At 44.7% G+C, this 72,089-nt stretch overlaps 1 protein-coding gene across 2 annotated transcripts; it reads right to left on the bottom strand.

The window, feature by feature from the left end:
• Nucleotides 1–33,903: 33,903 nt before the first annotated feature.
• CRISPLD2 (cysteine rich secretory protein LCCL domain containing 2) lies at nucleotides 33,904–65,914 on the bottom strand. Of its 2 annotated transcripts, none has more exons than XM_062586808.1 (15): nucleotides 65,669–65,914; nucleotides 61,749–61,993; nucleotides 55,993–56,111; nucleotides 53,795–53,927; nucleotides 53,546–53,661; nucleotides 51,308–51,408; nucleotides 49,582–49,740; nucleotides 48,758–48,818; nucleotides 48,073–48,139; nucleotides 46,905–47,035; nucleotides 46,732–46,775; nucleotides 45,998–46,070; nucleotides 45,176–45,251; nucleotides 39,331–39,464; nucleotides 33,904–37,352 (listed from the first exon to the last, which is right to left on the bottom strand). In XM_062586808.1, the coding sequence occupies exons 2-15, from the start codon at nucleotides 61,989–61,991 to the stop codon at nucleotides 37,298–37,300; spliced, it is 1,512 nt and encodes a 503-aa protein (XP_062442792.1). In that variant the 5' UTR covers nucleotides 61,992–61,993; nucleotides 65,669–65,914; the 3' UTR covers nucleotides 33,904–37,297. The 2 variants fall into 2 exon arrangements, with proteins under 2 accessions (XP_062442792.1, XP_062442791.1); XM_062586807.1 differs by having other exon boundaries at nucleotides 61,749–62,081; nucleotides 65,669–65,913.
• Nucleotides 65,915–72,089: the final 6,175 nt, after the last annotated feature.

Below are 72,089 nucleotides of genomic sequence, written 5' to 3'. Positions count from 1 at the left end.
AAAGATAACACAAACTTGACACAGAAAATGAGTTACAGTAGAAAATATCACTGATCTAAAACTGTGGGGAAAAAGGTTATTCGATGGCTTGAACTAAAAGAGAACTTGTCCTCTCCCATGAGTATTTGGTTCATCTAGACAAGTTACTCTTTATTTTACTAATTACTTTAAAAAGTTCTCCTGGCCTTCTTACCCTTACTGTAATACTGCTGTTGGTGTTAGCTTCTCTCTTTTCCCCTCCCAGCAAACGACTTTTGTCTTTCTGTGAATAGATGGAAACCAGATGGGGAGGATGTGGCGAGAAGACAAAGGGTTGGGCTTTTTACCTGAATTTTGCTGTGCCTGGTGACTATGAGGAAGTGCTATCAAAATTAAACGCTCATTGCAAGACAGCCACAAGAGTAAAAACACCCTCTTCCTTCTCATTTTCCCTGTCCACATACATGCAGGCTATGCCACAATGCGACGATTTTGGATCTGGCATGTAAAACTCCCCTGAAAAAAACTGAGCTTAGAAGAGGTTCAGGTGTAAGGTACAAGACACCAATGGTGACATTATTTTTGCCTCTGTGTCATTGCCCTTGGTTCAGATTGCAAGCTCATCTCCAGGAATGGAGAGCAACAAAGCACCTTCAGACTGAGCTACCTGTCTTAATTCTCCCAGGCACTCTGCAGCAAGCCCACAATTTCTGTCTATATAACTATTTGGAAGTCTGATACTAGAACCATATTTTGTTTCATCAGATTATTTTTAGAGTAACAATGACCAATTCCTCACTAAAACCTGGCAGAAATCTTTTCCTCTTAATATTATCCCTAGAGAATGGTACTTGTGATCCTTCCAAATTACATGGGGCTGAGCCTTGATCTTATCTAAATTTCTCTGCATCATGAACCAACCACAAATTGCCTAGCATGATCGTACAGGAGCTCAGTTAATTGATTCCTCAAGAAAAGACTACTACAAGCCATGCAGAAAAGCTTCTTCTACCCATAGAAGAAACACCACATAAAAATCATTTCGAAAACAAACCAAAAGCTCTTCTTTTTCTGTTGATATCTTTTATTGTTAGACTTCCTGAATTAGTTATCTGGTAACTTTTGGAAGACTAAAAAGTGAAAGGCACAGCTCTTGCAGCTAGTATGGGGAAAGGTTAATGGCAGTTATCTGTCGTTACAAAACTGTTTCATCTGAACTGTAGTTGCAGTATGTCTAGGATGCCCCTTGCTTTTCCCCTGTTTGGCTCACTGAGAGACGGTGTTGTGCAATCGTTCATACGCAGCTATGATAATTTGTATTTCTGCCAGTTATAGTGGAAAGCATGGAAAAGTTTCTTGGCTAGACACCAAACATACTCTTAAAAAACAATTTCAGAGTTTTGCTAAGGCTCGACATCAGCACAGCTATCAGAAAGAGCTGATGTGTCCTAGATTTCAGTGCAGCAAAGCACAACGCTGCTGACATCTTCCTTTGTTAATGTTTCCTGGGCCTGTCTCACTGCGTATTTCTTTACACGGGTAAGCCTCTGCTCGCCATTGCTCCCCAGAAGACTGAGTGACATCTGGTTTTGGTTGAGTAAGAATATTTCCTTACATTGACAGCTAATTTGTAGCATACAGCCTAATGTTGTCCTAGCAGTGAATTTATGGCCCCCTTACCACCATATGGAAGCATCTTTCAAGCAAATAGAAATCCTGTCTGTCATCTAATCGTCATGCCAAAGTCAGGTTTGCAGTCCAAAAGAGTGCTGCAGAAGCACCCACCAGAGAGCCTGAAAACTCTGCAAGCAGGCTAATGCTGTAGCCAAAAATAAATATCCATATGCGAGTTATACAACCAAAAAGCTGCTAAAGCTACAGGCTTGACCTGTTAGACATGCGACAAGTAGTAAATTCTGCTGAGCAGCTCCAAGAAGAAAACAGACATTGCTACCACTGGGCAGTCTGGAAGACCCTTGGGATTAATAAATGATCTAATAAGTAGAGCTGAAATCTGGAACTTACAGCTAAGTTTCCTACAGCCCGTGAGTAAGCAGGTAGTGTGTAGGCATGTTGTCACAGGAGCTGTGCCACCCAAAGACTCACAGACTGGTGCCCGAGGCCTCTCTTGCAAAAAAAGAAGTGGAGTAGATGCTACATCCACCCTGGCACAGGCGTCCTTTTCTCCCAGGCTGGCTCGGCTGCTCCCGCTGATCCCGAGCCAAAGATCTGCCCAGCCATCGTCCACCTCCAGCCACGTGTGGGAGAAAGCAGAGCAGCTTCCTGGTGCCTCTTCCTCTCGCTGTAATGGGAAAACCTGAGCAGAGCAGAGACAAACAGCCTGTTAGTTCCTTTCCTGGGTACAAAAGGTCACTCTCAGCCAAGCCCCAAGAAGAAGTTAGTGCGATCAGCTATGGTAAGACTATGTTCTGCTCTTCCTTGCAAGACCAAAGAAATATTAAAATAAAGTGAAGATGAAACACAGACAAAAAAGAGCATAACAGCACAGAAACAAGCCAGTTTCAGGAAAAAAGTTCAGCAAATAGCCTATTATCTTTAACAGTATATAGTCATAAATATCTTCTTTAATAGACTTATTACACTACCCCCTGTTAGCTGTACGTCACCATATCGCTCACTTTCCACGGTTTTACATGATGGATTGTCTCTCCCTTGGTGACACAGCGGTTTGGCTCTCGGACTCGCAGGACAATGAATATTGATCCTGCTGGAGTGACTCCTGAGTCGAGCACAGAATGTCCCGTGCTGCAGTCCAAAGCTCGCACTGCCTCCTTTTTCTGCTCCACTTTATCTCTGATGTCTTGGCTGCATCTTCTACTTTTCTGATTACTGAAGATTTTTGTCTGGGGGGATTTCTTTTTTTTTTCCTTTTTTTTAACTTCTTGTACTTTTGCCTATTTTTCCTGACTTTTTTCACCGTTTCCCTTTAGAAATCTGTTGAAATAAATAATCGTTACGCTCTAGCGTCAGCTGGAATAACATTAAATGTGGAGCCGAGATTTATGTGAACTGAATGCTCAGACAGTTGTTCGGTATGGAAAGTATTAAGCTTCAGAGGCTGACAGTTGATTTTAAGCAAACCTTTCTAATCTAATTTCTATGATCCCTTTCACTGTAACACCTTTATGTGTAACTTTTGTCTATGCTTTTACCAGCAAATGTGAGCACGAGGAGCTGTCGAAGATAAGCAACCAGAACAGGGATTTGGACGTGAGCCCTTTGCAGTGCAACACCACCGCACCCCCTGGCCACTGCACCTCACCTCCCACTGCTTCACTTTCCCTCCAAGGTCCTTGAAAGCATGCGGGGCTGGATTTTCCAGTGTTGCGGCCATCCAGGACTAACTCTCACTTCCACAAGCATTTGGTTTACTCTGGAGCAAAAAGGTGTGAGGTGATGGGACCTCACAACTTGTTTTTGCACTCTGCAGCTGCATTTTGAAATGGTCTGGGCTCCAAGAGATCTTTCAGATGCTTAAATGAGAGCAAAGTCTTATCAGTCTCGCCCACTCTCATTCTTCATGACTATATACCTCCATCAGGCTGCTCTGCTCCATAACTCAATGTAATGCTATGGGCAGGCAACCAGGATACATAGGGACTGCCCATGGGTCCATCGTCTGCAGTGAATGCAAAGTAAGAAACCCATCAGTGAAAAAGAAGGCCAAGAGACTCCCCTTGCTATTAGTTGCCATGACTGTTTCAGGTATTTTGGGACATTTGGTCCATCTCAGCAGCCCCAGGTTCTGGAAACAAATTAGCTGAAACTTGCCAGTTTTATTTCTTTTTTCTTTTTTTTTCCCTCTTTGCTTGGTTCTAAAAGAGAAGCTTAAAAGAGAAGCTAACATTTCCCCAGGGAAAAGACATCATGCAGCAAGAATACAAATGTTATTAAATTTTAAAAAATGCATTATTGTTAAGCCATTCATTTGGGAGCATGTACTGCTTGTTTTACACTTGAAGATGAAAACCATGAACTCAAAAAATTCACAGTAGAGGCATAACGATGAACAATTTCAGTGCTCTCCTCCCAAAATAGCGTCATGGAGCCTTGTTACCATTGCTTTGCTCCATTCCCAACACAAAGAGACAGCGGTCGTTTTGGCACGTCAGAGCTGGATCAGATGGGAGGACATTTGGGGGAAGAGCCCAGTGCTGGTCAAGGAGGAGAAAAGTTTAAGTAAATAGACATTATTGTTCCAATGGGACGTGGCCGTGAGCTCTGCCGTTTTGCCAGGGACGGGAGTTTTCTTGCAGGAAGGTTCCTTGTGCAGTAAGCAGACGAGGAGGAGAAAAGTTCAAGTCCACGCCCAGACCTGGTCTCCTCGCCTTCACCACGCTGCCCCATTACCAAGCACAGCAGCCGGGGCTGTCGTTGTCCTGCCGTCCTCGGGAGGCAAGCAGCATCTGGATTTTGGATAAGGGATGCCTCGGGCCCAGGAGTCTTTGCAGAGCTTTGATGGAAAGCCTAATGTTTGCAATTCTCTTTATGTGAAATAAAAGACATCAAGACTGAGCTTGGCTCTTGTTTGGCTCTTTGCCTGTGGAAAACATAACAGTATGCAATGTTCCTCATGCCAGTGGATAGCCCAATAGCTATTTTAATTACTGTTTATGGTAACTGAATCGCAATAGAGAATATAAAAGTGCATTTTTAGTTTCTTAACTCAGAGACAAGACATTCTTTTTACATATTCCATGTGGGATGTCGTATTCAGGAATATACTGGTTCAGCAGCACTGAAAATAACTGTGTAGTCATGACATGTCTGTCTAGCCCCAGGCATATTTTAACCAAGAATCTCCCAAACATCTTTGGTTAGTTTGAAGGTCTGATGAGACCTGAAGTACTTCACAGCTCCAAGCTTTTTCAACAAGCCCACAAGAAGGAACCACAACTCGCTAACCGACCAGCTGACGACTAGCAGAAAAATGATTGTAGAAAACTCATGTAAAGCACGAGAGCCTGTCAAAATTAATGCGTTGATGTGAAACTCTGCTGGGGCTGGCAAAATGGAGCCACGAGGCAAAACGAGAAACACTGCCCTATTGCCCTCAACTGCTGAAACAGGCGCAGGCATAACCATGATTGACACAGCCGTGATTGCCACGCTTGCGATCGGCACGCTCGTAACACAGCGCTTGGCATTAGCCACCCTCCTTTTCCTACCTTCCTTTTCCATCTTTCTGACTGGGCTCACTCTTTCTGGTTTTAATATTGTAAACCTCATTTTACCTCCTAAGACAGAGCCTAGCTAGAGCTCACGCTATTCACCTGCCTCCCCCGACTCTAGTGAAATCCCATTAATAACCAAAACACATGTAAGCTTTCGAGCATGAAATGAAAGTCTAGGAAATACCCTGATACCATTGTCCCAGGGAAAACTGACTTTAATTTTTCTTCATTTCTCTAACATCTGGTATGAGTTGCTGTGGAATGATGTTCAGTTCAGCCTTGGACTCCTTCCACGCTGTGGATATGGTAAAAGAGTCAAGACACCTGTACCTAAAAGCAAGGCCATCCAAGTCTGCTCGGAAATGTTGCCTGAGAGACATTTATTTTTTTCAGATGAGTCGTAACTATTAGGCCTTGACTGTACTGGAAAGACCATACTGTACTTCTTGCAAGAACTAGGATAATGATTCCTGGCACAAATTAGACTCAGGGCAGTTTTGCTCTCCTAAAATTCCCCCACCCCAAGTTTACAGTTGGTAATATTAATCTCTATTCCTCCGTCAAAAACACAAACTTAAATTCTGTTGCCTTGCCAGCACAGTCTAGCTATACAGTCCCAACCCCAAGTTACAGTGATAAGGGAATATGCTGTAATGTTATTTCTTGCCAAGCCTGAGGCAGCATTATTTTGACCTTTCCAAGCCTTCAAAAACTGTCACACCTTGCTATCTATCCTGCTTCCTTGATGAAAACAGATCAGCAACAACAACCATCCACAAGTCCATGCCTTGGACATGGTGCCAAGGAGGAGATACGTGCTGCATCCCATCTGCCTGAGTATGCACTCTGGGGTGACAGCACTCGTCTCCAAAAAAGGCAGGATTGCACTGACAGATCGGGCTGTGAATTGGCACAGCCGAAACAAGATCCGCATTTTTGTAGTCACCATCTTAGGAGACACTGTGGGCTGTCTGCTCATTAGCCCCAATGCTGGCTGCTGCTCAGAAAGTGTTATCACAGCATAAATAAAGGACACGTGCACAAAGGGGAACAACATCCGCTGCGTTATCTTCCTTTTTTGCTCCCAAAAGAGCAGCCATCTAGCAGGTTATAAACACAGACAACATAAACACAGTCAGCACTCCAGGTTCAACACTGCTGAGGGTTTCCAAGCCCAGCATGGTGATTTGGAGTCAGCTGCTACTTTATTTGCAGTCATATAAAAAATAAAGGAGAGGCCTAACACAGCAGTGACAGCTCAGGTCACGGAGAGTCGGTGATGGAGGAGCCTTGGCCACAGTCCTAGACAGGTGGGATCACGCACTGACACTGGCAACGTATTATATTTCACTGATGCAGTATTATCGCAGTATAAATAACAGTGCAAACAGAAAAAATAGCTTCATGTATAGCAGTCGAAAGTGACTCTAAATCTCAGTCTGTCTCCAGATAAAACCACCCAGTGCCATCGCTAAGATATATGTGCTCCACCAAAGGCTTTGTCTAACGAGCAAGGGGCAGCCCAGAGGAAAGACTCAAATAAATACCATTAGTGCCAACGCACAAAGTGTGTCTTTCCAGTCCAGGGGTTGGCTTATCCGTGCCAGCTGGGAAGAATCATCTCAGGTAGATCTGGATGCCTACAGGCATGAGCAAACAACTCTACAATAGACCAGTGCAGCAGACTGAGCTATTTATTACCAGCAAGGGCCAGAAGCAAATGAAATGACCTGTAAAACCAAACACTTTTGTGGCTCTTCCTGAAAGAGCACAGGATATTCTCGTTCCAGGATTCAACACAATGGTTATGTCTAGCCGGACATGCCTTTAAGTGATTGAACTCAAGCTCTGTCTGGGCAAGGCATCAAACTCTACAAATCTCCATCCAAACTTCACACCTGATGGCACGCTGAACCAGGCCAGACAATGTTCTAGTTCACATCCCACTTCTGCTGCCCCCTCTCTCCTGGCAGAAAATTGCCAGCCAGACTGCCCTCTTTTAGAGGAAGTAAAAAAGATCAAATGCGAGCAGAGCATTTAAAAAAACAAAGCAGCTCTGTTGAAAAAAGCAAACTTCCAGAGGTGGTGTGGCCGTAGATTAAGGCCCTTTGAAACCATGCAGTTGAGAAACTCCTTGAAGCACTGGCTGCAAGAAACGCAGGCTCACAGAGCAATGCAGTTGGGAAGGGATGCTCGGTAGACCAACTTCCCAACCAAAACAGGGCTAACTTTAAAATTATGTCAGGCTGCTCAGGACCTTGTTGAAAGTCTCCAAGGACAGGGATCTATCTCATGGCTTCTCTGAGTCCACGTTTTAGCATTTGACCACACTCACTGAGTGGCTACATCTCTTTGCTGACTTTTCCACAGACACGGCATGATCAGTTCCTGCTAATTTTTAAACCCACTAGCCATTACACAGATATGGAAATGGCAGCACTAGCCACTATTCCTGAGGAGAAATTTCCAAGTTAGACTAAATTTGAAGTGAGGCAAATTTACAGCAAATTATTCACGGACTCAAACCATTCAGAGACCAGAAAAGTAACTCTTTGGGGTGTTTCTTCCTCAAAGTCACTGAGGTGTTAGCCTTGCTATCATTTTGGAGGTAATGCATGAAGTCTACAATTCAGCTAAACATCACTGCATTTGACACAGAACAGGACTCCAAGGTGAAAGGACAACTTCCCTGTAATCTCATTCACAGCAGAGTTACAAAGGAAAAACTGAAGTCTGAGTCAGAAAAGCATTTCAGTTACATCAGCACCCAAGCAAAAGTTGCTCCTGAGCAACCTGCTCTGGCTGACTCTGCTTTGAGCAGGGGGATTAGACAAGACAGTTTCCAGAAGTACCTTTCCTCTTCAACTATTCTGTGTGATTGTGCATGATTTTAGCGGAACTTGAGAATTCTTTGTGTTGTTTAGAATATGACTGTATTTAAGCTTGCATTCCTGAAGTGAAGTATTACTGGGTAGCTCGTCGATAAAAAGCATGGATTAAAACTAAGAAATTTTCGACACCTGGATTTTATAAAAATCCAAGTCTGGTCTGGAAATGAGTTTAGTGGCTTTAATATTTTCCTGCATGAGCTGCTCAACCCCTGTGTTTATCCATGTGGCTGCAGGGATTTCAAGGGAACCGTGACGATTTACTCTCTCTGAGGAGCTGATTCCACTTTGTAACTCCCATGGTCATGTTATCTCGCTACCAGAGCCACATGCCTTCTTTACTTAATACACTGCACTGGTATCTGAAACTCTGTAATTCCTCTGGATTCTAAAACCTTCAGACAGATGACATTCAACAGAAAGAGAAAAAAAGCCAAGGGAAAGGGAAAACACCCCTCTCTCAGAACAAGACCTGCTTGCAATTTTACATATGTGGCTTCCAATTTTTTTGCAATAGCAATTTGCGTATTCAAATATGCATCATTTCAATAGTAATTACACTGCCCAAGGTACACTTTCAACAAGCCAGCCTTAGTTTCTGGCACAGTGAGTTTCAAGAGAAAAACACAGTTTGTTGCATCCTCAGTGAAGCAAGGCCCTTAAGGTGCATTAAATGTTAAGGCTGGATATCAAGAGAGGTAAGGGGCTGGAGGCAGAGCGGAAGGGTAAGATGGATACAGGTATGGATAGAGAAGGGAGTGAGGAGGAGAGGGCGGGGAGCTGCAGGATCTGGGCATTTGCATGTACACGCAAACGCTGCATAACTGGTGGCTGCACTCCAGGGGACATTAGCCCCATCTTTTGCTCCAGATATTCCTTTCAGTCCCACATTTAGGTAAATTACAGACTGAAAATGCAAACATTTCCAATCCCCAAATTCTGCTGCAGCTCACCTCATGCTAGAGAAGCGATTTGTTTCAGAAAGACAAGGGGAGAACACTGCTTGCAACCTGAAGATCAAGTTTCTCAGTCTTATGAAAACTGTTCAAAGGGCTACAAGGCTACAGCTTGTCGCTGAAGATAATCATGCCCTATAACTACAACAGAAAACTAGGAATAGCACTGGCAGCAGAACAGACAGCCTCTTCCTGGGGACAAAAGCCAGAACACATTGATTTATCATGAGAAGAGAAGGAGTTTTTTTTTTTAACCAAGCCAATCTGAATCATCATTGAGGAAAGAACTTTAAAATAAAGACCAGACCCATGTCCTCACTCATTTCACTGCAGTTGCTCTCTTTAACAGGATTTTGTTTGAATACAGAGACGTTTAGCCAGATGTTACGTTTAAGAGCCTCAAACAGGCTCTTACGTGCTCTGTATGACAGTTTGGCCTTCGCAATATCCCATAGAAATGACCTCCACCATTCAATGATGGACTGGATGAGAAACTGCGGACATTGAGCTGGTTGGAACATGCTGCCTGGATACCCAGTGTCTTCAGGGAGGAGCCCAGCCAGGAGGTGATCCAAGTTTACAACTTGGGGCTCAACTGGAGTTGCTAAATCAAGTGAGCGCCCCTGTTATCTTTCTTTCTTCTTCTTCATCCTCATTTTGAGTTAATTAATCTGAATTGGCTCATTGGCCTTAAGAACATGCATTTCTGTGGGTGTGTGCATATAAACACACCTTAGGTTAAAGCAGAATGAGGATGTAGATATGACCCAAGCCAAGGATCCAGACGCATTCCAGGCTGTAGGAAAGCATGTGCTCCGAGAGACAGTTTGTACTTGAAAAAGAAAAGAAAAGAAAAGAAAAAAAAACAGTTTGGGAGAAGTTCATTAATCTACATTGGTTTCGTTTTAGCTGAGTTTATCTGATTGCAAGAAGGATGAATGACTGATTTTTTTTTTTCCTAAGGCTCTCATCCAGGTAGCATAGGTCCCTTAATTTTTTTTCCTTTTACTTTTTTAAAAACATTTCTGGCAGATAATTTCCTTCTTTGGCTTCTTCCATCATGTTCTGTATATGAAGGCTAAGGACATGCCTGGCTACACAAAAGGGAGTCATCATCCAGGTTACAGATTAGGAAACTGAACAGTTTGTCAACATTTGGCCTAGACGAACTTTTGAAATATAAATACAGATGGTTTTATTTAAAAGAGAAAAAGTCCAAATTCTACTAAGGGTTGAAGCTTGTTTTCTTTCCAATCCCCTTTTCCCCCTGAATGTTTGGTACATTGTGTTCTGTTGTTATCAAGCTTAATCACATTTATATAATATAATATTGTTAGAAAATGGAACCAGAACTTGAGAGTCCTTTGGTTCTGTGGTTTATTCAAGAAATCCTCAGAAATTGAGTAGAATTCAAACATGGCAAGTATTTCTGGGAGAAAATTCCCATCTGAGGATGATCAGGAGGGAATACTAGCCCAAGTAAAGTAGAATATAGGATTTAACTCACCTAATTGCTGCATCTATGGACAAGATAGTGAATTCCCTTCACTCAGAATTTGACTTGTAAAATGATGAACCAACATCTTCAAGCTGCTGACCTGGAGCAGCTGAACTGTTGTTTGCTGCAGGCTCTGATCCTCCATAAGTTGCACAAGACCTTGAAGAAAGTTCACACTTGAGCAGATCATGCTCAGGTGAAAGGAGTTCTGCCCCAGGAAAATAACTGGAAACATTTACATCCTGGGTTTGCAACATGCCTCTCCGCATCAAAGTTCACTGTCTCATGGTGGGGACCTGAATTACCAAAGAAAATTGCACAATAAATTTTACATAACAAGAAACACTCTCCACCACATCCCTGAAATTCAGGCCAGAATAACACATGCTGATAAACTAATATCCAGCTTTCAATAAACTGAATGATCAAGCAGCTTAACTTCAAGATATCGGTCTAACGTATCTCAGGCTTGACACTTTAAGTGACCTTTGGACACTACCACCTTAACAATATCATATCAGGAAAACTCCATGCTCCAGGGCTAATAATCCAGTAAACCCACATCTTGTCATTGCTTCCTGTTTTGCTAACGTTTTCTCTCTCTCTCTCTAACAAAAGCAAAGGGATTCATTTGCTATGTGAAGCATGGAGTCAATGAAAGCCTAGGACTGCAAAAAGTAAAAACGGTGCTGTTGCTATAACCAGGGACATACAGCGATGTGCGGAATCAACTTTGTGAAGAAAAGGTTTGGGTTAAGATCACTGTTTTATCAGGAGAGGTGAAAAAAATCCAACACTCCTTAACTAAGAGTTAGATAATGTTCACTGCAGGAGAGCAGTGAGCGTGGAGCAGAAACAAAGTTTTGGAGATTTATTTCCCTGGGAATCTTACTGTGACTCTCTCTGCATGGCATTTGGATAAACTAACGTGAGTAAATATGGTGGAGACAAAACCACTGCAATATGAACGTGAAACTAATGAAAATACCCTGCCCAGTTTTATCAATTCAAAGTGAAGTCCATGAGGTTCACCCAGGAATCTGCTCCAGTGAATATTTGCGCTTAGGACTTGGATAAAGAAACAAAGAGTAAACTTTTCAAACTCTGAGCTTGGATCACAGTAGGAAGGTTTGCAGGAAGAGCTGCAAGGAAGAGCTTAACCAGCCAGGATTAAATTCCAAATATTCTTGGAAAACTGGTGAAACAGCCTGAAAACATCAATTCCACAAAGACAAGTTCAAAAGGTTGTGCTTAGAAAGGGGAACCTAAGGGATTTGGCATGGGGAACCAGCATTTTGGGGAGTGTGTGGCTGGGCCCAGGACACATGGGAGCTGGACTGAGCCACGGACCAGCCGTGCCACCAGATGGTCATGCAACCCTTGTTCGGGGTTGTGATAACGTGAGCGTTGTCTCTGCCATGCACCACGGTCACCCCATGCCGCTTGGGGCTCTGGCTGAACTACTGCCTTCCTTTAGGGATGAGAGAGGTGATGAGAGTAAATGAGAGACAAGTCAGAAGAGAACAGTTAAAAAGAAAAGAAAAAGATTTTGGAAAACACAGCGTGCGAACAAGAATTTAATTTGTCTGAGCCAAAAAAGCAGCAACAGCAGATGAGAAATATATGTTCACAGCTAATAATATAAAGATTACTATCAAGAAAACAGCAGCCAGCAGCTCTCCAAGACTGTAGTGAGCAGCACCCACCTTCATTTGCAGCAAAGAGTACTTAGGTAGGCAGCAAGAGAGCATTTCTAAGAACACTTAAGGACAAGGACAGGCTCAGTTGTGAAGCTCCAGCTCATGTGTTTTTTTAAAGGAAAGTAACTGCAAATGAGACAGATTCCCACCAGAGACAACCTAGGTGCAGCTGATCTAGCCTCAGTGCAGAAAGCAGCAAATAGCATCTTGCAGCTGTCTGCAGCCAAGATCACATTTCTGGGATTTCTTCAGCTGCAAACCCTGAAGACATCTTCAGTCTTAAACACTCTTTGTAACTGATACTTTGTTAGGATTTTTTTTTTCCCTTTACATCAAACGTACTGAGTGCAGATACATAAATGACCTAGTAGCTTAGTCATCCACCCCACAGGGATATTGGAAAAACTTCAGTCTGGCACAAATGCAAAGGCATATGAACCACAAGAAGAACACAGTTTTGCAATGAGGACACTATTGGTTTTCAGTGGAATTTTTGTAGTGAACCCAAAGCACCATACCTGTTCTGTCGTAGTATTGATCAGCTTGTGTGAGCAATGAGTGACACATCTGATTTTCAGTCATCAAGATGCAAGATTGATTTGCATTATGCAGAGTACGTGATCCGGACGTAGACATCAGCACAAAGCAGGAGTGATACTTTATGATCACATTTTGATTTAAATGTTGCTTCTGTCTTTCTTAAGATTTTGAGACATTCATTTTTTAGAAAATTAAGTGAAAATGAGTCAGAAGAGGGAAGAGACATCACTTCTCAATGTGTAACTCACTCATCTGTAGTTTACTCATCTCTAACTGAATCTGTACCTCTACAGGCTGAAATTTGGAAAGCAAATACTTGCGTTTGTGTGTCTTGCTAACGCACAAAGAAGTTCTGGGTCTTGCAATTCAGCTGTAATTGTGCAATCAAGTCTGGAAAGAGTTATTTATAAAAAGAAGCATACAGAACTAATAGCTGCTTTTGCTGCAACGGACACTAGACAGCAGGGTTACAGCCCCGTAGGACACAGTGGGAATGGTGTGAGCGACTGTACCGGGGGGAAGAGCCAAGGCACCATCACGATGAGCCCTGGAGACCGCCTTTGCCTCCAGGCTTTAACCTGTGATGACTCCTCCAACATGCTTCGTTAGGGTAACATTTTCACCATGGTTTAATGAATGGAGACAAAATACAGAAAGCAAGGAAAAAAAAGTTGTTTAGAGGGTAAGAAGAAGTATCAAAAGCAAAGGTAAGTGCTTAGCTGTGGATGATCTGGTTAGTGAATTAATGTTATTTACAGTCCCATAGGGCCTCAGATGCCTGGCAGGAAACTTTGTATCTTAATCCCCAAATTTAGCATCTAGGAAAGAGCCAAAACTCCACTGAAACCCCAGTGATTACTTCAATGACCTCAAAAGCTTCCTTCGCACAGGTGCAAGTTTCCCCCTGAAATGCTAATTTTGCCCCCTGCCTGGCCTCTGCTTTGCAGGAGCAGGATTCTTGCACCACCTGCACTCCTACAGTGCCAGGCAGACCTCGGGGGACATACCGCGCTCCCGAGACAGCAAGGGCTCTGTTAAATAGGATGCAAATAATCAAGGTTTGATTATATGACGTATAACGGCGTTAGGCAACGTTTCCTCAAGCAACCTATCCCCAGAGCTAGATGGGAGGTGCTATAAAAGCTGACAGGAGCTGTAGCTAGCAAATTATGTAGGAGATTTAGGACAACCATAGAAATTATTCCTAAAGCTTTCAGCTCCATGTGCAGCTGCAGCAAGGAAGGCAAACAGGATGTTGGCTGCCTTGATAGAGGAATGTAATATAATTGAAAAGATTTTGTTATTATTGTATGAGGAAATGATAAGACCTTGTGCAGAATATGGTTTGGTCAAGAAATGATATGGGAAATAAATTATATGAGTTCTCCAGGCTTAAGACAGAAGAAACATTCAGGACAATGGGCTTATTCTCATTTCTAACAGCCACTGGTGGATGGACCCGCTATAACATTCAAGAGAATGATGTTTCGTGTCTGTTTGCGTTGTCTGGCTGCCAAACATGAAAAATACTTTCAAGCAAATGCTGAGAAAGATTCCCACCCTTTGCCAGCACGGCTCCACAGTCACACTCCCAGCTTCCCAATGCTGCCAGCACCGCTCCGGGCCACAGCCTTGCGAAGCGCCCGTCATCTGAAAAGGCTTTAATGCACCACTAACAGAAATGGGACCAAGGCAAACATCACAAAGAACCAAACGGAAGAAGCGTAAGGTAGCACAAGGTAAAGCTGGGGTCGCCTCTGGTAGCGAGACCTCACAAAACTCTGCTTTTCATTTGCAGATGTCATGCAAGGGACAATACTCCAAAGGCCTCTGAAGAAGCAAAATGTTGCCACTTGGGGCTTCACCCTCAGCTACATTTCACGCTTCGCGAAACATCACCCAAACATTTTGCAAACATTGCTCCAGCAACTCACTGATGAAAAGGAGAAAAAGAACAAACCAAAACTGTTACTAAATCAAGCAAATAGAGTGAGGTTAACGAATGAAAAAGATAGTATGTTGTCAGCCTTCTGCGAGGTCAACACCAGAATGGGCCGGCTGATACATCGCTGCAAAAATAGATCTAGCAACAAGACCTTTGCTGGGTCAGACATACGTGATGGTTGGTCAATTGAGGCTCTGAAAATTTTTAATAAAGAGATATATAGATATATAAATATACACCCATACATACTTATTTATATATGGGTGCAGAGGGAGCCCAGCTGGTCAGCTAAGACTGTTTGACTCTCACATCAGTGCCAGAAGGTAGGTACAAACTCTCAGTCCTCCATCCAGAACATCAAACCTCAGCAAGCCCATTTGCAACACTCGCTGATAAATGTTCCCCACCGTTGGATTTGCTTCAGGGCGCAAGCCAATTCACCAAATCCTGCTCTTCCCACTCTTAATGGACATGTTTCAAAAGGTTTGGCTGTTCACCGAGACCCCCCCCCACCCAAAGTTGGAGGGGTTCTCTAAAGCTTTGTGCCTACCAAAACCTCGATGGGCAGCAGCTGGCTGATTTTAGATCTCTTATTTCATCAAGAACAATATTCCAGCGGACAATAACCTGCGGAAATCAGTGGAAATGAGCATGACTGAGTCTAGTCCTATCGCATGGTAATGTCATAAGCTGGCCAGACGTAAGAACAAGCTTCACCTTTCTCTGTTTTGACCTAAGAACAACTTCTTTTTTCTTTCTCCTCAATATTTCAATACCTATTTATATTATAAGAAATTTATATATATACATATACATATACATATATATATATATACATATGCAGAGGTGTAGGGTTTTCTCCAAGCCTCAGTACAAGTTTTGTTTTCATTTTTATTTATTCTGAGTTTTATTTATCAACTCTAGTTCTGCTACAATCTACCACAATTGTCCTGTACATTTTCAGAGTAGCAAAACTTTTACTCAAACAGCTTGTGTTTTCCAGCCTCTTCAAGAAAAGAGCAAAGAGAAAACTATTTGTTCATGATTTTGAAAGCGTCCTCTGTGCTCTGGTTTTGCAAAAGACCGGATCATATTTCTCACACTGAAAATTCAGCAAGTGGAAGAGAGATTTGAAGGAAACTTGAAAGCAATAGTACAGAGAAGGAAAATAAAGGACTTCTATTTTAGACTATTTTTCATCTCTTAAGTCTTATAATTGAGTATTATATGACTACAGACGTAGACACAGATCATTTTTTGCTAAAGCAGACAGTTGTTTATCTTTTCTGCTCTGTATGCCATGACATTTCTGGCCAGCAACGGGCCATATATCAAATTCATACCCTTCTTAAGAAAAATCAGCTAATTTCACCATCTGCTCTCCCTTCTAAATGGAGATGGTCGTTTTAATTGGCCTACTCCAACTTGTTTTCTGGAGAAACCATGATATTTCTTGATGTTTCTTTCTCATTTGAGAAAATACTTTGCAAAACAGTAAAAAACTTCTACAAATGCAAGCTGATTTTGAGCAGAGAAATGTTGTGTTCAGACTAGGATATTTCTACAGAGGCCAGTGGAATTACTCAATATTTGCCAGTGATACAGAAGAAAAAACACACATTTAAATTCTGTCTAAAATCTCTTCCACTCATAACCTTGCGCTTCAATGTGGTGTTTCAAATATTCAGTGAAAAAACTGAGTAAAGCTAATGGAAATGTTTGCAGAGTCGGTATCTTTAGTTTCACAGCCCTGTAGAACAAACCAGTGCTTAATCACAATCTCTATTTTAGAACACAACATCCAGACTTGGCCAAATGGTTTCTCAAATTATACCAATTCGTTTGCTTCGACTGTGGAAAGAACTAACTCATGAAATGTTTTGTGCTATCACTATTACTTTTACCCTTCCTACGAGCAGAAAAAATATGTTCCTTTCTGCATCTCAAGGCTTTTGGAGAAACATAACATTTGTTAGAAAATAAATTAATCTGAGAAGGTGGGTTTTGCCTTGTACTGCTTTAAGAATGACAGCTCAGCTACTCCTGAAATGTTGCTGCTATAAGGAGCACAAAGTACTGGTAGGAGATGGGGCTTACGCAGACCTTCTGAAGTACACACATCTTCAGCTTGTTAGATCTCCTTTACGTTTTCTGTTAATGACTGTTTCTAACTCTGATGCCTGCCTCACGTGAAGCAGGCCATGCACTGAGATTTAAGCACCTTGAAAAACCTCCAAGGAGGTAAACAAAGTCAGGTTTACAGGGAGATGAAACATCATCATTAGACCAACTAATTTGTTTAGAGAGTGGACAAGATGCTGGTTTAGAGAATTTTCTCAGTGACGAGTATGACAAACTCAACTCTGTCACAGTGTCTATGATACAGCCATATAGGACTATTCTGCTGTCCTGATGCCCCTTCTTCTGGCAGCTCTTCAGAGGAGTCATCTCTTGCAGTGTGCACGTACAGTATCTAGACCCTCATTCATGATCAAAACCTTGGTTTCCCTGTAATACGTACATACAGTTAATACAACATTAATATTTCTCACCAAACTTTCAAGCCCTACTGCACATCTGTGTTTTATGAGCATTTATTCTGGGAGGCCTTCCCACGACTGAAGTCTTCTGCAAATCCTCTGTCAAATGGTGAGACGTGAAATGGTGGCTGAACTTCCCCTACGAGTCACCAAGACTCTTTATTTAACTATACACAACTACTTTAAATAATGTGGTCCTGCTTTTTCTTGCAGGAAATTTTGGCCTACCCATACACAAACAAGAATCCTTTGATGCTCGTGAGCTTCAAGGGCTCAGCGATTGCCAAAGCCAACTGTCAAAGTGCAAACAAGAATAGACTCATCCATCCCACCACAGCACACTGCATTTGCAAACATAGCCCTCAAAGACACTTTCTTTGGCCTATGCTCTTGCCTTGGTTGTGCAGTCTTGAAGGCTCTGGGTGGCAGAAGAAGGCACCATCTCCCCCACCTGCAATGGAGCAGACAGAAGCCCCATACAAGCCCTGTTGTAGTTAAATGGGATAACCATAACTGGCCATGTATCACTGAATCCTGCCTGGTAGTTGCTCGTACAGCCTCTCACTGTAGTCACTGTCTCTCTACACTCACATCCCAATGACAAGAGGCTAGATGGACAAACGGCAAAGCAGGGTGCTGCTCTGAAAGGACATGGAGCCAGCAGAGGGGAGGGTGTTAGGGCTCCTGAGATGTCACCCTTCATGCATCCCCATGTGCACCCTGACCAGACTAGCACCCCTCTCATCTCTTTCCTATACAGGGGAGCACAGGAGTAATCTCTGCACAGCCAAAAAACATACCTTTTTTTTTTTTTTTTTTTTTGCAATGAAAATGCCCCCTGTTTTTTGAGCATGTCTGGAATGGGATCATATGCTTCTAAACTCAACCCTTGCCAAGGACCAACTGGTGATGCTCACAGCAAATCCCCAGCGCAGACCGAGCACAGGTTAGACTGCCTTTTCCCTCGGCACTGCTCTCGGGAGCCCCATGAGGATGAGGACGCTCCCATCAGGCACAGAACCACCGTCCGCATGGAGCCATTCTCTCCATATCGTCCATGAAAGATCCTAAGACATAAGCCCTTCTGCCACGACAGACTTCTGCCTTCAGGAAGATAAGACAAAAGAATAACATGAATGCAAACACCGCTCGGTGTATCCAGTCCTAAGGACTTGGGAAAAAGCTTCTCCACTCTAACACAGATGTTTAGACCTTGGAAATGATCTGCTGCTGCAAATTTAGTCTGTTTTTTAAGGAAATGACAAATCAGATATTCTGAGGGCAATAAAATTTAGGTGCACAGCTTTGTGGGTGTGTGGCTGCCTCTCAAGCTCCCTTTCAGCCTTTTGCCCATCAGCCAGTTTGACCCAACTCCGAAGGAGCGTCCCTATGTAACTGCCCACACTGCTCTCTTCCAAATTCAACTCTGCTTGCTGATATCCTTAAATGTGACTCTTCATGATTAGTGTTGTTCAGGAGCTTATTTTGACTTGGGGGAAGGAAAGTCATGATTCAGCAGATTGATGGGACCTGGTTTCACTAACCAATGCAATTGGAGCTGTGCTCCAAAATGCTTGCCCAGCTGCCTGAATGCATCAAAGCCGCTGCAGCCAAGCAAAGCTGCCACTCAGCAAGGCACATCGCCTCTGCCACGATTTCTCCAGCTGCAGCAGGCACAGAGGCTCCCAGCACCAACCCGCAGGCTGCAGCCCCTCCGTGCTGCATGCTACAGAGAGAGCTTGGCCTAAAAGCTAAAGCAAAGCAAATCTCTGTGTAGATGCCCAAGGAAAAGCACTAATTGTTTGCATTGGCCCGCTGAAATATTGGCCGTGCTGTATAATTGTACCTTTGCACATCAGTTTCCAAGAAAAAAAAAAAAAAAAAAAAAAAAGGCAACCGTGCACTTTTTACCACTGAAGTCAGGTTCCTGCCTTCCCAGTTCTGTTTCTCATTCTCTAATCAAATCATTATTTTTAATATGACTAGCTCCTAAGAGTCTGTTTTGCCATAAAGTGCTTTAACCTTAGAATCCCATTTACTACGACCTCAGTCGAAGGGTTCATTCAGGCTTAATCTGTAAACAGTTTTGTGCAATCAACCAACAAGTCAAGATCAGCAGCAAGCTGTTGGCTTAGGAATCAGCTGGGCCAAACCCAACATTACATCTGCAAAGCCAGCCACTCTCGAGATGTCCTTAAATGAGGGTTGAAATAGCACTCTCTGGATACTAGGTACTACTACTACTAGCCTAGTAGTACATTGACTACTCTCTGGAAGTGTAGCACAATGTAGTAGAGTGCAGCACACACCATCTGGGAGAAAACATCCAGGCTGTGACAACACCAAAAAGCCTTCCACAAGGAAATCTCCTGGCTGTAAAGCTAACCTGGAATAGGCTGGGTCTGATCCCCCCCCCCCACCCCCCCCCCGTCAGAACTAATTTTTCAAAAACTCACATAGTAAAGTGAAGGAGAACTCTACCTCTTTCCCTGCTTGGGAAAATGGACTCAATATCAATACACTCAGAAATTCTCCCTGGAAGAAGTCACAAGCTGGCAAATAGGGCTTTTTCATGATCTCCTTGTGATACTGGAAGCATCATAGCAGGGCCATGGAAATATCTTGTCTTCAAGCTCTGAAAAACGATCATCAGAAGAATATCTCATTCAAGGCCACTGCAGGTATCTGAAGGTATCATCTTCCCTATGCACTTCAAGCTATTGGCTTGTTACATCAGGTGTTTTTGCCTGCATTTAACAAGAATGGAACCAGGCAAGGTCTCATGTGCAAGTGGAGGATTCAGCTTTATGAAGTTGTTGTATCTTTTTATGGATCTTACCTGGGTTCCCACACTGTAAGATGCTCCACTCACCAAGAAGCATTGAGCATCTTGAGAATTCATGTCCTTGTAGTCACAGCTTGAACTTTCCATGGCTTATTAAAAAAAAATGAAGTAATGAAAACAGTGTGCCCAAACTTTCATGTTTTCTGGAAAAGATTTTGATTTTCAAACTATTTGGGTATCCGAAAATGAGAAAAATACTTGAAAAAGAGGAGCTGCTTGTTGAAAGCATTTGTTGTTTCATATTTCAAATGGAAAATTGAAAACACTTATGAAGGGTGTAGCTATTTACCAGTCGAGAGTATTCCTATAAACAAAATAATCTGAAACATATCCTCATCGCAGTTTTGCTATTTAAAATCTTCCAGTATATCACCATATAGAGAGCAGAACAGAACAGAAAATACCATGTATTCCATGAAGCTTTAAAGTAAGTAAAAAGGGCAAAGGAGAACAGCATGGCGGTAATGTGTATCTTAGCTCTATACATACAGGAATTAGGAGATATGAGACCAGTATGAGTTTTCCATCAGAAAAGCTGAAAAGACCCTCTCAGGACATCTCTCTGTAATTCCAGTTGGGCACATCAGGAAAAGTGAAGACACCTGAAAGCCAAGAGAAGACTCTGTTTCAGCTAATAGACACACAGGAAATCCTTGAACTTCTTTTGACAAACTCTTCATAGAAATTCAGTGCTAGAAAACAGATTAGTAACTGCAGCGTATGTGTTTGCTGTAGCTTCTCTCCAGCCCTGAGGCCATCTGTGAAAAACAGATATTCCTATGCAAAGCCTAAAACCCTTATCTTGCAGATGAGTTTCCAGCAGTGGGAGCATGGGGAGGGTTTTTCTTCTTTCTGGTGGGGTGCAGAGGTTGTGACATGCTTAAGAAAATCAGCAGCTTATTTGTTTTAAGAAGAGCCAGGATCAAATGGATTTCCATCATTTAACATCTGTAGAACAGCTGAACCTACCCTGTACTTCATCCAACCATTTTATCACATTTCCGTTCTTTGTAATAGAACTAAAGCAAATGTTTAGAAATAACATTATAGCAAGCAAAGAAAGACGCGTTTGCTGACGCTGGTCTCTCAAAACACTGTGTACCTGAGAGGAGCAAGCAGGGGATGAGCAGAGATGCCATGTAAAGTTTATTTCTGTTTCGAGGCCCATGCGATTCCCCGTCACAGGGCAGCTCTGCCTGCATCCATGCAGCCCTTCCAACCGAAACAGCAAAACAAATAGCGTAACTCATGGCACGAGCCCCGCCACGTCATGTGCTGGGCGTTGGATAGGGATGAGATTGCTTTTATTCCAACTGCCGTTGAAGTTTGGGTTCAGTGTGCACAACATTATGCATCTCACCCTGCTAACAGGGGTGTATGCTGACACCGTGTATGTTTTTTAGGTTGTGAAAACCTGTAGCCAAAATCTGAAGTAGGTCCGTGAAGTGCAGTGAGGTTGTGCCAGTTTATACCATCTGCCCATGATGCTTTACTGTGCTTCAAAATCGAGTGTCCCATTCAAACCCTGGATAAGTTAACTACAGTTTCAGTCATGTGGATAACTTAAGGGCAGGATTACAGTCTGAGTCAAGTGTTCAAGTGCTGCAAACCCAAAATAGATTTTTTTCCAAGTTTTTGAGATAAAATTTCACTTTAAAATGGCAAGCTCATTCATGTGGCCAAAATACTGAGCTAGGATTGCAGAGTTTATTTCACCAGTAACTTGGACAAGTTATAGATTCTCCAAGACATCAAAGCATATCAAAAGATTCATTAGAAACTGTGCCTAATAATGCCATGCTTCTGTCACAATCAGAAGTACTTCAATGTAATTTTTTTTTTAGTGCATAATGCAAGACCTCTCTGCCACGACCCCCAAACCTCAGTGGTCAAGCCTGAAGAATAGCTGCTGTGCATCCCTACACCTTACCATGTCAGAAGTCACAGTGATGCACCAGGGCATCTCATGACTGTTTGGAGGAGGTTTCCATCATCACAAAATATCATCACAGAGCAGCAGCCCACCAGCTTCCCAGAGCACTGAAAAAGTGTTTCGAGTGAAATATAAGTCTCTTCAATATTTATGCTCTCATCTTTCCATGGAAGAGCTAAAATTTTCCAAGGAAACAGGCAATTCCTTACTTAAGGAGTAATGTCAGATGTTCAACTTTTCCATCAAAAAAACTTTTGTCAGAAAATGGCCAACGACGAGATAATCACTGCTAGAGCAAGAACCAAAGCTCTCTGGCTTGTTCATCTCCCTTTAGCCCTGTGCACAGAGGCTCCTTCTTGCTTCGCTGTCTATTGACAAAACCCAGCTGGTCTCTCAGGGCTGGTAGATCACAGTAGATCACACACTGAGGAGATCACTAAGCTATGTTTACCTGCTGTGTGTTGAAAGCGTGTCCTGAGTTAACGTACTTTTGGAAACGTACCAGGAAATCTCATCTTACATTTCAAGAATAAATCTCAGATTAATCATAATAGACATTGTGTCAAAGAAAAGATAAGTGTAAAGGAAAGTCTAAAAATGAGATAAAATATACAACATGGAAGCTATTTTTTTATTTGTATCCGTTGATTACTCCTCCCCAATGGGAAGTTTTAGTTGGAAATCATCCACACAGCAAACTTGAATGTTCAGTGTGGTGTTTTGGGTGTAGTTTCTAACAGCTGGCTTGCTAAGCAGGCAACATCTATTTCTCTCCTTCCCAAAGCTGTGAGTCAGGTTGTGTATAGAGACCCAGCAGGAGTAAAAGCATGATGAAGAAATATCCAGAAAGATTCAAAGTGTGGATGACTTTTTTGTCTCATGGCATGTCACTAATCTCTTTGGCTCAAAGAGCTCATATTAAAGACTTCCTTATGGATGTTCAGAGTCTTGCTTTTATTTTGATGAGATAAATGCAGAAAAAAAATAAATAATTCAAAGTGGCCTACGAAGAAATGTAGTGACTTCTTCAACATTATTATAAAGATACTTCACATCCGCCCTTCCTGCTTCTTGGAGGAAATAACTGGCCACCTGCCCACAACCCGTATCTCACTGACCCAGAACAAGAGGAGCTCCCACTGACAGCAGTACCTGGAGGCTGGTTTCACATTCCTGGCTCATTTTCCGTGGCACACCGTGAAGATCTCCACGTCTGCTACTGAAAGCATCAAGAACAGCAATAATTATGTCACAGTCTGTCGTGACTCAGTATCTTTCTTTTCTCATATACACTTCATCAAAACCGTCCTTATTCTTAAACACTCATTTTGTTCTCCCTTGTATCGTTATCGATACACACGCACCAAGAGCACAACCCTTCATCCCCCTGCTACAATGACAAGTTGGTGAATAGTTGCCCCAGCTGGTGTGGGAGAGAAGACTAAACACCCCATGGGATTTTACCAGCAATCAGATTTGTCATACTCAGATCCTGTTGCCCGCAGTTAAGACGTACCTGAAAATATCATCCTCACTTTTGCTGTGCATCACGGGCCATCTCCCACAATGCCTTGACTCTGGATTTGGAGAAGCAAATGTCTTTCCAGCCCCCTAACGCCTGTTCCTGCTATAAAACAGGTTAAGGTACCGAGGCACTGTGCTGCCCTGTGCAATGCTGTTAAAGTGCAAGCAGCAGCCATTTACCAAAGAGATTGAATAATACCCACAAAAAAGTTGGAGTTTCAGTGAAGCTTGGAGGATTACCCCACTGAGCATCTGGGGTGATGGGGTGGCATAGAACTAATTTGATAGTGGTTTTTTTTTAATTATGTTTTTCAAACTACACACACATGAGGCAGGAAGCAAGGAACAGGTAGAGCTAAAGTCCCTGCAGAAGTTTCCGAGCAACTCGCAGGCTGTGCTGGGGGTGGGTGATGTTGATTCAGTTAAAAGTCAGGACTGTTCCCACTGAAATCCACCAGCCACCATTCTGCTGCATTTCCCCAGAATGACACTGCCTGCACTCAGCCCGGCCAGAAACGCCTTCTCCCCTCCAGCTTGGGCCAGGACCCAGAATCCCTCTCTGTGAACAGAAGAAGCCAAATCTCAGCTGCAACGAAGCCTCAGGAGAGAAGCCAGTAGATACCACTTTGACAGCTTGCTTCTGGCAGCCAACAATTAGCTTCTCATCTGAGGGTGTGCAGCCATATCACAGAATAAGAAGAAAAAAAAGCTTGAATACACTGCTTTGAGACTTCCAAGTCTACTTCTGAAGACCAGAGGGCAAGAATGATGAGAACTTTCAAAAGGAATAATTTCTACAGAGCCAGCCCTTTTCTGCTGATGCTCGTCAGCTGCTCAGACACCTTCCAGAGCAAAAACCAATTTCCCCACGCCTTGTCCTCCACGGTGGAGCAAGGACCCCTTTTTTGGCCTTGTCAGAGTCAGAGCAGCCTCAGAGCCAGGCCGTGCTCCCCTGTATTCACCCTCAGCACATTTACAAGGGCAGCTCCAGCCATTGCAAGGGAAACAAGGGGCTCCGACTGGCATCGCTTTCATTAGCCCAGTGCTGCTCAGGGAAAGCCACTTTGCCTGGATGGCATCCAGGAGCTGACATTTTCTTCGCTTCCCAGGAAATCCAACCTAATTTTTGCCGATTTTGCATGCACATCATGATTAAATGCTGAGGTGGACAATAAATCCTCACTGGGGTGCCGCTGCTGTCAGTACTCAAGGAAGTCTGCATTCTCCTGGCAAAGCAAAAAATCAAGATCTGGCAGTTGTAAAGCCTTTAATGTGGATCATGGTGCCCTCTAAGTGTAGGACTGGGGGACTTGGTGAGGGGTGGTATGTTTTGAGCAGAAAACCTGGATTTGTGCTTACATTTCCCCGTGGAAACCAACGTGATCAGAACTGGGGGTTTGTGCGCAAATGCCGAACAGGCAAACGTAGAGCAGAGATGCAATGATGGGCCTGGGCCTTGGCTCAGATGTGGTCCCATAAACAAGATCCTGACAGAAAGCTGCAGCTTTCTTTTGGAAATGGGATACGCGTCTTTGCAACCTTTCCAGTGCTGGGTTTCTGTCCCAATCAAAACAGCTGTGGAAATCTGCAGTAATTTTCAGTACACTCTGTAACCTCATTAAAAAGGAATCTGTGATTCATTTTCACTTCCTCTTCTAATAGTCTTGCTACCCTGCTTTCCTAGAATAAACTTCCCTGACCATTAACATGACTTAGCACTCTCAGAGCAGAGATCTCAATGCAAAAATGCAGCGACAGATTTGGGTTGATTTTAGTTTCTTCCCTTCAGAGAGAGGCAGAGAGCTATAGCCTGTAATATGGACAGGAAAGTAGTCTTAACAAGTGAGAAAAGGAGGAGTGCGGCTTTTCTGTCTGCTTTTAATTAAAGGTGGAGATTACAAAAGCCTGGGCAAGTTGGTAATGAGAAGGGACAGGAGATCTCAGCACAAAGTAGTCATCAGCTCTGCTCAGTGGGGCTTTGATGAGAAATTCCTGTCTGCCAAAATTGCAGTGCCCCAAGGGCTGGTAGGAGGTGCCAGTGGGAGCAGGAGCAGAAGCAAGATTTCACTGTTTTGTACTCCTGCAGACATGGGCCTGACTCCTGTACCTACTCCTAAGATGGAAATTTAGGAGCTGTGCTCCCACCGGCACGAGGCAGCTAGCACAACCCAAAAAGCCTCACCGGCACTGTGCAGGCATGAGTGTGTGCCTTAACACGGTTGGACATTTACACTGGGTCTGCAAACGAGACGGTCATGGGGCCATCTGCTCGTCAGTGACCAAGCAGGAGGCTGGTAGTGTCCGTCACCGACGTAACAGCAGTTACGTAATGGATTTGTGTCTGGGCTTGCCATTCCGTGGCGATTTTTCAAACCACTCGTTGCTACAAGAAGAGACCTTAACTTTTAACTTAAGAGCTTCCTGCATTTTAATAGACGTCCTGCTTCACTGATAGCATCCAAGTATTCTGGGTTTTGTCCTGCAGCAGCTATTTAATACACATTATGTTTTTTCACATCTGAGTGACTAAGCAGTGCTTGGGGATGGTTATTGCTGCCCATAGCAGTTGATGAGGTGACCTTTTTGCTGGCAGAAGACACACAGAGGGAAGTGGTCTCTGCCCACAAGAGCAGACCCAAAGTTGATGTGGAAGGCTAAAGTACTGACTGCTGTCGCTGCATGTGCCTTTGTGACATTCGATCAGCTGAATGAGTTGTTCCACTTCATTTTCTTTGAGGAAGGCCCAGTTGGAAGACATCAATATGAAGAGGTAGAAAAAATGACCTTATTGTCCACCCATCCACTGAGCTGGAAAGACACCCAGATAATTTCAAGGAGTCTAAATGTCATCTTAGGAAAAAGCCAGACTACCATGGCTACCCTTTCCCAGTGAGAAATTAGAACGTATTTACCTGAAATGGAGAATATTGTAGTCTGGTGTCTCACAGCAGATGGTTTTCCTGATGAGAAACAGAGCTGATGGTGACTTCTCCCCCATGCACTTTCAGGGAAAGTGTGAAAGCTGCCCTCATCATTTTTAGACCATTTCAGCATCAGGAACGAGCCTGTGAGAGCCCTCAGTAGGAGCTGGCTGGAGCGAGTTTGGAGAACACAGACTGATCTCTACATCCTGGAGACACGTAGACACTGAGAGGAAAGAGAAAACTGTCTGAACGCATGCTTGCTAGCATCTCCTTGCCAATACCGCTCTCGGCTCTGTCGGCAAGGAGTATTTACCCTAGGACTCACAGTGCACCTTTTCTCTTCACGCTGGAAAGGATCCAGGGTCAAAAAGAAAAACTCGAAGAGGAACATCTATTCCTTGTTCCCAGAAAGGGGCCTCCACCTGCTCTGATGGACGGGACCAGAGCGCTGCAATCGGACGCTGCACGCTTTCCAGCCCCGCGTGCTAATTAATGAATCAATCACTCGGAGCTAAAAGCTTTCGCATGCACACAGAGCCCTTACAAACGCTAGGGTTTGGCTCAAAGGAGGAAGAGAGCTGAGTAACGAGAAATGAGAAGTCATTTAGGACCACCTAAGTGGCAGCAGCCTCCAGCTGCCTGCCTGTCTGCTGCTGCAGCGCTCGGCCGGCTGCAACGCCAGCACAGGGGCAAAGGCAAATTACCCACTGGTGACAAGACTGAGCCTTCTATAACCAGCAGAATAAGATCCTTTTTGGGGGAGGAAAAAGAAAATGTGCTTGTGGCAGGTCCAAGCATTGGGACAGCCCCACATCTGGACTTCCACTGACCCCTCTGGCTTTTGGGGACTGGCTTTCGCTCCATGCCTGGGCAAAATTGTCCTCAATTTGACCAAAAAAAATGAGGTCTTAGATTCCACTCTCGGCTGTCTTCATGGTCCCCTGCTCTTCAGCCCTCCTTTCGTCCTGTTCACCTCTTCCTCCCACCCCTGTGCTATGGGAAAAGCCTCCCTGATCAGTAGCTGTGCCTCGGATCACTGTTTTGTTTTGTTTTTTTTTAATTGACACTCCTTTTCAATTTCAGCTGAAAAACTATCCCTCTTTTTGCCCAGACTAAACCTCAGTCTCTACCATAAGCCAACAAATGCCAATTATACACTATGGGATTTTTTTTTTAAATCACTTAAAATTTTCCATTAAGGCTTTTCAACACCAACATATTTTTAAGAAGTCCATTTTCAAACATGAAAAGAAATGACTGAAACAACGACACTTTTGATTTGAAAAACTCTGAAAATATTTTTTGGGGGGGCAGCTTGACCAACAAACCCACTTTTCACTTAAAACTGCCTCGACAGAAAACCAAGGGCCAGCCCTCATTCCGTTTTGCAGAGTCTCTTACTGTGATAGAAGCATTTTGCGGGAAGAGGCTGTTTGCATAAACTTTGCACAATTCCCCCCCCCCAAAAAAACAAAGGTCAGTTTGGCAATGAAAAATCTCATCTATCTACGGAGCAGTCTGCAAGCCCGTTCCCCACGGGTGCCCCGCTGCTGCCCGGTGCTCGGATGCCGGCCAGATGCCCCGCTCCGCGCCGGCAGGCATCGCCGTGCTGCAGCGTCCTCGGGCACGCCGACTGGCTTTGCCAACCGGAGACGCCGGCCCGGCTCCAGGCCTGCATTTCGGACGTGAAAGGTTGGCACACGCAAGATGAGTTAAAAAAAAAAAAAAAAAGAGAGAGAGAGAGAAGAGAAGAACACACACTCAATTCTGTATTACTGCGCATAAAAAAGACCTGCCTTACAGATCCTCCTAATATTTACGTTCCCAATGTATGAATTATTAATATTTAGTATCTGTGACTCACTAATATTTACTCTGGGAAGTATTTTTATAACGTTTTCTCGATATAGGAGCTAATGGAGGCTCCCGTTGTTAACGGCCAGGGAGCCCTCCCTGAACAAACTTTTCTGGTTACTGTTTAAACTGGGCTGCTGGGATCGTTTCTGACCCTGAACCTCTAACGCTGCAGCACTGAGGCTGGCAGGGATCTGCCGATGGCTCTGCTGAGACAGAGCTAATTTTAAATCTGGATCTCAAGGCAAAGGAAAAACTTCTCTTTTACTGGCAAAACTGTCACAGTCGTATGCGGTGTTCAGATTACGGGAACAGACTGCGAGAGGACACACACACAATCCCTTTTTTGGGTACTTGGCATTAATTTTATCTGAAGTCATGGATTATATAAGAAGGGAGCAGAGACCTCACACAAGTTTCTTCTCTGTCGGTGAGAGACACCCCGGGACCAGGAAGCTCTCTGCAAGGACCTCCTCCGCGCTGAGGCACAGACCACCATGATGTGCTGGGACGTGCCCAGTGCCCCGCTGCAGTGGGATCCCCCAGCGCCCACCACCAGCACGGACCAGCCCAGCCTCAACTGGCTTTTCTACAGCTCCATCTCTGCTAAACAAAGCACAGCTCTGCTACGATAAAGCCCTTTGGAGAGGGGAAAAGTTAATTTTTGGTTTCACAGGACAAGTCAATTCAAAGCACAGCAGCTATTGCTGGCTTATTGCTCTTACCTTCCTTCCTGAGAGACAGTGACTGTGCTGGAGAATTGAGACCCATTAGAGAAGGAATAAAGATGTGTTCGACCACGGATTTTTTCCATCAAACCTTCTGTTCTAGCTATTGTCCCATCTGTGGACACATTTTCAGAGCTATGTCCTGAGCTGTGCACAATATCAGCCAGCATTGACTTCAAGCACTTTTTTCCCTATAGACTAGAGATTTTTGACCTCATCAAAACTAAACTGCTTTCAGAATTTCGTTGAGGCTCTTTTTAGAACTATTGGTGTCCCCAAAAATTCCAATTTAATGTTTTAGCTTTATGAAATTATCATTAGCTGATAAAGAAGCTGCTCCTCAGAAGAGCATCGACCAGCACAAGGCTCCTTCATTCCATGCATTTTTTTTTTTCTGTGACTGTTAAAGACAGTTTTAGTTCACTCGTGTCTGGAAAGGAAAATGCACCCTGCTGTGCTAGCCTGCCACCCTGAAATGTTTGAGATTGTTGGATGACTTCGCAGATGAGAAAATTTCTATGGTCTCCATCTTCCTACCAAAAGCTTGTCCTCAGCCAGCGTTACAACCCTGACACTAGCATAGGAGGCCTCCTCCCGATCTCAGCAGCCTACGCTCTCTGGCACAGCCAATGCACAGGCACTGCTGGTTGATGTTCCCACCAGAGAGTTGCGTTACTCCCATCAGCAATATCACTGTAATGATGCCCAAATCACCCATTGCCAGCACTTCAGACCAGTTTCTTTCTAGGTTTTTTGACATTACCTAAACTCAGATGTGGCTAGCAGTTCAGGGGCCAACCAAAAACCCACCTCGGAATCCTACAGGGCTTACTTGTCTACCAAGAGACTCAAAGGGAAAAAAAATGGACCAATAGGAGCACATTGACTAGTCTTATTTTACCACTTATTATACCAGTCCATACTGTTATGAAGCTGCACACCACCACCTGAGCCACTTCTACTAAAGTGTCTCTGTCCGTACGGTGCATAGTACAATGCCAGTCCCTGACTGTGCACCATCTCAATACAAATAGATCATGTCCTTTTTCATATAATTTCATGCCTCCTTTGGTCTTGCAAATAATAGAAACTACCATTGGGAGTATTGTAAAGACGTTGTCTTGCCCATCCTCGACTCAAAGCAAAATTAGAGATGGCTACATCTTTCTTAGGAGCTATTGTCCAATGTTTTCTTAAAAACCTCTAACAACAGCCCCAAAAGACTGTGCATTCTGTTTATTCTAGTGAGAGAGCCGTTCCTTATGTTCATTCTCAATGTTTCTTTTTGTAATTTAAGGCCACTACTCACTGCCCAGTCAGTCCACTTTGGGCATGAGCATCAAATGGTGTCTCCTCTCTGCGGTACCTTTCACATTCTGCAGGAGTCACATCCCTCTCCCTCTTCTTTGCTATGCTCAACAAGCCTTCCTCATTTTTGCAGGCTTGTTTTAGCCCTCAGATCACTCTCTCTGCTCTCTTCTGGACTGTCTGTAGCTGATTGCATAGTTTCCAGGCACCGGTGTCCAAAACTAGGCACCATACTACATAGGAGACTTTTACAACGCTGAGGAAAGCTGAGAGATTCCTCATGTGTCTTGCAACCTGTATCCCTATTTGTACATCTGAGATGACATTTACCTCCTTGGCCATAGTGTGATGCTGTTGACTCTTGTTCATCTCAATTTGGCTGAATTACTACCTTACTCATGGTTTTCCATCCTAGATTCACGTCTTTCATTATTCCTTATATTTATCTCTTCTGAGCATTAGTCTATGTTTGCAGGCTGTTTCTCCAACTTTTGGAGTGAGTTTTGAATTGCAGCCTTATCCTTCAGCCCACTCCCAGTCCTCCTCAGCTCTGTGCCATCCACAGATTTAATAAACATATTCTCTATTCTGCTGTGCACATTACTAATGAAAACACTGATCAGAACTGGGCTGAAATCTTACCCAGAGAACAGTACTCCATAGACTTAAGATAGATGAACGGAAGGAGATTTTCACTGTAATCCGTAAGAAATACTCTCCAGATATAGTTACTGATCTGTTCTGGAGCCACCTTGCATTCATCTAAACCCTATTTTGATTATAAGCATGTCAAGTGAGACTATTAAAAGCCCAAATATGGTCAATCTACTGTTTCCTACTCACAACATCTGTCACATTGTTAGACAAGGAAATTAGGTTACTTTTATGACTTGTTCCTGACAATAACCATATCAAACGTCTACTTACTGCTTTGCTTTCTTCCCAACGCTCACCAATGCTTTCATTACTTGCTCCAGATATTTCTTATTTCTCTCTTTTATATGCTAATCTATAATTGCTTGGCTTGAGTTGATTGGTTCGCATCTTTCTGCGGTAGGTATTTTGCCAAGTTACTGAGTGGAGGCAGGAAGGATAGCAATTCACCCAAGGTCAAAGCACTCAGATTTGGGACGACTTCTCTGAAATTCCTGGCAGAGCCCTGCCCCAAAACTCCTGGCTCTATGTCTCAGGACAGTTTCGCTTTCAAAATTGTCCTGAACGGTAGGGGTTTTTTTTTGAAAAACTGATCCTCTGTCCTCTTGGTATAGTTAATAGATGAACTGCAAGAGATTTTAGCTTATCCTACTGCATGGGTACAAAAGACAGATGTGCAGACATGAAATCTGGAGAACAGAGCTACAGAAATGATACCCCAAAGATCTGCCTCAAGCAACTCTCAGCACAGCACATGTTGGCAGCTCCTCTTGTGGGATTACTGGTCTCCCACAGCCTGAAAGCCAGAGGAACCCCAAGTCTGTGACAGACAACCCTCATTTGTAAAGAATTGTTTTACAAGGCAGTGCTACCATCTCCTTGAGCTTCTAGATATAGAAGTCCATCTGAGCCTCCTGACTTTTAGCCTGCTATAAATAGTCTTATATTCAGTTTGACACTTAATAGTACTAAGATGTGCTTGGCTGTGAAGCGGATGATGAGGGAAACTGCATATAGCATTGGACTGCTCACACGGTACGAACAGTGAGGAGCAAACACTGCAGAGAGGAGCGCTGCATAAGGGATACCTTGTCTGTTGATTTAACTCCATAACCCTATTTTAACCACTGTCAACAAGATATAAGGGCGGTTTCTGTTTACACTGAGGCTTCTTTACACTGCTCTGTCCACACCCTAAAGTGGCATAAATGTCTCCTGAGTGCCTTAAAGTAGGTCCTTAGTATAAATGAGAACCAACCCCACAGTTTGCAAAATGGCTTTGAAAACATTGCCCTGGTGCATCCTATAAATGAATGCAGGTTTTTGAAAGAACACACACACAAGGTATGTATGGCCAGCACTATACATAGCTTCTGATGGCGTCAGGGCAGGGTTGGGAAGAGGTAAGCTGGGAGGCACAGCAAGAGGCAACAAGAGGTCTCACCCAGGAAATGCATCATCAAACAGGACAGATGAGCAGGGAGAAGTCCAGCATCCTGCTGGTCTGAGAGTCACTAGCTCCCATTTCAATATGAGCAGAAGCTGTATCCAGCTTCAGCTTCAAATATTATTTGAGGTGACTTTAATCCTTCAGCCACAGAGACAGCAAGTGAAACCAGGGGTACCAACTCCATTCCACTACCCACCACTACCCTCACTCATGTTCACATGGGTTTTTCCCTCCTTTTCACTCCACTTGCATTCAAATTTCCAGTTTTCATATCCCCTTCCTTAAAGCATGAACCTAAGTCACAACTCCTGATTGAATTAAAAAAAAAAAAAAAAAGACGTTTTGCTCCTACCTCTTGTTTTGTTCCAAGTCTTTGCTTACCTGATTCGCACATCTATCGTTTGGACAGAAGACATAGCTTGGCAGATGACACTCGCAGCAACACCATTCATCTTTGACAAGAAGATAACGTGAACAGCTCAAGTAAGAGGAGATAACCGTTAGGAGAACCAGAGCCAGTGCCCAAAGGCCTGGAGCTAACACAGAGGACAGGAGGATCTTGGTCAGAAATACCAACCTTAACACTTTGGTTAATACGCTGTTTTCCTCCCTAGGTCAACCAGGACCTAAATTTTGCAACAGTATTTTGGGGCATTTCGTAGCTCTGGCAAATAGGAAAGCAAATAACTGCTACAACCAGCCTTGGACTAATACAAATATCTCTATTTTACAATGATCTTGTTTTGTATGCAATGGAAAATTTTATTTATATCCTAGTCTTTTTTGGCAATCAGGACTCTCCCTCAAGACCACATTCAGAGACAAAAGCCGTGCAGCCCTCATTGTCTGGGGTCTGAGTTACAAATCTCCTTATTTTCTTGCTCCTTTAACCAAGACAGTATTGAATTACTGTGAAATATGGGCTGGTGTAATTTGTAGTGCTGTTGCTGAGTATGAGCTTGGAGAAAAATTCAAGGGGAATAACAAAAATTCAAAAAAAATCTACGTATTTTTTCTTCTCTTTCTCCTTTTAAAAAATCAGTGTGCATTTCACAACAGTCTAGACAGTTTTAACTTGCAACATGACTTCATAAAACACTTCTTCCTATCCTTTAATCTACTTAGGCCCTTCTGTTGCAGAGTTCCAGCCATGTTCTTAAAAGCAGACATGGATTGGCCCTGGCACTGCATCTCAGGAGGTAAGGAAAAGATGCACCTCATTCCTAATAGGGGTAAAGGTTGACTTTTAATCCCTGGAAACTGGGCTGTTTTATTTATTTGACTGTGGAACAGGCTCCACACGATGGCTCGGCACATCCTGATCTCACTCGGGCTCTCCAGGGGCTACTTTAGTCCCATGAGTAATCGCAAATAGCTCAGGCTGACCCTTCTAAATACAACCTTGGCTCTGACTGAGCATTAAAGACAAGGGGGGGCATTCATTTTGGGAAGGTTTTATTTCACAAATAATTAGAAATTAAGAGAAAACAGAGGGGGGAGAAAAGATATTTTACAATTCTGTATTTAGAAAAAAATTATAGTTTATAAACACACTGCCCCTTGAAAAACATGCAAAGGCACACACAAATTTACAAGAAACTTTTATACATAGAAGGTAGTAAAATACATCATTTTTCATAGAAAAAAAGCAACTCTATGAACTGGCCCTAAATATTTAGGCTGCACAGCTGACCACGTACGTGACTGGAGAATCCTCAATCAGCTGTTGGCCGAACCACCGCTGACTTCTTAAAAAGGACAAATCGCGAGGGCTAACCGGACTGCGGCTGCGCCCGCCGGCCAGGAGGCAGCGAAGTGACGAGCTTCAGCTTTTGCGCCCCAGGCGCTTTCTGGAAATCCAGCTCTGCTGAACCAGATCCGTTTCGCTGGCAGTGGCACGACACAACGTCTGTGTTGTGTCTTGGTTTTGGAAACAAGTTGACTGGGCACAAATGACCACGCGGCAGCAGCCTTGCCAAGGTTAACCAGATGCTTCCCTAAGCCTACTGCTCGGGCGCTTAGTTGGCACGCAATTTCCTAATCTAAAGGTCTAAGGAGGAACATATCTGGTGATACAAAGGTCAGGACATGCTGTGTCCTTAAGCTGTATTGAAATACATTAGACTAAGTAATGTTTTGGTATCATAGAAATAAAATACATGGCTAAGAACTGGTACTGTCCCACCTATATATGAACAGCTAGCACACACGATCGGAAGTAAGTGATATAACATGACCACCTTGGAGGACCTGATCTCCCCTAATGCTGGTGGAGGTATGTTCAAATTAATAGCACCCAGGACCTCGAATAATATTTGCGTAGTAAAATCACAATTTCTCTTTTGTACAACAAATATAAAAATAAACAGATACAGACTTAAATAACATCGGTTTCTAAAAATCCAAACCAGTTGGCTGAAGATAAAAATATGCAATTGTAACTTCAATTAGGCATTTTAGGATATTTCTGTTGGAATAATAATTCTTCCCTCGCCCCCTTTTTGCCAGATAGATACATCCCAAGTTGGCTGGATTTTTATGTGCTCTACGCTGATCCTCCAGGACTTTTCTCCAAGAACTCTCTCCTTGCTCACATCTCTTTCCACCATCTTACAACATCAATGGTTGTCTCGGACAGCATATTAGAGGTGGCATCCTACTTAAGCTCTGATGCGCTTTATGTGCTTTCCATATTAGGACATTAGGCCCACGATGGCCATGGTTTCATGATGCAGCATTTAATGGGCTTGCACTGGACCATGTAGAGCATTACTATCCACAGCGGGCAGAAACAGGGAAGCCTTATCTCACTGCCAAGATCTCAGACCCTTCCAACCAGCAGCTTTTCTAAGATATGTTCCAGCTGTTTTTAACATCAATTTATCTAAAAAGAAAAAATAGTTAATTCTTTCCTATCTAAAGCAAATACTGTACACCTTGAAAACGATACCATATAAACAAAGACGACACATTGAGTCATTTTTCTATATCTGTTCCAAAGGAAGTTTTGCTATGCAGAACTTAGAGAGACAGTGCAAAGCAATCCCAACTGCATACTTTACGAAAGGTCTCTTTCCAAACTCGGATTTCACAGAGAGAGAAACCTCAGCTGTGAAATAAACTGATGGATAAATGCAATTTCCTTGTTGATTTCATGGTGTTTATGGAATTAAAGAAGGGTTTAATCATGTGAACATTTTTGGTCTCTGTTTTGAAACAGCTTGAAGGGATAGCTGTATATCTCCCTAGTTTAAATTGAACACAGCCTGAGCATAAGCGCAGCTATGAGACGTCTGCCAAATAAAGTGAAGTATTTTCCCATTTGTTATACAATACTATAATCAAGTACGGAGCAGAGGGACTATGGGTTTATATGAACTGAAGAACTAAAGTTTACGTTGCCTTCTCGTGACTAATGAAGTTACTGGATGTGTGTGCATCGAAAGACAGCTAGATGCATGTGTAGATCAAGTCTAAAAATCCATTTCAAATAGAAAGCAAGGAATAGTCTCCTGCTTTAAAGAGCAGCTTATGCTAAGCTATTCTTTCGGCTAGCTTTAATTTTCTTTAAATAGTCTTTGAAATGCATTTGGATGCTTGTTGAGACATAAATAACAAAATATTAAATAACATAATTAGCACACCTATGTGTTTGGCAAATACAGCATCCTGGCCGCCCAGTGCTCCAGGATACAGCATTTGCATTGCAAGTCGGGTTCTGCAGGTGTCACAAACCAAATGGGAGAGATTCATCGAGCCCAATTCATCTCATATATTTAAAGTCTCAAAACTGCACACACAACGAAGAACTTCACTGAAGTGAACATGCTTCATATGGATGCAACCGTTTCTAACAAAAATAAGATTAACTTTATCACTGCTTGACTACTACAGATAAAACAACCAGCACTGCTGTATAAAACAATACACTGCATTTAACTGAAATTTTATTTTTTAAATGGCGTGTAATATAATGAGATGTGCCAGCACAGGAGCCCCAATTCACTGACTTCTCATAGGTTGCCAGACTTACAAATTACCTGCAAGTGTTTGACCAGCAAACACTAAACCTGCTGTTTGGATTATCCGGTGGCCTTGTTTTCTGCAGCGAGGGACTCTGCCACCAACTCCTACCCCACTCCATCCTCCAGTAAACCCCAACGTCAGGCCGACAGAAACGTCCTCTCCCGTCATACTACTTAGCTCAATGCAACGCTCCAGCAGCCTAACTCAGTGTCGCGCACGCGTGTCACCCTCTTAGGAAAAAACTCACTTTGCTCTTCTTTTACACATAAAACACCAAAATCGACCAAAAACACACTCAAAGCCCATGCTCTCCCTACAAGATGCAACTTTTAAAACGGTTTCTTGTTTTAAAGGGCCTGTTGCCTGAACAGTAGCTGACTGCTGAACCTGCTCGCCTGTGCACAGTGTCAGGCTCGCAGAAGTAGATACCTCAAACTCTAAAATGCTATCTGAGGGCCAGGCAAGGTCCACCACGTCTGCTGTATGTTGAGCCACCTCAGTTCTGTGTAGCACACCTCTCTTGTAAATTGGAAGTTACAACAGTCTATCATTACTGAATGCCCCTAGAAAAATGAAAACATGAAACGAAAAGATACAACGCTGAACTGGTGCCATGAGATGCGAACAGCTGAGTCAGAACCTGTTGTCTTTTTTTTTTTTTTTTTTTTTTTTTTGTCTTTTTTTTTCTTAATTCCCTGAAAGAGATCGGCAAGGAGGGTACGTTCAGAGCTGATGCCATCAGAGGAGCCTTCCTGTCTCTCGAGATCAACAGAGTGCTCTCCCAGAGAAACTTGCATCTTCCCTGGGAATTTACTGCTTCACAGCAAAAATTCGGAAAGCATTTCCATCTGAAGGATTCTTCAGGCTGGAGGACAAAAATGAAAAAAGAAAAGAAACGTAAATGAACCAAAGATGGGCACAGTAGGACAGACCTACAGAAAGCTCAGCGTCTTGGGGCACCTGGACTCAGCATGCTACGTTAATGTTGACGCGGCCCATTGGGAGGTGCTCACGTAAAAGCCTGGTGGGTCAGCGCAGTGACAGAGTGCATGGCAGCGCAAAGAGAAGAGGCAGAAATCCACAGATTCACATTTGTTTTATGTTTGTGCCCTAGCTCTGCGGTGTTAATGTCAATAAAAGGAACTGGGAAGCAAAAGGCACTCTACAGTGATAGCTTATATCCAAAGGACTCCATGCTCCCTTCTGCAGAAATTCTTGCATAAAGAGGAATGCGTTTTCCTAAGAACCATCGTCACGAGGCTGGCAGGCTCCCAGAGCCTGTCTGGACCATCTCCTGGTGCTGGCAGGAGGAATAGCCAGATCTGCTCACTTAAAATGACAATATAGATAGATACTCATTTTCAACCTGCAAAGGTACCTCCAACTACTGTTGGAGGTGGCTATTTGTATGGGAGCGGAGGATATTTCCATTTCCAGACCTTATTTCCTCAGATCTACTGGGCTGCAAAATCTTGGGAGAAAGGTAGAATTTGTATCTTCTGCAGAATTTACAATCTTAAAGGCAGCCTTGCCCTGTACCTGTTTGGATGTATCTCTTTACCAAGGTTATTTCCAGTGTCCTAAAGGATAAGATTTTCACTTTGATCTTTGAAAGCTAGTCCACAGTCCAGTCGATCTTGTAGCACGAAGGTGCTCCTAATTACTGAGCACAAATAACACTTTTCAAATCTCATCCAAACTCATCCCTGCAGCAATAACGTCTTCAGTTTCCCTCTCCTCCGAGAGCAGCACCTGCTGCTCATATTACAGGCCACTGCTGGTGGTAAAGTTTATTCTTAGCTGGGCCAGTATTTGTCATGCAAGTAAAAAGTTCACTCTTAGTGTAGCAGATAAAGGAAAGGAAGACAGAAGAAAAATTATATGAACAGGAAACTTTGTGACATAAATCCAAGCAGAAAGCAAACGTGCCAAATTGCAGTAAATAAACTACACTAAATATTGTTCACACTGCTGAAAAATCCTGATCCTGGTAGATCTATAGTAAAGAATCCCATATCTAATGCCTCTAGTTTGCCCATCACAGTCTTTGTTTTCTTTTCTGAAATGGTCTACAGCATTCTGGGATGTTAACTATTAGAATAAAAAAATCACAAACTCGTTTGGATCTCTTACAGTAATTATAAATGAGGAACTGCATAAAGCAGAGCCATGTCAGTAGTGACCAAAAACCACCATGCTTGTAGGTACTTTTGTTCACACAGACAGCTTTGAGGAATCAGTGCCATCCCATCAACATCTGAAAAATATACTGTAAACTGAACTGGAATGACAAATCACAAAGGACTGAACGAGCTTAGACTCAATCATTACATTCATCATTACATTAAACATTTACATGCATTGTGAGGTGCAAAATATTGGAAGCATTGAATTGCAATTATTCATTTAAACCAGCAAAGTTAGACCAAAAGAAACCATGAAGAGTTACAAGGTGGTCAACTGCATCTTCAGAATCTCTCAAGAGATTAATTTACTTATACTTCTTTCCACAAGAATAGAGAGGAAATTAATTAACAAGTACAAAAGCATCCTACACTCCAGAATTCAATGGGGATTCCTCCTATAAGCCTCAAAGCGTGACTCAAAGCTTAACAATATTCCTTACCTTTCAACAAAGATCAGAAAGTAGCTGCTCACTTGTGGAAGGTAGGACTAGGACAATACGCTCTATTTGTTTGCTTCTCAAAATTCACAGTGACATTGTTAAGTCAGGTATTTCCAGCCCACTGGCATGACTAGCTGATATCTGCTGACTTTGACATACAATTGAACACACGATCAAAAATACAAGAGAGAGGAAAGTATAATGAAGAATATCTTACCTCTCAGACTGGACTCCATTCCTTAAGGAGCCAACATAGCTTTTCTTCTTTTCTACAGGCATCACATCCACAAAACCACCTTCTTCACCTGGAATGACTCCTGCATGCACTGCTGTTTTGCAGATACTGGAGCTCTGAAAAATATTTAATTATTTTGACTTACAAAACATCTGTATTTTCTATCTGGGGATCCTGATTTACCTTTTCCATCATCATCAAGGAATAAAAAAGATAGACACATGAAAGCATGAAGCATGCCTGTTATGGACAGAGGAGGAAGAAAGATGCCACAGACCAGACCTTACCGATACATCACAAGCCCCAGCATCCTGTTCATAAAAGTACCCAAGGCAGCAGAGGGCAAGCAGCCTTTGCACTGCTCCCTCCGGTCGCGGAGCTGTGTCTGGGACATTATGTGGGGCCAAAGCTGACTCAGGGACAACTTTCCAGCCAGTGCCTCCTGCTTCTTGTGCCCACACCAGAGAACAGTGGTAACACCTCTTTGCTCATGACCTGCCACCTCTTCAAGCTCATTCACTCTGTTGCTTGAAAAGCAGACACTTCTGCTGAATTAAGCTAAACGGCCAATTATTTGGGAGAGTTCACATCCTTCTTTCTCGGAAAAATTAGGTGCACTGCACCCATTGAGTGGTCTAGCTTTCAGACAGCCAGATAAGCAGTTACCCTGTAAGACTACATTGAGCCTGAGGGAAAGGAACCCTCCTGACAGGACTAAAAACCCCACTGTATGCCCTTCTCTTACCCTGATCTACTCGATGCACAGTCAGAAGTGCTGGAGGAGCACAAAATACTAACAAGTGATGACTAAGTGCCAAAAGCATCCAGGAAATAGAGTAACAGCAGAGACAGACTTAGGCATAGTGTAAACTTGGCAATCAACCCTCTAAAGGATTTACATACAGCTAGCTGGAATAACAACAAATAAAAATCAGCCCTAGCACAGAGCACAGCAGCAGGTGAAAATCCCAAACCTAGGAACTCCTCGATCACTTTAAAAAAAAAAAAAAAAAAAAAAGCCACGACCGCAGAACCTGCAATGCCCTTGCCAGTGCCGAGGGCAAACATTCCCATGGTGTGTGTACAATACAGAGCGTGCTGCTTCTTTCCCTCAGCCTTATATGGCAGGTTTGCCTTGTCCCCTATATATTTATCATTCTGGATCGCCTATCTCTTGGCAGCTCTAGCAGTTGTAATTGCCAATTTGGTATTTTGCTTCTATATATGGTCAAGGGAGCAAGGGAACACTGTGTTTGGAAGATACACTGTGAATTTGCCCTAGTATGCAATGGGAAATCTGTAAATCTAAAATTGGCTCATAAAATTAAACCATCCTGAATCAATTTGCAACACACTCCACTGGGAGACATCCTAAACAATGTTCTTGTCAAAGCATCCCCTTTTTTCCAGGACTTGCTGTTCTGCTGCTTATTCAAAGCTTTGACCAAAAAGCTTTTTATTCCCTTACCTATACCCTTCCTTTACTGCTGTGCTGGATTATTCCCTTCTTCCACGCGAGACCAGCACACACTTTAGTGAGTTACTTGCAGAGTCTTTGGAAGGTGAGAAATACTACAGGAATAAAGGCCTTTCCCCTCAAAATCAAAACTACAACAGCAGCCCTACCAATGCAACAGCTTTCCTTAGCACAGCCCTCTTAGCACTGCACAAGTCTCCTGGGATGCCCTCGGGAGTGTTTGCTGAAGAAGTGGACTCTGAGGCATACACCATAAAATTACAATACGTTTTACAGTGGGCTATAACAATCAATGACTATGAATTTAATCACTCGTTATTTCCTCATTAGTGTGACTGGTTTAATCATTAAGGTTTATTTCTCAGGAGAGCTCAGCAACTCAACTTGGTTTCCTCTGGTGATAAAAATCTGCCTTGTTGTGCAAATGGCCTATCCTCCTCCAACTAATTGCCTCGCAAATGAGAGCACTCATGGATAGCAAATTGTGTCTCGAGAGCAGAGAGCCATCTGCTCTGGCTCAGGAGGGTCCTGAATGCAAACAGGACCCAGGTTTCCCTTGTGAGGATATCACTCTCGGAGCCAGGCAGTACGTGACTTTGGTTATTTATACATTTCCCCATGTAATGGTGTTTTGTGAAACTTAAAAGCTCTTTTACAGCCTTGATGGAGATCCCCAGGTGTTCACACAACTCCAGCACCATCTCAGAACTGCTCCGGTCTGCATGAGCATAAGTTCAGTTTTATTTCCTGGGCACATGACTGCACTCATGGAAACTGTCTATTTTTCCTCCATTTTTTCCACTGGAAAAGTCAACTATGCATGCTCTGGCACCTAGATATAACCAATCCCACAAAAGTAGGTACCTATGAGTATCCCAGGGATGCTCCCATCATCTTAAGTGCAAACCTACCTATGATACTATCAACAGCTACAAACCAGAGATCTCTACAGACACCACAAAGCAGCGAAGTGTCTTTGAATATATGCTTTTATAAGTCACCCCAAAAGACCTACTTCCAGTACTTATCTCCTTTAGCAGGTAACCCAGCCCCCTTGGCTGGGGCTGATTTTTTATGTCTTCTACCCACCCCTGCAAGACCAGCTGCCTCTCCATCAGCTGCGTGCCAGGAGAAAAGCTCACAGACGAAGTTTTGTCTAAAATTTGGCAGAGTAAACAACTTTTCCCTTCCCTGCAATGCAACACCAAAGAATATAGGCAATAATTTTTCTATTCCCTAGTCAGCCACTTCTCACCATTAATTTCAGTGCTGAAAGGATTTTGGACATGATTCCCTCCTCCCATGCACCACTTGAATCTGTAAACTTTGCATACAGGCAACAAGTCTGTTCTCATGGAGAAGTAATTCCATTCAGTGGATAGGCCTGGAATTTGGACAAGAACTTTCTCCATAAGCTTTCTCGCAATTTGTTGATGCTCCCTTACCCCCAGCTTCAAGGCTACTCCATGCGCTGGTTTCAGGGTCTTATTACTTTTGTTATGAAAAAATTCCTGCATTGCCTATACCTCTTGCACTTTAGGCCACCAAGTATACCTATAAAATCATCCTACTGCTCTGAAAAAAGTCCAGTAACTGGACTCCATGAATTAGGCTTCTCCTTTTACTCTTTGCTCCCATGATTTGCAATGATCTTTTCACAATTCCTAGCTACCGTATATCAGCAGAGTATTAGTGGTCTTATTCTGCCATTGAATACAACTACCCAAGCTTCACTAACTCCTCAGCTATCTAAATTGTGTTTAGAGACGAGAGACCTTATCTCCTATAAATCCACATTTCCCAAGCCTTTGAAGTACAGTCTAAAATAGCAGTTTTATTCTGATGAGGAAAAACAGCCAATCAGAATGCATTTAAAGTGGATAAACGCAAACTGGGATAGTGGCTCCTATGGTCCTTGAAAAAAAAAATCAGAATTATTTCGTAAAAATCACCCATTCTTCATGTCATAGCTTTGCTCTTTGTGGCAAAGCAAACCTTCACATTCCATCCTGGGATCATGCAAATATAGAAACTATCTCAGGCTGAAAGCTCAGTGAATCAGATGCAGTTACAGGGCCCAGCCAAGTATTTCTGTCACCATTGCTCGGACCGTTTACTCTTTAGTTGCCAGAGCATTTTGCAAATGGATGTTTCGGAGGAGATGCTAAGAGCCAGAAGGCACCCTGGAAGGGAGCACAGATTTGAGACAGAGCAAAATGCTTCATCTGCTCTTAGCTAACTTACTTATTAAATGAGATGCAGTTGGGGCACAAGTCCCCCCTGGGGCCATGAAGGTACCACTCCAGATGTGAAGTCAAGGAGCCCTTCTAGAAGATTAGCACTTGTCTCATCCTGCATATTGTCTGTTTTAATTATTTTTCGGACTCTGGCTTCGGTTAATTCACAGCATCCCCTCCTGGAGGGCATTCTGCACAGTCAGTGCTCCCTGGGGGAAAAGACTTGGCCCAAATTCCCCCTGCACGGCAAATGCTTTAGGATTTACCGTCATCAATACCTCTCCCCTTGCAATGTGCTTCACAGCCTCCTCAAATTCTTTTTTTCCCTGCAGGTTTCATCTTTTTCTTTTCTTTTTTTTTTCTTTTCTTTTTTGCTACTAATTGCTCACTCTCCTAAAAATGTAAGCGCTTTCCTTATTAGATTCTCGCGGTACTTTTGGCATAGTAGTCCAGAAAAAAGGTTAACTAAACCCTTTAGGAAGCGGACAAATACTTTCCCCCTGCACCTCAAATCACGTTCTGTGCTCCAGCTTATGAAACACAATACCCAGGGGGTACGGTAGGAAATGGAGCTTGTGATTCATTAAAGGACACTAATCCTTTTGCGTCAGTACAAATCAGGAAACAATACACAACTGGGATGGTGGTACTCACCTAATACCCCCGTAATCTCGGGCCTCGCTCGCTCTGCGCTAGTCTAAGGGAGTTTTCTCCCTATTTTCCACTTACTGCAGGGTCAGAGCATACGCAGGTACCACAGGATAGGACCGGTGCTGTAAATTTGCTTGTTAGCTTGTCTGCAGTAACTTGTTTGTTTGGCCCTATGTTTAAAAAAGTTGCTTCGAGCAAAACAAAAGCTGTTTAAAAATCACTTTCACAACAGCTTTCCTGATTTTTTTTAAATATAATTCCTTCAGCACATTTTTCTCAGGAGTCTGAAAAGTTCCGTGGTGACTCTAGGCTGCTAGAGTGAGACCTGCTCACCATGTAGCGTAGGTATTCATGCACTCGCTGGGACCTATGACCAGCTGACTGCTCCCTGAAGGCCTCCAGAAGGGAAGTTCCTACACACTAGGCAGACCCAAGAGGGGACATTACTAAAGGCAGCAACTCCAATGGGAGGGGGAAAAAAAAATGAGGCATGCACAAATTGAAAAAACATGGAAACAAAGGTTTTCCAAGTCTAACTTTAAGACATTTCAAAAACATGACTCTTCGTCCTGTTTTAGCATCAAGTCTCTGCTCATTCCCGTGTGCACAGTTAAGAAAAACAAACCAATAAACCCAGCTCGTATGGTTTCTTCCCACCGCACTACGCTGTGTCCCAGCGGTTCCCAAATGCTACTCAGCTCCCAGAAAGAGAAGGATGGGGCAGATGGGCTGCTTCTGCCAGCTGTGGAGCATGGTAGCACGTGTAGTAATACAAGCCCTTAGGTTGTCACCTGTGGACCTCAAGGCAGCTGACAAAGGGGGACAAGCGCAATCATGGTTTCACAGACAAGGCTCTGAGGCAGAGGATGGTTGAGTGACCTCCAAAGACCAGAAAAGCAAGTTGGTGGCAAAAACCACAAGGCTCCTACACCCGTTGTCCCAGTCCAGTGTAGTAGCACTTGTGCCTGTTGCTAACCTCTGCGGTACACCACAGCTCGCAGCGGGTATGTCTGGCTACCAGAAGCGCTGCCATTGCACTGCCACCTCCCACACTGGTGTCTCCGTGACCACAAAGGACTCTCTCCATCCAGCATGCCAGCTCGCGTGGGGAGATTATCTCCGCTGAGGGTATATCATGCTATGGGTAGAGCCATCTCACATAGATTTATCTCTGTGATACAATGCCAGGAGGACCTGGAGAGCAACCCTTCACGGACTCCAGCTGGCTCCGCGCTGTTTGCCCCACATATCCCAGTCTGTTCCTCGGGAGACCAACTTAACAACACTGGCAATACTTTTTCCCCATTTATCCCAGCCCAAAACTGCAACAGTTGGGGAGAGTTTGACTGCACATGCAACTTGTGTCTTCCTAATTTGCAGTCCTCCACATCGTTTGTGGGCCCCATCACTGCAATCTAGACTTTGTGCCTTGCGTGTTCATCAAGAAAAGGAGCATACTCACATCTGCGTAGACATTGGTGCCAAACACCGGTGCCCAGTATGATGGCTCATCTTTACAGTGGGCTGGACAATAAATCCTAGAAAACAATTTATTCATATTTATTCTCTATATAAAGGCTCAACAGGAAAACAAGTTACATTCTTGGAAGATTTCAAGTGCCTGCATCTGGTCTGCAGGTGGCAACAGTGAATCTAATTATCTGTTCCCCTCAGATGACATTTGGTAGTTACTGCAGGATGTAAATAGAGATTTTTTTTTGACCAATAAAAGAGGGGTTGATCTTCTATGACATCTTCAAAGGGGAGTTTCTATGTTTTTGCACAATCTGTTCATGAGAGTAGTAGCACGTATTCATTCCCCCCACCACCATCACTCTACACCTGCACAAAACAGCTTTCTAGAGCAAAGTTCCCCCACATTTTAAGATGAAAAGGATAAAACATCCAAAAAACAGCAAGTACAAGAGAATAGAGGCAGAGCATGAAGCTGCACACCCATGCTCAGCAGCTCACTGAAACGGATCATGTTTCCTGGCTTTCCTATGCTGCTGGATCAGCTGAGAAACTTAGCATGGATTTTATATCACGATGTCAGTGTGCCTGCTCGTGCTGAGGATGTGCCCAGGGAAGAGCCTGGCTGCAGAAGGAGGCGTGCAATTCTTGAACCCCTTCTCCAGCTCAGCTGGCATAACCTGCTCCTCTTCCTTTAGCCCCCAGATTTGGGCATCTCCGTGCGGTTGAACCTGCTTTAACCTGCCTGTCCCTCCAGCAGCGCAGATTTAAGCCAAACGCAAACAGGGTCATGCTCGTGGTATGCCGTTACCTTGGGCAGTGAGATGCCGGCTTTTTGAACTGGCACAGTTCGGCTACTGTGGTATAACAATCCAGCGTCTGCGCTGCAGAAAGAAAAACAGAGAGGCAAATTATTAGGACTGATAGCTCGAGCCTCGGTCCCGCCGAGGCTCCAACAAGCCGCGCGTCCAGCTGAGGGCAGAGCTGCAGCCAGAAGGAAAGCTGCTTTCTGCTCTCCGCACAGTACAGAGGAGAGCCTCCAAAGCTCTCCAGCAGAAATCCAGCTGGGTTACTACAGCATAGTCTTCAAAAGGTCACAACTAGAGAAAAGTAGCTAACTCATAAGATTAGTGTATTGTTGCTACAACAGCTAGGTAGACTCCAGACTTGGAGTCTTAGTAAACTGACACCTCAGGTTTTAGCCTAACACATAAGGATGGCTGACCTTCCACCACTCCGTCATCAGCAGCTCATGATGCTGCAGCAGAGATTTAGACCTGACCATGACTCACCACCAAGAGATGCTGCTGAAAATGGGCAGTTATCTCACTGTTTGGCTCCCTACTCCTAGCTCCCATGGAAAAATGAGATGGTTGATAGTGAAATGGCCCATGTTGGATGATGGATGGCCAGAGCAGTTCTTAGCTGTGATATCAGTTCTTTTAACATGACCACTTAAAATGAAGAGTATTGTATGGAATGATGTTTGCAAGCATGCCATAAAACTCTCTCAACAATGATTTCTCCTCAGCTTTATGAACTTACTTGTGACTTTGGAAACCATGAATGCATTTGAGGGCTTATTTTTCCTATAAAATAAGCAAACAAAAAGGATTATTAAAAATCAGTGTACTATAATTACTTAAATTACTCAACATCTACTTATATTTAAAACAAATACAGAGGTGAGATTTTTTTTTTTTTCAAAAAAGTAGTACCTAAAAGATTCTACGCCGTTTCTGGTGGACTTCACGAATGACGGCGTCCTCCCCTTCCTCGTGATATCAACCAGTCCTCCCTTGTTGTCTAGGATGCCGTAATGAATGGCAGCACGGCATATGCTCGATGACTGAGAGGAACGGAACAAATTGCACGTGAAATAGATCTGAATCACGGGGCAACACCAACCAACAACTGTGCAAAAACCCAATAAGGAGTAAAACCACCACCAAAATGCCAAGTGGAAAATGAACGGAGCACTGCTGTTAAACATTACCCTTCCAACATAACCTTACTCGTTTTTTCTCTTCCAAGCATTGCTTGGTTGAACAACAAACTTTTTTTAAACAACAAAACTGAATATTCAGAGATAATTTAGAGGAAAAGCAATATTGGAAATTAACTACCCTATGAAATATTTCCAGTTCTCAACAAAATACTAAAACCCAAAATATTTCTGTTGAAATTACTTGAGGTGACAGGTATCTACAATCCCAGAAGTTGCGAGGCAACAGTGTTTCCTGGGCGATGCCATCATGCACCCATGGCAAGAACAGGGAACGAGGTTATTCCAGGGAAAACACCAATAGTGCACTGGTAAAAGTATCTAGGACTTGTGGTATTTGGCTTTATACTGAAAACTTGGAATTTCAAGCAGAAAGCAAACATGTTTTTATACAAAAAAACACTTTCATCTTCAACCTTTTTTCACCGCAAAAGTAGTTTTGATGGGAAAACATCACCATGCTTTTCATGTAAATTATTTTGCTAATTCAAGATTCATCAGATCATCCCGAAATATTCTCTAGTTACAACTTTTAGCAGTGTTTTTAGTATAGAGTTTCTGTTCAGTATGACAACTGTCTGCACTACAAAAAAGATCCGTGAAAGAATTGTTGATCCATGTCCCTCAGTCTCCGTGGATTTTAATTGCACATTAAGTGTATTCATGAAAAGATCAAGTCTGGAATCACTTCACCTTTCCAGACATTTTTTTTAATCGCTAAGATGAGGAAAATGCAGATAATCTTTGTTAGCACATTTTACAGCACCACAGTTGGAGAATTCGAAAAGCCAAATTACATTAGAATAGTTGGCATTCCCCATTTCTGTTATTACCACTAACTCCCCACAAATTACATCTATGAGCTATTAAAAGGTACTTACACTCTCATAATAAAATGTTCCAAAGATCTTTCCCTTACTGTACAGGCAGCCAGCTGGGCACAGATACCTAGTGAAGATATATATCTTTGAGGGTGGCAAAAAAACAATTCAAGAAAAACAGACTTTGACTCTATTTCATTTAATAGTCATTCCATTCATTTCACGTAATTCTTCCATTTAAAAACAAGATTGCAAAATAGCTACTTTTTAAAACTGTTTCTCCACCCTTCTTAAAAACCCGACCAATATTTAGATTCTGTGGATTTGGGTTTTCTCCAAGTGATAAACTGTCCTGTTCTTTACAGAAACCTTAACCAGAAGTTCTTGACTGGCTGGGAGGGGACAAGCCATGAATTATTCGTCTGCCTTGGACAGGAATGGAACGCACGAGAAAGGTTCAAAAAAATGACAGCCAAAATTTATTAAATGATTTTGGACACCTGGATCTGTGGGTTATCATGGCTGCATAAAATAAACCGAGTCACCTTACTGCTAATCTTGGCTGAATGCTTTGTAGAAAGAGAATGAAAGCTTTTTCAAGGCCTTGGGTAAAACCCTTCAAGGGATTTACCTAGATAGTCACAAAAAATATATATATTACAGGCTTTCCCTTGTTTGCAAGAACCTGCCAAATTTTAGACCGCTTTTTCCTGGACTGCTCCAAGAGAGATCATTGAAACGCTACCTGTTGCATGTTGAGCCTCTGCATTTGTCTCTCATCTTGGTTTCACAGGTAATGACTTGTGCTGGGGAAAAAAAATATATGTAGAGTAAACAAAATGTGAGGTGCAAGAGGAAGACCGAGAGGGAGTGCCAGATAAAATGTGGTTTGTGCCTATTCAGCTTTTTGCATACAAGAAGACAGGTGTTTTCTTAAATATTAACAAGGAAGAAACATTTGACAGCAGAAGGCTTTGATTTACAGCCCAAGGGCTACAGCCAGAGCTCTGATTCTCCATTTAATTGCAGGCTCTCGAGATGGTAGCAGATAAACTTGAAAAGGATGTGGTTGTTCGCTTCCCCTCAGTTTCAGGATAACGCTCTTTTAATTAACAATGATTAGCAAACAAGAACGGAAACACCGTCGTGCCACAATTCTGCAATGTTCCCAAGCAAGAAAGACAAAGAGGAGGGGGAAAAGTATACAGCCAAAATCCCCAAAACAGTTATGGAGAGGGTGGCTGTTGAGTTCAGTATATTTTAAATGTGACACAAACCCAACATTTGCTGAAGTGACTCCCGATCTAGGAACCTTCGCTCCGTTGACACTTACTCGTCTTAGAAGGCAGCACCGGGCGTAAAGGACGAGCAAACACTGCCCAGCGCCACGGGAGGCAGGGCACGAGCGGCTTCTGCGAGCTTTGCTCTTCGCTTCTGCTATAACTGACTGCAAATTATCACCCAGATCACCTTCCCCCTCCACTCAAACATCCTCCCGGGTGGTTTTTTTAACTGACCCCTCCACGCTTCATCCTAGAGAGGAGCTGAAGAACAAAGACGCCGTCTTACTCATGTAGCTGGCCGGGGCGATCTTCTTGGGCTTGACTGGTTTGGTGGGTTTGCTCTCCAGGTTGGGGAACCACACGGGTTTGTGCTCTGCGATCTGCGAAGTCTCCACTTCATTGGTCTCATCTGTCTCGGGGATTATAGTATCCTCATAACGATAATCTTGTTAGAAGGGGGATTAAAAATAATGGCAGCATGTTAGTATTAACAGGAAAGGCAGACAAGCTCATACGTTAAGGGAGATTATTTGCTTTGACAAGGATCCATTTTTAAATAGCTGGAAACTCAAAATGCAAGTTAAACATGGTGTAGGGCTGCTGCCAAGGCAGGTAGTGCACTGGGAGAGGAGACCTGGCTTTCCAGCAGTCACTTGTTCTGCACATAGAGCAGCATTTACAGAGCTTAACGATAAACGGTTGCAATGAACCTCATCATCTAGAGAACAGAACTGCACTGAAATTTCTACTTTTCTGACCTGGTTCCAGCTCTTCCACTCCAGATGGAAATTAAAAAAAAAAAAAAAAAAAAAAAAAAGTAAAAAAATAAAAAAAGAGAGAGAGAAATTTTCTGGAAGTCTACCAAAAAGGGAGCGTTAGCACCTAGGAAGGTGGCTGAAGCTCCTCAAAATCCCCCAAGGCCACAGCCTCATCCTGCCCAGCAGTAAAGCAAGGGTCTCACTGCAGCCTAATTGCTGCTACATCGCAGCTCCGTAGCCACGGAGCCGTTATCCTGCTTTTTACCTCCGCTAAAGAACAAGTCTGCTGCTGTTGCAGGTAGGAAAAGGGACTCTGGAAATGGTGCCAGCTAAATTCATTGCACTTGGCTCGTCTCATCTGAAACCTTACGCTGCGCTCGTCCTCGGCAGCAAAAAGACCGACGCAAACAAGGGGATGATGGATGGCTGAAATCTTCCAGAGGAATTTCTCCCTCCAGCTGCACAAGCAGCGTGCTCCATCGCCTCGCGTTGCGGCATCCACCTGCACTCGCTCGGCTTTCCTGGTGGTTCCCAATGCCCCCAGATTAAAACGACAAATACAAAAAAATGAGCCTCTGCTTTGGGAAAATCTCCAGTTTGCCCATTTCTGGAAGCCCCAGTTTTCTGTGCAATAAAACATATGGGGGAGAAAAAAAGAAAAAAAAAGACAGCCTCAGTGCTTGTGCCAGTAAACACTCTGCCCTCGGGAAATAGAGCTGCTTCACTGGAAATTTCAGCATTAATAGCATTTTATACCCTCACTGTGTAACAACCTTTATTCTAAGGGAGATCCACATGTCGGAAAACTGTCCAGGATCCCCCCCTTCTCCTCCGAGAAACAGGAATCGCTGCACTCATTTTGCAGACGGCAAAGCCACGGCGGCGGAGAGGGAAACGCTGCGTCCCCGGCCCCGGGAGGCGCGGGGCGGCCGGCCAGGGCCTGCCCACCCACAGCGCCGCTGGAGGCCGCGGCAGAACATTCCCTTCCCAAACAAGCCCGGGAGGACGGGATCGCTGCCGCCCGCAGCCTTCCAGAGATCAAAATCCCGCCCGAACGCGCGAGCCGAACCGATGTAAACGCAATTTCCCCCCGCCAGAGCGCCCGCTCCGGTTTGCACCGGGATGCAAATACGCAGGAGCGGAGCTGGGCGGGGGGGGGGGTTGTTTGGGGTCTTTTCTGTTGTTGGATTTTTTCTTTTTCTTTTTTTTTTTTTGGTATCTTAACGTCCTTCTGTTTTGGGCGCCAGCACCTACCCTTGTAGCAGAGGTTGTTCTGGCAGCCTCCTCCGTAGCTCGGCGGGCACTCGGAGCAGGGGCGGCCGTTCTTGTACGGGGCTTCCCCGATCCAGTTGCCCCTGGAAGCACGGGAGAAACGCCGTCCGGTCACGGACCCGCAGCACCGCCCTCCGAGCCGAGCCCCGAGCGCGGGAAAGGCTCCGCTCTCCCCCTCTCCGGGCGCTCTGCAGCTCGCCAGCGCTAACGCCGCGGACGGCGAGGACGGACACGTCGGGGCCACCTGCTTTCCGCTTCCCGGCCGGGTGGTCGCCGACCAGCGCTTGCCGTCGGCGCTCTGGAGCGCGTTCCCCAAAGCCACCGGAGCCGCAGGTCTCCCACCGTTTTCTCCAACCCCTCGGGGCAGCTCCACGGCCAGGACGGAGCACAGCTCTTTCCTTTTAAAAGCTGTTTCATTTCCCATCTGGAACCGTTTCCAAGTAGAATAGCGCACGGCTCAGCCCGAGACAGCAGAAACACGAGCGCCCTGGGCTAACCAGATCATCTGGGAAGCAGAAGAGCGCTTGCACGTTCTCCTTGCCCAAACTGGCCGTCCCCAAGTCCCCAGTTTGGCTTCCGAGGCCACAAAAGCCTCCGCTCTCGCCGTAACCCAGAGGAACTAAGCAAAGACTGTACAATTAGCCCAGGAAAGTCTTGCAAGGAAAGCGTTCCCCTTCACTTCCAGAAAGGCCTTTTCTGCCGGGTTTATTAAATGACTTGCACGTTCTTATACACATAAGTAACTTCACCGTCACTTTAAACTAACACGAATACTGTGATCTTATGTAAGCAGACATAAGTCAATGGATGACCGTCTTTTCTCAAGAAACTACCTAGAAACAAAAGGCCTCTTTGGCCCTCTGTGTTGCAAACATTAGAGGCTGAGAAGGTTCAAGAAGGCAGAGTTCAGCCTGTGACTACAAACCCTTCAGTGACTGCTCTTTCAGCTGTCTCCACCTATAAGGCTAGCTGAGGACAGCATGCACCGAAGCCAGAGAGAAGAGATTAAGCAGAAACTGCAGAAATAGAGTATTTTTCCATCCAGCAGCCCTGAATGGATGACGTGCAGAGGAGTCCAGCCTACTACGGGAACTCCATGGGCTACAGTGGGATCCCATATGAGGATCAGGTATTAAATCCCACCAAACTGCAAAGGAGCATAACGCATTCAGTATCTTAAGTGTGGAGAAGGGCTCGTGTGAGACAACGCCCCAACGAGCTTCTGCCCGGATTGCACTACAGGCTCCAGCCGCTGGCTTTCGTGGTCCAGCTCTGCACCCACACGGCTGGCTTCTTTCCCCTGTGTTATTATGCCCTATGGACTCCAAAACTCAGATGCTCTCCAAGCTGTTCTGTTTGTATTTAGCGATTTCCCTATTTCTTTTTGCTGCTCTCTCAGTTTTGAATCACCAGCAACCTGGAGTGGAAATGCCTCTCGTACAGGCCTTAAAATAGAATATACTAATTGCAATTGCCAGCTTCCCAGAAGGCAGGAAACCTCTTCCAGACGTAGTACTCCAGGTTTTTAAATGCAAGTTTCATTTTAAACCTAATCAAACTATCAAGCTAGCTTAATTTCAACTGCTACAGTTTCACTTTTGTTTTTTCTTTTTCCTTCTTTTTTTTTAAATCATGGGAAGTTTACTGGGCCAGGAACTCCTCTTTATGCAGCTCCTTGCACAGCGCCTCTTAGCTCAGGTAGCTTCTTCCAGCAGCTGCTGCAGGGCTGATTTGGACAGAGCAGTAGTTTGCTTAAAACAACAGATTGTGCAGGAGGGAGTGAAAATCTGTCCCAATATCACAGGCTGCTTTGCCTGCACCAGCCCAAGGGCCGGGATATGGAGGCTACTGCTGGAATCGAGGTCAGCAGTACTAAGCAGCCTTAATCACCACTCCTGTCCCCTCCCATGCTCGGAACAGCAGCGAGAGTGAGCGCCGCTTGGCAGGCATCTCCCCCAGCTCTGTCCTCGCCATCTCCTGCTCCTCCTTCCCATGGCAGAGACATCAAAGCCCCGGTCTGGCCCCAGCCCCTCATTCAGTTTTCCAGGCAACGCTCAGAAGTCTTGAACCAGCTCTGTGCTGCAGTCTAAAGAAAAAATTTAAAGCCACAACCACCGGTCTAGACTGCCTGAAATCTCTTCCCCAGATCCTGGGCGAGTGAAGCAACCTTCCAGCCTGTGGCTTTAGGAAAGCCATGAGAGCCCATCTGATCTGCCTTACTTGGGCGAGTAGTTGCAGACCAGGTAGACGGCGTTCTCCCAGATTTCTCCCCAGACGTTCATCTGCTTGCAGACGTTCACGGCACAGCCAATCTTGTTCGTCGTGGCCCAGACTATCTGCAAAGGCAACACCGTTATTTAAAATGAGGAAACTAGCCCTCTGTGGGCACATCGAGCCAATATTTCAGTGGCAAATGGGCCATGGTTGGGCAGAGAGAATGTAAATGCCAAAGCGCTCTGTCTCCCTTACCTGGGTGTAATGTGTGCACATAGATCCGGTGCATTTCTCCGGGCACCAGGGGTTGCATTCATGAGGATATGGGTATGTATAATCTTTAACCTCATCATACCAAGACTGGACATGGAAAGCTGGAGAACGGTACCTGAAAGATCAAAACCGTCACAGCTTAGAGCACCAACTTCTTTTGGAGGTTTTCGAACAGTATCTGTAGCCTCCTGGTATATCATAACTTCAAGATTTCAACACAGCTTTTATTAACTATATATAAACCAACTGAAAAGTTTCTTAAGGCAAGTTCCACTCCTTGAGAAATTGTTTCTTAAGAAGCCAGTAAAATGTCTTATGATCAGAAAAATAATTTAAAAAACCTTACTGAAAAAGTTAAGATTTCTTATTTCTTCACCCAAATTCACAGCCTGGTCTGACTGTATTATTTATAGGTTTGACACTCTCTTCAAATGCCGCTGACCTGAAATGTCCTCCTGGCTTTTCCACTCCATTATAAAAAAAACTTCTAGTTTGGCAGAAAGGTGTATTTTGAAAGTAAACACAAGTTAAGGTTTGCCAAACATCTTAAACTGAAAGCCATCATGTACCTATTTTACCACGAGGCAATTTGCTAAATCTGGAAGTACGTTAGCAGTCAATGTTGTAAGTCCTTTGCAAATGGAGTAAGCTTCTTCACACCCGCATCACACCCCTGTTAGTGCAGAACCATTAATTCACCAAACATGTATCCCACCTTTGACTGCCGAAATTTCCCAGTGCAGCAAAATCCTCCGTGTGCTGCATATACTTTGCACAAGCTATGCACACGATATTGCAGTCTGCAGCACCGCTGACATTATTTGTGCTTATTTGGAGAACGGGAATGGTGGGAAGGGTGTTAAAATCACCTTGAGAAAGCCATATGCACGCTGCATGCTATGTACAGAAGGAGAAAACAGAGCATCTGCAAACTTGCTGCCAAACTAGAACAGCGCTGCAAACCCACTGCTTTTTATCGCTTTCAACAGCTCGCGTGAAGCAAGCAGCCAGAAATACAAATGTCATTACCAATTGTAGTTTGTTCTTTCAGCCAACTCTTCATTAAAAAATCATTCATTAGAAGTATTTTAAAAACATTAATCTCATGATGTCATTAAGTGAATACTTTCCGAGTCCTACTTTACAAAAGAGGAAATTGAGGCAGTCAAATTATGGCCCATTCCTGAAAAAAATGAGATAAATATTTCCTTTTCCTCTCAGTGATTGAAAAGGGAGCAAGATTGGATCTATCTCCATCAATAACCATGGCCATCTTGAAAGCTTGTAGGAGAGCCAAGAACAGCCTGATCTTTTGACTTTGTTTCCAATGGATTAACCACTCTACTTTCCAATCATTATTTACATCGGCCAACAAAAATGGGCCCAATTTTTATATCAGGCTAATTTCACATTAGCAGATTTCCATTGCTTCCAACCAAGCTCTACCTGATTCACAACAAGCATAACTGCATTTCAGCTCATAACGGTTTCTGAGCACGTGTTTGCTTTACAAAATAGGCTTAACCTATAACGGGCTTAACAATGGGATCTTAATAATAAACACTTTTCACCATCACATGGAGAGGCAAAGCCATTTGGAAGGTTTAACTTAATCATTCCTAGCTGAGTTAACAACCCTAGGTTAAAGTCTTTCCCCTGAAGGACAAAATAAACTGCAAAGTGGTTTCAGTAAAGAGAAACTAGGAGCTGGATGAATATTTATGGGAAACATGATAGGAGATATTCAAAAGATTTACAGCAATGAGTGCTGAATGAGCAGTAGTATCCAGATATTGTTTCTGAGAAACTTCAGTTTTCAGCTGGTTCTCAGCGTGCTGCCAGAAGTTGTCCCTGAAACAGCAGGCTGAGGAGCGATGGCGGTGCGTTCACTAGCTGTTCTCAGTGGGCATGAGCGACCTTAGGTATATCATGACCTGAGATATAGACATATGAAGTAACTGGAATCAGAGCTAGTTTGCTGGGAATAGTCAGCTGAAGGTCTCTGCGGATGTTTTTATTGTCCCTATTTCACTTAAGCAATAGCAGTTATTGCTCCTCACCTTTTCTCCCGTCTTTCCAGTGCTCTGTTAAGCAGCAGCTGGGCAAACTTTTCACACTGCCTCTCAGGGAGGATCCATAAACTGCTCTTTGTGCTTAGCTTGTGGTTTCCCAACTCTTACCTGCCCCAGTGAACTGCCAGGTTCTGTCCAATTGACCTGATGAGAACACTTGGCCCGTGGTCCCAGATGCACTGCTGAGCCCAAGCATGGGCTGATCTTTCCAGCTCATCATCCCAGGTCTGTGGGGTGCAGAGAGAAAAGAACAGGTCAATTTGTCCCAATTAAGCTTATTAGATCAAGAGAGTCAACCAATAGCAATTAGTGGAGAAAGAGACTAAATTGCAGCTCACCACTGGTGTCTGGTCTGTCATTGCAAAACTAGCACATTTTATTGATGTACCCTGACCTAATAGTGAATTTCTCAAGAAACACCCCTGCCACAGAAGTGAATGGCACAAAATAGTCTTTTTTTCCCCTATTGTTTGATGCTATGCTTCTTTGGAGATACTTTGCTTAGAAGAATACAAAACAGACCTGGTAAGACCTGCAGAACTTGCCTAGACCACCCGCTCCAAAATACGACAAGTATAGCAAGACATTCTTGGCAGGTGTTTTTCTAATCTGTTAAAAAGGAGGGGAGGGGGAGAGGGAGGGGGAGAGAAGAAAAAAAGAAAGTCCACCAGGTGATAGAGATGCTAGTACTGCCTCATGCAGTCTATTACTCACATCTCCAGGAATTCTAACACGCTGTGATGCAGTCACGGCATGATTTTCCAGCCTTAATGTCAGGGCATTTCCTAGCTTACCCATTAAATCATAATTTCAGCAATGGATGCACTCCTACACTCCGCTATGGACACAGCTGGATATTTTTGGCCCAACTTCCTAAGCAAGTGACAATTATGCAGTTACCAGGCCCATGTGGGTCTGAGTCCCTCATCTCCCCTTCCTCTGATGGATGCAGTCAGATCTGACAGAGCTGGTAAAGACTCAGAGCTATTAAGCTAGTATCACTTTCATTAAAATAGGCAGATTAGAAGGTGACAGATCCTGTTAGCATTCCCACGGAGGGAAAGACGTCAGCATGAGGTCAGTCCTCACTAAATACCACCCAATTATAATCCAAATTAGGGTTCAAATGTGACACAAAGGCAAATAGGAAACCAGGCTTCTTGGTTCCAATACCCAGGGGCGTATTTGTTTTAAAGGCTAGACTTGTTGGACGGGGTAGATAGTGCACTGCTGGACCCAGGAGATAATGTACTGACTTCATTGTTTAGTTACTGGCAGCGAGTCTACTCAGAAGTGTCCTGAGAGGATAATTTGTTGGGACTAAAATATTACTGCACATTCCTACAAATAAAAACGAAGAGAAGAGAGGCCTTGTAATGTGTCTCCAGCTCATTCATGTGCCAGTGTAAAATTACGTCTTTTTTTGGACATTCACCATCATAACCAGCTGATCTTTCCAACTTCTATCTTCTCCAGAAGAGAGACTTATGGTGTCAAACATATCAAAGGACCTGTCAGAGCCGACTTGGAGGAGTAGAGGGCATTGAGGCTCTTAAGCACATTATAAAAACAGTGATTGCTCATGCTGAATAAGTATCTGAACATGGTCTCAAGGCAGTTATAACTGGGATGCGGAAGGACCGCCTATCTCTGGCTAGGAGAGCAGGAAAACACGTCTCCTGGAACTCGGAACGTCTACACTATCTTCAGAAGACAAACATGAGCTCATCAAACTGAGCTAACAACCCAGACCTCCAAGAACAGCTTATCATTAAGTATGCTCAGCAACCCAAATTCCAGCAACAGCCCAGAGTTACTCCGGGGTTATTAGCTTTACTTTGAACTGACTAGTGGCCAAGCAAATTCATGTCTGCAAAAACCCATGTGGACACAGCCCTGACAAAGAGAGGAGATAAAATCATTTTCCATTTCAGCCCTCCAACTCCAGGAAGGTGCATGGGATCTGACCCACCACACACATTCTCAAACCTGTGTTTAGAGCAGACTACTGCAATTGCGCCTAGAAACATAGCTTTTTGTGGTCTCCCACCTTCTGCAGCCAGCAATGAGCTGCCACAAACCACTTTCCAATACAACACATAAGCCGCAAAAACTCTCCCAAGACGTTATGCGCGGCTAGTACCTCAGACTTTCTAGCAGAGCATTATTTCCTGCTGCCTCAAAGGCAAGCACGTTCCAAATCTCCTAATTCAGTGCAGAGACATTATGAGCAAGAGGCTATTAAGTGGAAATTGATATGAACTTATGCATTGCATCTTTCTTTGATGCCTGTGGATAAATGAACACAGACAAGAGATACTCAACAGACAACTGGGAATGGGCTACGTCTTTGGCTGGCTTTGTGCCTGATGAGTAGAGAAGCTCATTTCTGCAGGCATCAGATTACAAAGTCATCCCATTTAAATTAGAGCTGTTATTTTCTTCTTGCTTCTCAGATATGAATGTGCTCAGGAGACTGGAATTATTTCAGAGCAATAAACATATCAAAAAAATAGATTTCAGATTCTCCCAGCTATACTTGTAAGAACTTTTAATGCCAATATTCAGCAGTATCTAGGAAGAATATTGAAGCCAGAGCCTCAGCATATGTCTGTGCTCACAGTCTTCAATCCATTTTGTGACAATTTGGCAGAGCTGATGCCGATTATTATGAGGACAAGAAGCACATGGCATGAAATGACCCAGGCATCAGGCTAAGTTTATATTCAATTTCTTCCCCTTCATGTTGAGGTTTTCCCTTGCCAGACTCCAGCAGCTGTCATAAGCAGCTACTTTGTTTGGAAAATACCAACCCAGTCTACATTAGTGAATTCTCATCTAGAGGTTTTTAAAAGGCTGTGGAAATGTGTGATTCCAAGTGATTTAGTCAACAGACTCTCCTTTTTTTCCCCCCTGGAAAGCTGTAATGACCTTTCAAAGAAGTACAGTACACACTCTGCATGTAAAATACATACATGGCATACTTACAGTATGCTATAATTTGTAGGTCCCAATTTAATAAGAATGTATCCCACAAGGAGTCTCTTTACTCATTGACTAGTTTGGAAAACCATCCCTAGACCTGGAATGCTCTCTTAATTCACTCACGTAGGAGTGTGGAGGTTACTCTCTCATTTTTCTTCACAACTTAAGGACTTCTCACAATCCTCGCAGTTTACACTTATAAGTGGCACGAGAGTTCAGGACTGACATATACTGGCAGAAGCTTGGGCATGCTTCATTAACCCCCACAAAAGTATTATCCCGCCCTGACAGGGAAAACCACTGCCCTACAGTGAAGAGGAAGGATGAGTACCTCGTGCTTAAAAACAAACTATTTTCTTTCCAGAAACCTGCACAGAGCACAATTTCATTTTATCCAGCTTTCATTGAGGCCTCCACAAGAGGCAAGATTTCTGCTTTTCATCCCTGCTGAAAGCCATCTGGCTAAGCCATCTTAAAGGGTCGAAGATGTCTTCGAACTATTAGATGTTTTTCATTCCAGGTTCATTAACAAGGGGTCTGGTTTGGTGTTGGCTCTAGCCCAATGCCCTGATTGCTGTCATATAAGCCAAACATACAATGGAAGTGTAAGTAATAAAGCTGCTATAGGGGTAATGTGATTTTGCATTTGACCAGTGTTATTATGAAAATATCCACTGCCCACATCTGGTCTATAGCAAAGCTTGAAAATCATTTTCCATTAACACAGAATACCAGTACTAGCTTCGAATTAGTTATAGTAACCACTCAGCAAAAGAGCTTCTTTCTTTGATTTTTCCAGTCCACTTTACCTTTATCCACATGCGTATACAATCCTTTGATCTCTAGCTATGTCATGAAACTCACTGTGCTATATTGCTCTTTTATTAATAACCTCCACTGCCCAAGGTTCCTGCCATAGTAAGTTAACGTTTCCCTTTCCTGGCACACATTAGCTCCCTTTGCCACTTTAGATCACTTAAGTGCATCAGATATAGAGCTAGGAGAAAGGACTTTCACAGGCAGCGTTGGGAGGTTGATGGCCAAGAACATGTTCTACCCGCTTATCCCCAAATTAGCACCACACATCGTCTGTGACGTTCCCACTGCTACCGAAGGAAGAGAGAAGTTTATCTGCAGCACTAAAGACAAACCATTCTCTCAAGCACGTCCAAATGAGAAGTGTCCTATGCCGAACAAAGGATTAAAGTGAAATTCACTTTCAGAATATACACAACGTTTCCAAAGAATATTGGGTAAACACGAATACATGAAAGACTGATTATAGCCCTTCCAAGTAGCACAGTTTTATACTCAGCTTCTTTTTTCACAGCATATAAGGCTCTTTCATTTGCCCTAAATCACCCATAAAACCACTAGAAAAGCACACTGAGCAAAGACAAACATAAAAGAGTAACCATGCTGGATGAGTAAATAGCAGTCGGCCAGTGGACATTCCGCAACTGCAGCCCTTTCAGATCCTCAAAGCCAACAAAAATACATTTGGCTTTCTCATGCTTTGTGTTTACTTTCTGGAAATTAATCAAATCACCTCTTCTCTGGCAATATGTTACAGGGAGCCAGCAGGATAATGTAATAGCCAGCTGAGGGAGATACAAAGCAACGGTTCTTAGAAAGGCACACGATTTCTGACAAAATTGAGATGAAGGACTAGCAGCACAAATACTAATATGAACCAGCTAATAAGCAATAGTCCTTTCTTAATATCCTCTGCTCTCCCTTCCCTTTTCTCTGAAATGGTAAAAGGCAGAACTTTCCATTTGCAGCAGTCATTTCAGCACATAGTAACAGCTGGCAAACAATCCTATATTGTACTTAATATACTATTTCTTTTACCTCTTAAATACGGTCTTAACAAATCATCAATCATCTAATCTGTCAGCAGGAGCACACAGTTGAAGTCAGGCTAGTTTATGTCATAACCATATTTGCACATTGGGAAAAGGCACAGAAAATATTATTTGCCTACATCATTTTCTGGCCCCACAGTATTTTGATGGCATTTCAAAAATAGCTCAAAGTAGGGTCTCTGGCATCAGGTGAAAAAAATATATATATGCATCTGAATCGTTGATGGTAAAGACACTTCATACTCCTGCTTTAACTTTCTCCCTCTGAAGTGGTAAAATACATTGACCAAACTTTCATTTTTATTTCTCGAGCTGTGAAAAGCCAATAGCAACAATCCACCTAGCCCTGAACTCCACCAAAGTCTTTCTGATGACTTCCATGGATCCAGCTTATTTGCAGATGGAGCCATATTCCTTATGCCCTGCTTGACTAAGGTGCCAAACAGACTCCCATCAGTCCTAAGAACACTTGTCTCTCATTGATAATCTGCAGTCAAGAGCATATCATAAAACTGCATAAAGATGCCAACTTCAGTGTTGGGCTGTAGCTGATGGCAACCCGAAGTTGCCCGTCATTAGTTTGTGCTAAGCAGACTGAGGTGATCCAAAACACCAGTCGCAATGGTCTGAAAGCTTTGTCAGGGAGAACATGGGTTAAACACTAGGGAAAATTTGATGCTTTTATGACGTTAAGGTAATGGAACAACCTGCTGAGACAGGCTATGGAATTGCCATCTCTGGAGATACATTTAGGGCAAGGCTAGACGGTATTTTATGAATAATGGAACCAGTTCTGAAATTATACGGTGGATGGACAAGATGACCCATTAGTGGTCTTTTCCAATCAAAACAGTCCAATGATCTAAAGCATCATTCACTGTGGGCTGAAACTGCTCCAGGAAACCTCTTGAGAAAAACTTATTTTAGAGGAAATTTGCTGCAACACTTTCACCATAAGGGAAACTAAATTAAAGAAAAATAATAAAGTTAGGTATCAGGAGTTAGACTCACCATATATTCCATATTAGAGGCCGATGGATAAACTTGACCTCTTAATTTATTGTGGAGCATCAGTATCTCCTGTCTGTCTGAAAATAAAATGGCTCTCTTGGATCTGGCATGAGGTTCCTCGCTCTGATATTTACTCAAAATGCTCTCCAGGTGACTTGAATTGGGCAAAATAAAGCACTCAGCTGCATTTGTCAGAAGCAGTAGACATCCAAGAGGAAAGATCCAAGGCAAGGCAGGATTCATTGCTGAAACAGAAGCCGGCAGAAATGGAGATAAGGATGATGGATGTGTTTTTCAGTTTCCTTGCAGAGACGTCTAGTGCTCAGTACGGGCCTGGAATTCGGGGGAGACAGAAAGTCAGAAAAATGCCAGAGAAACTCACTGTGCGCGTGACCTCCAAGGAAGCCACACAACTCAGATTTTTACATGAGAAAGAACGATACAAACAAAGTCTAACCAATCATCCAACCAGTTCATCCAAGTTACAGGAAGACCTATACAACTCCATACTTGATGGGAACTCAGTTTATTGTCCTGACTAACCCCTTGCACAGCTTCTAAGCTATGTTTGACCTAGATCTTTCTGTAACCTCTCACAGCTTCTACAAGCTATATGAGCAGTCACAGGGACTTTGAGAACCTGCAGATGAGTTAGCCATGCAGAAGCCTTTCAGATAAGTCTTGTCCTTCATGCCTACACAGGAGGAAAGAGGACTGAAACCGTGCCATGTAGCTTCTGCGATGGAAATTTGATAGGACACAGCAAAACTCCAGCAAGACTGCACTGGGGGAGAGAGTTTGCAGATGTCCTCGGGCATGATGATGGAGGTGGATGCCTTCTTCTCTGAAGGTGCTGAGCTGCAGCCATTGCCCAGCAACATCCAGGAGCTCCAAATAATGCCCTCTCCAAGTTGTGTCCCTTCACAGGTGGGAAAGGGAGACATTTTCAGCTGTTTTCCTGAAGTGGAGAACAGATATGTATAAAAAGGAAAGTAAATTCCCCAGTAAGCCAAGTGGCAGAGGTCAGGCATGAGCAAGAGCTATTTCAGAGGCCTGGGCCTGCCAACGCTCCACGAGAGCGGCTGCCAGACTCCCGAACCGTAGCCGTTCATGCAAAACGTCACGCCGAACGACCAGAATCGCTCCTGGCAAACGAGGCACCGGCGAGCTGACGCTGCCGGGCAGCTTGACGGCGGGTGGAAGTGCAGCCAGGGGGTGAGTTACAACGGGCTGGGAGAGGAGTTGGGGCATCCGCGCTCCCCAGCCGGGAGATCAGGCGTTCCTCACCCAGCCCAAGAGTTGGTGCTAATTGTACAGCTCCTGATGGTTTGGATGCCTGGGCTGAATTCAATCCCCGTCCTCCCCCTGCGAGACACGTGTGCCGGGGTCCTCCAGCTCCACCTGCCCAGATTAGCGGGAATCATTCTAAAAGCTTCAGCCCGGTGACTTGGATGTATCAAAGCAGGATTTCTTGTGAGCCAGCAAAGATGGGAAAAGCTTTCCTGCTCCCAGCCGTCACTCCTGAGCGGGACGTTGCAAATGCCTGATCGCCCGGACCCAGCGCAGCAGCAGCTCACCGGGAAGCATGAAGGTGCTGCACGAAGGTGCGCAGCCCCTCACACTATAAGAGCCCCCCAAAGCTCCAAGAACCCCCCAAATCTGTAGGGTGCCTACACAAAAGTGCACTCTGAGCCTTCTTAGTGCAACAAGGCTGCACGAAGCCGGCAGTCTCCAGGCAGAGCATTAAGCCTTTGCTTTGACAGAACGAAGCAGGGATATAATTTGCTAAACTTTAGGCAACCTCCTTTCATCATTTGCTGTTCTGCAGAGCAAATGTAACCCTGGAAGGCAGGACGTGCAGATGCCTCGGGGCAAAAGTTGCTTTAACCTCATCCTCGTCTCAGCCCCGCGCGCTGGCGTTGGCCTCCCCGAAAGCAGGAGCCCGGCTCGCTAAGCGGGCTGCAGGCAGGGAGGGAGGGGGACAAAACCGAGCTGCTGCTTTTGTAGACCCGCCTCGCCCGGCTTCAGGGAACAACCCCTACTCTGAGACGCTTCCCCGCGCGTGTAAAAATAGCCGCTCCGCCACGGCCGTGCACAACGCGGCCATTTAGCGGGGGCAGGAGCGGCCGGCGCGCGGGCTGCAGCCGGAGCCCTGCGCTGGACGCCTGCCCTCGCCTGAGCAGCGCCCGCGTCCGCCGCCCACGGCGGGCGAACACCGCGCTTGCAGAGCGCGCCGCCTGGAAGAGTCCGCCGAAGCGGACCTGCCCCGCTCGCCGCCGGCGCCCGCTCCCTCGGCATCTCCTTCCCCGCGCCCGGCCGGGCGGTTTCAGCAAGAGCTGCTTGATTTCAGATGCCCGTGCGCCTCTCCTAGTAGCCCCGTGCCCAGGTGCAAGGAAACGCTCAGACGTACGTTAAAGCTAAGCGAGTGCAAGAGTCCTGCAGAGCCTTAGCAATGCCCCGGGGGCACATTAGGAATCCCCCTAATTAGGGCGGATTGAAAGCGAATTGCTTTTGAGTCGGGGTTCGCTATTACTCCGGGCAGTTTCTCAGCTGACAGCTGAGCAAGTCTGGGCTGCTGCAAGGGTCCAAAGGACGCGTGAGCGCAGCCTTGCTCTAGATCCGCCAGGCTCGCGGCACCGCTGCCAGGTAAACATCTGGGAGCAATCAGAAATGAGTGAGTCGGCAGAAAGCGGCCCCGGAATATCCTCCGGAGCGCATTGCAACGGGACGAAAGGGAGGCATTCTTCTGAAATCTGAGGAAGTTAGAAAATGGCACTGGACTTCGGGAAAAAAAAAAAAAAAAAAAAGGATTATTTTTAGAAAGCTATTTTCCAGACTAATGGATGGTGTCTGGATTTCAGAGCAAGCAGAAGAGCTGGTAACGCTTAAGGGCTGGCAGGGAGCGTTGCCTGCGAAAGCCACATGCAGGCTCCCTGCTGCATTTGGGTATGTCCTCACTTCACCCTAATACCTTGTGGCTATCGATCTCGAACCGGCTTGCTGGGCCAGCGTAAGAGTGGGTCTTTACTCCTTGCTTAGGGATGACATTTGCAGCAAATGCACCCAGGGCCCTGTGACATTGTGCACGGAACGAGCGGATGGTGCCAGAAAGCGCAGGAGCTGGCACGGGCACACGGCACAGGATGCCAGCAAAGCCGAGGGGAGTCAGCCTGCGATCGGCTTCTAAACCGTGCTCATAAATTCAGTGGTAAAGCCAGAGTGTATCTCAGGCATTACACCCTAGGTCATCCATTTAACCAGGATGCACACATTTAAAGCTGTAAAGAATTGCTGTGTTGGCTTCAAAAAAAAAGGGGGAAAAAAAGAAAAAAAGAAAAAAAGAAAAGTGAAAAGACAAGTTTTGTGACACCAGGTATAACGTTGTTTGCTCGGAATGCATCAAACATTTGGCTTCTTCAAGGCCATGCAAAAAACACCCAGATCCTTCACTATCACCCACTCCAACAGAAACTCCAGGAGGTGAGCTTCCACGTAAAAAAAAACACTAAAAGCCTACAAAAAAGAGACACAACATGTGACACCACCACTAAATTCCTTTTGATTGAATTTTTATGGCAGCCTTGCATAAACACATGGCTTCTTGGAGATGACTAGATGTTTCCGTAAGCAGTCCACTATTAGAGACTGCTGCAGCATCCCATAGATACGTTCTGCCTGTGTAAAGTCTGCTCGTATACTAACGAGCTCTTCCCATTCATTCAAGATTAATGGTCATTAATCTTGCATGAGCTGCTGTGAGGCTCACGTAAACGAAGCTCAGGCAGGACTGTGCTGCTTTATACCACGCGTGCAACTTGTTGGAAAAGTTGCTAAAATTCTGCGTACCAAACAGAGGCGTTTCTTGCACAGACACACACAAAACCACGGTTCAGAAACAGGGACTGACGGCGTGCTCTTACCTTGCTGAGCACTTTCAAGTCTTCAGGAAGCTGCAGCTGCTCCAAGCCCGCTGGTGGAAAACGGATTATATATCTCAAATACTCGAGCGAGAGGCGGGGGAGAGGAGAGGCAGGGGAGAGGGAGCCTGAGGAGGTGCGGGGAGCGCGAGGTCTCGGCTCGGCAGCTCGTACCAAGTGCGGTCTCACAGAGCTCCCCAGTGGTATTTATGCTCTCCAGGCAGAGGACAGCGCTGGATCATCCCGCCTGGCATCGGGCCTGTAGTATTAATGAAGAAAGGGGAGGGAAAAAAAAAAAAAAAAAAAAAGGAGGAAAGAAAAAGCAAAGGAGGCAGGAGCAGAGGGGTGTCACTTCAGAGCTGAGAGCAGTTTAAAGATAGTCATTGGGGCTAGGAAAGCTAGGACCATCCTCCCAAAGGCTGTAACACAACACCCGGGCAGGGGGAGAGGAGGAGGAGGAGGAGGAGGAGACGGGAGAGGGAGCGCCACGGGACGATCCTATAAAAGGGTTTTCTTCTTCCCTCTCGCCCGCAGCCGGGGTTCGGCAGCGCCGGGGCAGCTGGGCTGCGAGAGCTGCCTTGGCGGAGGCCCAGGCCGGCGCCCCGGGGCGACGTCCCGCCGGCCTCAGGAGGGAAGGAAAACTCGGGCGAGGAAACCTCCGCCAGGGCTGCCGCGCCGCCCCGCTTCCAGCTCTCCCCGGGAATCTCCGGCGGCGGGCCGCCCCGCTGCCCGAGCCCGCCGGTGCCGCGGGGATGCTCTGCCCCGGCGGGGACCCGGCCCGGCAGCGGCTCGGCCGCCGGCGCCACCCGGGCTCTGGCACCCGGGGGGGGAACCTGGTTGCACCCCTTTTTCCAGGGCTGGGCGCTTGCTGGGGAACGGGAGATTAATTACCCGCGGCGGTTCGCTGCCGAAGCTTCGCCTGGCACCGACGTTCCCTCCGCGCACGCACGCACCAGCCCTGCTGCTTTAGCATGAAGGGGCGAACCACAAAGAAAATAATGATAATAATAATAATAAAAGCTAGCGAAGCATCTGGGCAGCGCTCACCTCTTCCAAAGTGCGGCTGCCGTCCAAAAAGCCCCAGCGCTGCTTCCGCATCGAGCTTCGTGCCGGCCTCTGCATTTCCACGTGCGTTGCTGAAATACAGCTATATTCACTGTAAAAGGAAACGATTGAGCAAAAGGCAAGCTGAAAGATCCTCTTCTCCATTTTTTTTTAAAATAAATATTAAAAATAAACCTGTATCAGGAGCAATGGCAGGAGCACGTTTAAGCAGCTCGGTCGCCCCGCAGCAGGATATTCGGCTGCATCGATGAAAGCTGAATTGAGATTCTGGGCTCGCGGCCCAGAGCCGCGGGAGAGCGGTGCCACAGACCCCCCAGGGCAGCCTCCCCCGGCTCATCCCAGGGACTCGGGATATCCATGGGAAGCAGCTACGACTTTTCCCTAAAATACTGTCTGCTCTTGTGTTTAAAATTCGTGGTAGAAGAGTCCTTCCATTCTTCCAAACAGTAAACATTTATTCCTTTAAGCAAAACATTAACCGATTTTATTTACTGTTTACAGAAGTGTAACTTGCATGATATTCTTCCAAGAATTTACCCTTAGCTGGCTTGCTTAAACCCCAGCTGCCTTTAAAAAGCAGGATGCTATTTATCGAAGTTGTTAAATAATGTATGAGTAAATAAGTGAATATTGGAAGCTGATACAGCAACGCCACAGTGCAAAGAAAGCAGCACCTCTTAAGTCACATCTACCAGCATATTGCTGCTTATTTTATCTCTTACACCTTTTTCCAAGGATATTTTTTTTCTAGAGGTAGCAGACTTTCATCAGCTGGGATATTTTCAGCAGTTTCTAGTGTGCATCTTCTCAAATCAACAGAGTCGCAGCCCGGACAAAGCAGATGCAGCTGCAGCAAACAGCCCCGACCGCGCAGCTGCGACGCTCTTTCTGGTGGCGGCTCTTCTTGGGCCACGCATATGTTCCTGCATATCCCAGAGTATTTCGCTTTACACCTGCACAAACTGTGCGTACGAACTGACTACACGCAGGCTCTCATTAGGAACTGGCAGCTCTACCTTGCTAATAGCAATTCACGGTAATTTAGGCACCTCATCCAAAGAGGCTCAGATGCTGCCACCAAGACAACGCAAAAACCAGATCGACAGGAGGCTCGGCGCTAGCTTGCTTTGAAATCACGGGACTGCATCTTTCCTACTTTTTCTTTCCCCTCCGATTTATTACGGACCAACGAGTTCGCTGCATTTGCAGAAGGACCTCCTTCGTCACCTGAAAGATACTGCATCCACTAGCTTCCTAATCCACTTCTAGAGATGAATGACAGCTCCTGTGAATCATCCGTGTCCCGTAGAGGCCCTGGTCCCCAGGGAGTCTACCACCTCCATCACCAGTCCCCAAAGAAACCACATGCAGCTTTGGAGCACTGAGTCATCTGCCTCAAAAGGTGCTCTTCATGGGAATTACCAGAAAGTTGAATTAGCTCATTTTAAATATCACGTACCAACATACAAATTATTTCCAGATCTTGGAGAAACTTGGCATTTTGCAATCTCCACAAATGCTCCTATGGGAAATTAATCCCTGTAGGACAATCAAGGCTGTTTAAATTCTCCATCAACTCAAGTCCTGCTGCTTTACAAAGATTATATAAATATTCTTTTTAATTTTAAAATACACCCGTACGGTTTCACCATACAAACCATATTAGGTGTATTAGGTGTGTTTAGGGATGAGCATAGCCTGGAATGAGGCAGCTGAAGTTACTGCTTGTCGTCTTGGAGCCTTTCTCGATATAAAGTGACTGGAGATAGAGCACTTGTTGCCAAAACCTTTTTTCCTACCTTGTTCCGCTGTTATCAACTCTAAAGCGTCCAGCAGCAGCAGGTACGGCAGGACAGGGCAACTCCACCACGATGAGTGGCTTGAAAAGCATGAGTTCAGTCCTCAGTGTATTTTAGGTGACTGCAATAATGATATGATAAATAATATAATAATATAAATGATAACGATAAAACAGAACATTGCAAATGAGTAAGACGGGCCTCCAAACCACGGCACGTCCCATGACGACCTTCTCACGAGCTTTAGGAAGTTATTCCCCACCCCAACCCCCTCATTCCTGCCCTGCAAACCTGGAACCGGTGCCAGAAGTGGGACTGGAGACAATTCCCATCATTCGCAGACGCGACGGTGGCTGCTTCAGAATTGCTCCGAAACCTTCAGCTCAGCTCCCGCTCGCTGCCAGCGGAGGAGCGATCGCAGCCGTCAGCGAACGAGCTCGTTTGCTTGGTTTTCTCTCGAGTCAGCGGTTTCAGGGCATACTTTTGACCAAAGCCAAAACAATCAAAAGTTACTTTTAATCATTCAGGGTTATTACTGCCTTGATTATAACTTCTCAATTTCATATGCGGTAAAAGCCACATGAAGCGGGCTGAGCGTGTAAGTACATGGTAGAAGAGGAACCTTTTAAAGCCATGGCCAGCGAACAGGAGCAAAGGCGGATTTCGCGACTGCGCTCCTAATTGAACGTGCAGACAGCTCGTCTTGGTTTTTGACTCGGACTAAATCCCACTCTATTTTCTGTTCAAATATTGGCTCGGCCAGAACAGCACTGCTGACGTGCAGGGGGCAACCCAAAGAACGGGGCCACGGACTCGCATCAGCAGCGCTGATTACGTGTTACTACCTACGCTCGACCCTTCCTCTCGAAAAGCGGGAGTGTAAGAGGAATATCACGGATAAAGCAAACCGGGGTAAGAGGAAACACGGAGAGACTTGGCCGCAATTGCGCGCAGCCAGAGCGTGAGGAGAAAGCCAGCGTCCCACGAGCCGCTCTTGACCAGCAGATGCGAGAGGAAGATGCACTCTTGACCGCACGGCACACCGCCGCCTTGGCCTTGCACAGAGGCTGCTCCAGGACGGAGGAGTTAACTGCATGGAAAAAGCCCGATTCACTGCCTGGAGAGAAAAGGAGGCATTTAACAGATCCGCTCGCAAATGCAACTAATATTTGGCACTGTGAACATCTATCTATTCCCTCTCGTTATTCTTCCATTTTGGGAAATCTCAGCCTGGAACGTAGGCAGATAGGCAGTAAGCAAGGCAAGCAGCACGGAGTTGAGTCCATGTGCTTTGCTCCATTTCATAAACTTCAAGGCAGAGGAGAAATCACCATGATCAACCAGTCAGAGTTTCTCCAGGACATAACCCATACAATTTTGCTCCATTCACCCTTGCTGCACGTGCAGCATCTATAGTCGAAGTAGAGGACATCTTTTAGGAAAAAAAGCTGAGGAAGACAGCTCCAATCAAAGAGAACTTGCTACCACTCTTGGTAATTATTCCCAGTGATTGATTATCCCCCCTGTAAAAGTTCACACTTTCCTTACAATTTGGATTTGACTGGCTTCACATCCCACCGTTAGATGCTATCTGCCTGCTGAAGAGCTCTCCCTCGCCAGGCGCCTGGTCTTCAAGGAAGACTACGTTCTCGTCACCTCCACGGCTGCACCTTGGCAGAATTTATTCCTTAAATCTTTTATAATAAAGAACATCTTCCCAAATTTAATCTGCTGGTGATGGGCAAGAAAGCAACTCTCCACAACTCCATTACGCCCTGAAAAACCTGAGCTCTTTCGTCAGCACTCAAAAATTTAGGTCCATAAGACAAGGAACTGAACACACAAGGAGTAAAAATTTCAGGAAATCAATCATTTAATTTTGGGGTCACAGCTGACTGTACAGCTAATACAAGTGAAATGTGAATAACCAAAATGCACACACACAAAAAAAATCTCACCTCATTATTGCAGCTCTCCACATTTCCTGGTTACATCTGTAATGCAAGATGATGAAACTGTAAAACTATTGCTTTAAAAAAAAAATGAAGTATTCAGTACAGAAGATACAGTTCAGAAATATTAACCCGACTCTTCATTTTCAGAGATCTTATCCCTCAAAAGAATGGGTGAGCTGCAGTTACAGGCTCTGTAACTGGAAGTTTGGCTGTGCATTAGCTAACGTAAATTCTTTCTGAAATCTCCCGCAGAATAAAACACGCAGTCGCCTGACTCCACCGGCATCGCAGCAGCACCCAGCGCACGCGAAAGACACTTGTATTCGGAGCAGGATGAAACCTGGGGGAGATTTTTCTGAGATCCTTGCCCGGCCCGGGTGTCCCCTGAAGTCTGAGCAAGTCCCGCGTGCCGCCACTGCCCTCTACCGCGGAGCTCCCGGCCCCCGCGCCGCGGCAAGCGCCCTCGCCTCCCGGGCGCCTCGTCGGCGACATCCCCGCCGGATTCAGCGCGCCAAGGCCGAGGGTGCCCGGGGCAAAGCAGGGGCCGGATAACGCGCTCTCACAGGCGCCGCGGACTTCTGCGGCTGGAGTAGGACCGACCACGCTGGCTGCACCGTCACAGCCAGCCCTGCTGCGCGGAGGGAAAATCCGCGACGTCCCCCAGTTTGTGACGAACTCCAAGAGGAGCATTATCAAGTTTTTCCAGGCTTCCATCCCCTAAGGACAGACTCCCCTCCCAGGAGCAGAGAGCAGGAGCCTCCTTACAAGCAGCCCGTTAGCGGCCGGCTTTCTGCAGCGCGTTGGGTTCGATACCTCTCCAGTCCTGCCCATCTTTCTCCTGCCGCCCCATCAATTAATCAGAATGTTTCCTATCATCCCCATGCACACGTCTAAACTCGGGTCACTCAGGCTCACTGAGCCTCAATTTCCCCATGGAAAATTGCAGCTGCAAAGCTTTTTGCCTAAAAAAAAAAAAAAAAAAAAAAAAAAAAAAAAAAAAAAAAAAAGCTTTTTTTTTTGCCTAAAAAAGTAAAAAAAAATCCTGTGACGTTGCAGCACTACCCTATAAACGACCGGCCCTGGCGGCCCCGTTACTCAGGCAAACTTTTGTCATGGGACCCCCGTAACCAACGCGCTCGCCCGAAGGGCAGAGCAGCGGCTCCCGCAGGCGGCCTCCGAGAAAGCGCCGGCCGCCGGCCGCCCGAGCCTTGGGGCGTCGCGGGCCAGGGCTGCACAAAACTCATTTACGAGACGCGACGCCGCGCAGGGGAAGACGACGCTCCGAGAGCGACCGGCTCGTCGGAAGCCCGGCACGACACGCGCGGCGCGAGCCACGGCACAACCACCTCCGCGGAGCAGGGCAGCTCGCCGCAGCCCTAGCGCAGGGGCCGCGGGCTTCTCGTCTAATGCACAAGCAAAGCAGTTATTAAAACCAGTAGAGAAGTTTTTGGGCAAGGGGGTATTTTTATATAATCTGTTGCAGACAAAGCAAATGCTCAAAAGGCCGCAAAATCCTTGTTTCGGAACAAAGGGAGGAGTTTAATACAGAAAATAAAAATTGTGGTTGGGTGTTAATGTCAAACTGTTGCCACATACTTTTTACTT

This window comes from Rhea pennata, chromosome 13 (assembly GCF_028389875.1).
Source record: "Rhea pennata isolate bPtePen1 chromosome 13, bPtePen1.pri, whole genome shotgun sequence".
Lineage (NCBI taxonomy): Eukaryota > Metazoa > Chordata > Aves > Rheiformes > Rheidae > Rhea > Rhea pennata.
Note: the sequence above shows the minus strand (reverse complement) of the source record. Positions and strands in the feature narration are given on the sequence as shown.

What these genes read in the sequence shown, in the direction of transcription:
- CRISPLD2 (XM_062586808.1), bottom strand. Translation starts at nt 61,991, where the DNA reads ATGAATCCTGCCTTGCCTTGGATCTTTCCTCTTGGATGTCTACTGCTT. An exon ending in AACGGCGTAGAATCTTTTAG is followed by an intron (nt 46,776 to 46,904) that starts GTACTACTTTTT and finishes CTTATTTTATAG; the next exon opens with GAAAAATAAGCCCTCAAATG. An exon ending in GCACCAATGTCTACGCAGAT is followed by an intron (nt 39,465 to 45,175) that starts GTGAGTATGCTC and finishes AATATTTTTCAG; the next exon opens with AGCTCCAGTATCTGCAAAAC.